The 72,089-nt window shown below is 37.5% G+C and overlaps 1 protein-coding gene, 1 long non-coding RNA gene and 1 pseudogene across 2 annotated transcripts; all 3 read right to left on the reverse strand.

Moving 5' to 3' along the window:
- Positions 1–6,420: 6,420 nt before the first annotated feature.
- LOC108717485 (alpha-1,4-N-acetylglucosaminyltransferase) lies at positions 6,421–32,600 on the reverse strand. The gene is made up of 3 exons (XM_041565009.1): positions 32,514–32,600; positions 26,587–27,071; positions 6,421–7,640 (listed from the first exon to the last, which is right to left on the reverse strand). The coding sequence occupies exons 2-3, from the start codon at positions 27,049–27,051 to the stop codon at positions 7,053–7,055; spliced, it is 1,053 nt and encodes a 350-aa protein (XP_041420943.1). The 5' UTR covers positions 27,052–27,071; positions 32,514–32,600; the 3' UTR covers positions 6,421–7,052.
- A 13,834-nt stretch (positions 32,601–46,434) lies between these two features.
- LOC121394316 lies at positions 46,435–59,318 on the reverse strand. The gene is made up of 4 exons (XR_005961650.1): positions 59,189–59,318; positions 50,618–50,752; positions 48,906–49,107; positions 46,435–46,688 (listed from the first exon to the last, which is right to left on the reverse strand). It is a non-coding gene; the product is annotated as an uncharacterized LOC121394316 (long non-coding RNA).
- A 2,801-nt stretch (positions 59,319–62,119) lies between these two features.
- Positions 62,120–62,737, reverse strand: LOC108717486 (annotated as a pseudogene).
- Between the last annotated feature and the right edge of the window lie 9,352 nt (positions 62,738–72,089).

The raw sequence follows: 72,089 nt of genomic DNA on the forward strand, positions 1-72,089 counted from the left end.
ATTAGTGATGGGCGGATTTATTCGCCAGGCGCGAATTCGCAGAGAATTCACACGATTCGCTACGAATTCGTGCGATTTGCCGCCAGCGCATAAATTCGCGAAACGCCTGCGAAAATTCGCGTCAAAAATTCGCCGGCGTCAAAAAAAATTTTTCCGAAAAAACGGGCGCTGGCGTCAAAAACGGGCGCCGGCGTCAAAAACGGGCGAATTTTTCGCCGTTTTCGCCCATCACTAGTTCCAATTTTATGTGAGAATTTCAATATCAAAAATGAGTATGCGTAGATTCAGAAAATACATCATAGTAATAATATCATCCACTGGCATAAACAGAACTAAACTAATAATTTTATTAGCCATTTTGTATGTATGAAGCCCTCAGGTGTGTCACAGGGGTATAGAAAGACCCTACCAGGGCCAGAGACCTTGAATAAAAAAAATTAAAAAAAGACCTAGACTTCTAGGAGAACTCCCAACAAATAAGCCCCTTCGTTAGGTAGTATTCAAAATGTTTGCCGCCAAATTTTCCCACACAGCAATGGCGCAGACTGAGAGAGACGCCGAGTCTCAAGATTGCAGTGCAAATAGTTGTTAGCCAGTCTCCTCTTCCCCTTCACGAACAACTGGCAAACTCCGAACAAGGATAAGATAACCCGAATTATATTTTTGGAGGCTAAATGCAGAGTCTGAACACAGAGGAGCGGCTGAGAGAAACCGGCAGCTCTGAGATATGCAGCGCAATAGCACCGCTCGTGTCAAAATGAGCGCAAACAACCATAAACCAGTCCTATTTCACCCCCTCGCGGACTCCAGATAGCTACTCCATTTTTCTTCACTGTGTTTGATGCGTAAATTTGCGTGGGGAATTGTTTTAGGTTAATAGTTGCTTGTTTCTGGCTTGTGAGGTGTGTCTCTTGTAGTAGTAGTATGTCTATGTTGTGTTGTCTTCTCCATTGTGCCAGCTTGGATCTTTTCTGTGGGCTATTGAGGCCATTTACATTCTGTGAAACTATCTTTATTCCCCATGCTGATAAGTACAAATAGAAGAGGGGGATGGTGGTTAGCACAGCTTTTCCAAAAGGGTATGCGTCCAATTCCTTAATAGTTGCTCTGTGCTGCAAGTGAATCACTTGATAAAGGGTATTGAACCTGAAACATGTTGTGTTTACCACTGCCTGGAATAAAAAGTTGTTTGCAGTAACACTACTGGAGTTCCTCTTCCTTCTCCTATACGCTGATAAGTACAAGTAATGTTGGACTAGACTGGACTCTTGGACCCTTGCTTGCATGTTCCTTGGTTGTCTGTCTTCACAAGGTATTGGAGGTTGGTCTTTCAATGTTTCTCTGCTGGTGTGCTTGACTGAAATTATTCGCCTTTTCTTGGCCCCTAGGGAGTGGGAGAGTGGGGGTGGGGGAGAGTGTAGAAAGAGAGCATAGAAAGAGAGAGGAAATATAGAAGTAACATAAAAACATTAGCATGTAATATGCAACATATTTACAACAATACTGCAATGGTATTGGTTCCAGGTGGGGGGGAAGCTCTGACGCCTCAGGTGCCCTTCTATTGTAGTTCAGGATTTGCAATGGCAGGTATATCATTTTTCGAGCTTCTAGGGGTTGGGGGGGAATTTTAGAAATAATCTTGATGGTAATTGAGCTTACTAGCCCACGGGATAATTATAACTGCTTCTCGAGTCTGCGGCTTCTCCTACTTTACTAGGCTGCGTTGCGTTCTCGGCTCCAGATGCTGCTAGAACACTCGTTTCTTTACCGGATTATCAATGGCAGATTCCTCTGTTCAATGGATGACCCCTGTGGTGTTTTTAACTGTGGGGGTTTTGGACCAAGTGGGATTTTATTGATTACCCCAGGAGCGTCTCATCAAAATCGATGCGCATCAACACAATTCGGACGCCCATTGACTTTAACCCCGGCATCAAAATTGATGTGACGACTAATCGGATGCGCGTCCAAAATTGACACAGGTGTCAATTTTTGAGTTTCCCGAATTTTTCGGGAATTTTTTTTTAATTCACGAATTTTAATGTAATATTTAAGTGATTTTTTAACCTTTCTATATTTCAAGCTTAATGTGCATTTTAGGGCAAATAGTGGCTTCATTTTCTATTATAAAAGGCTAATGTATATGGTTCCTTGCAACCTTTCTTTGGATTTCTCCCCCCCACACACACACACACTACTTTCACTAATTGATACCTCGATAATTCGGATCTCCATAAAGTGACAGGCTGCTAAAAATCATTTAAACAGTAAATAAACCCAACAGTATTGGTTTGCCTCTAAAAAGGATTAATTATATCTTAGTTAGGATATCTTAGTTAGGCTCAAGTATAAGGCACTTTTATTATTACAGAGAAAAGGAATTATCTTTTTCGAATTGGGAATTGGGATTTTTTTTGATTAAAATGGAGTCTATAGGAGATGGGCTTCCCCTAATTCCAATGTTTCTGGATAATTGGTTTCCATATAATGGATCCCATACCTGTACTTATTATTTGCACTCATCTGGCAATATGTTTGAATGTGATGTGCTTAATCTAATGAATTTATCAGTTAAATAAATGAAGACTAATTGAAAGTACAGGTATGGGACCTGGGATTTTTCGGGACCTGGGATTTTCCTGATAATAGATCTTTCTGTAATATGGATCTCCATACTTTAGGTCTACTTAAAAAAAAATTAAACATGAAATAAACCCAATAGGTTGATTTTGTTTCCAATAAGGATTAACTATATCTTAGTTTGGATCAAGTACAAGGTAGTGTTTTATTATTACAGAGAATTTAGATTTTTTTAACTTGGTTTATCTGGATAAAATGGAGTCTATGGGAGACATCCTTTCTTTATTTTGGATAATGGGTTTCTGGACAACGGATCCCAAACCTGTATAATGTCATCTCAGCTATTTAATAAGAAAACATACAAGGTTTATAATTAAGGAGCTATATTGAAAGCATATTAATTCTAAGAATACTAAAGTGCAGGATGTCCTCTAATGTCACTTTAACAGTAAATGATTGAGGATCATATCAGTAATTGAAATATCTTAACGGCAGTTTTATCTGTCGATATAGCCATTCTAATAGAAGATATAATAGGTCAGCTCATTATTAAATGACTAAACCTATTAAGTTTATAATTAAAGAACTATATTTAGAACCTATATATGCTGTACGTAAAAAAAAATAAACTGCACCATGAATCATTTCCCAGATTATTACACATTTTAAAATTTGAAAAGAAAATAGCATTACACAACAAAACCTTTTTATTTAGAACATTTTTTCTTGACTTATAAAATTACTAAATTAGGTCAACATAATATATATAAAATACTTATATTTACAGTAGATGTAGTTTCTCAGACTGTATTTATTTGTGTGACACTCTTTCAAAGAATACAAGTAACACACAAGAGCTACACACTCACTGTCCAGCCTCCATACAGATTTCTCCATAATAAGCAATATCATTAGTATAGTATCCTCAATGTCCCATAAAACCATCTTTTCATCATCCAACCAATTCCTAATCTCACCATCTAACACACCAGTTCTTCCATTGTTAAAGAATTGTATTAATTCATTACTTGTAAGGGAAAAAGAGGTAAGTTACTAATATATCAGACCCAAGGGCTACAGCATTAGAGGGAGCAAAATGGTCCCCCATAGTGTTTATTTACCCAACACTTGCATTTGGGGGTCCCAAAAGACATGAAAATTTCCATTTTTAACCATAAAGGGAGAATTGTGTAATTTTTGTGAGTCGTGGATTGGGTCAAAGCCCATCAGAGGCAGGCCTACAGAAGATTGGGCTGGGCCTGGGGGTATTAATTGGATGAGGATTTTTTTTTTCCATTTGGCATTCTACTTACCTAGCAGGCCCATATCCTGGGTACCTAAGTAGGTGGTGGTCTAATAACTGTGGCTCTATGTGACAGAATAAGGATGAACTAATCAAAGGTCCCAAAAGAGTAATAACTCACCACATTGAGGAAGACACCCAGGTGCACCACCCTGAGCCCTCACCAAAGGGAGTGGATCAACCTAAAAACTTGTGCAGGTACTCGAAATATTCTTCCACCAGGTGGATAAAATCAAGTAGAAAAAGTTTATTACGTCCAGATATACAGGCTGTATATCTGGACATAATAAACCTTTTCTACTTGATTTTATTCCTCTGGTGGAAGAATGTTTTTATTTCGAGTTATTTGATCAGCTGCTTTAGATGCAACATTGCTCCCTACACTGGCCTCCAATTTTCCTGCCCATGTTGAACTCAAAGATTCAAGCTACGCGGACTTAATCTGAACCAGATGGAACAGTTACCTGAAGTGGAGTAAACTGAAATTGAAGAAAGATATCTTATTGGATCTAAATCTAGCAACCAAATTGCTGACATAACAAACTGTAGAGCTGCTGAATAAAAAGCTAAATAACTCCCATGTAGTAATGGAGTGATTTCACTTTTGTATAAGGAGATAGTAAAACTGTCTAACTCTTCCCCTCCTTCTTATACCAAGCAATGGGAAAAAGACTTCAATACCATCATAAACGGGGAAGACTGGCAACAAATCTGGATTAATACTGCTAAGAGTTCTGTTAACATTTTGGCACAGGAAAATTTATATAAAGTAGTGAGTAGATGGTATTTGGTCCCTGCCAAATTGAATACATATTACCCAAACTGTAGCCCTCTCTGCTTCAGAAATTGTGGGAATAGAGGGACAATGTTACACACCTGGTGGGAATGCAGGGAAGCTGCTAGACTCTGGTCCAGAGTATTTACTCAATCACGGGGATTAGACTTCGGAAAGATCCCATCCAGGTTCTTCTTAATAAATCACTCCCAGTGTCTGATAAATATCAAATAATTGATTCAGTTTATTTTCATTGCAGCAAAGCAAACTATAGCTTCTTCATGGAAAAAACGTTCACTTCCCATATCCCTGTTCCGTGCTAAAATGAACTAGATTATGGTTAATGAACGGTTATTAAGTATTATTTCAGACAAATACAATATTTATATGAAAATCTGGACCCCTTGGATTAGATATACCAGTCAGTGATTGATGTAGCTGTTACTTGTGTCAGACGGGAGAGCCCTTAATTATAACAAGTTTGGAACCCTGGGACGCAATGCTGTATATAAGGAGACACTTATTATTACATGATGTAATATACACGGAGACGAATACAAAGTAATAATTGACACTACATTTTGTTAAGCAAGTTTATTTGTTTATTGATATGACTATTTCATTATGTTTATTTACATGTCAATGTGGCATTGTATCTTTCTGTAATATGTTTTCATGTAATGTAATATTTCTCCTCTGTGTAGGAGAACACACGCATTTTATAAAGAAAAATTGCAATGTCTTGTCAATATTGATTGATAATAAAAAAAGTTTTGAAAGAAAAAGCTAAATAACTCAAAAATCACAAATAATAAAAAATGAAAACCAACTGCATATTGTCTCCGAATTTCACTCTCTATATCATACTAAGGGGGTTGAGGATGGAAAAAGTCAGAATCCGAAAATCCGGCATCTCAGACCTGCTGAGGTTGTATATAAGTCAAAGGGAGAAGTCCCAAAGATTTCCTGATCTGTGGTGGATTTCGTGCAATAATCCGAAGATTTTGTGGTTTTTGGGCAAAAATCTGAAAAAAATCAGGTGTTAAATCTGAAAAATTTGTATAATTTGAATTTTTCAAGAATTTTTTGAGTTCTTTCACACACAAGAAATTTTCGGGAAAATGTATTGATAAAGAAGGGGAAATAGCCTGTGCGAATTTGGTCGGAGTAGATTTTGAGACATAACCCCCTAAGAGTAAACTCAAGGGTGAACATCATATTTTCAAAAACTTGAATCCATTTTGTGAATGTGGTGGTTTTGTACAATTTTAATAGAATTAACATTTTGGTGTCGGACGACATATAAAATAATTGTGAAAATGTTGTTTAATGATTTTATGACATAAACAAACAATTCAACTCCTAATATGGTAAAAGTGATTGTGAATTTAATTTCTCTTTTTTTACAAGAATAAGGGTCCCTAAGTGAGTAAAAAATAATACATTCAACACCTCACTTTTAAATAATAAACAAGTAATAAACATAAAAGTTGGAATTTAGATTTTCCCAGGATTTTGCACGAATACTTCATAAAAATTCCCTTGAGATACCTATCTATTAAAATAAGAATAAAGTGTTTTCTCAATTATTAGCCTCAAAAAGATGCTTTATTTGTTTAAAGCAATACTAACACATTCCTATAAAAATCATAGGAACGTGTCTGTATCAAGCAGTTGCTGCACCCGGAATATTTTCCCTCAAAGCCCCCCTCAGTGATGGGCGAATAAATTCGATGCGAATTTCCACATTTCGCCACTGGTGAATAAAGTTGCGAATCTCCTGTGAAAATTTGCCAGCGTCAAAATATTTTGGATGCACATCTGAAAAGTTGCTTGTATCAAAATCGCCGCGCGCCAACAATATTCAGACGCCCATTGCGTTTAAAGCTAGCGCCAAAATTTACGCGAGCGGCAAAATTTACTCTGGCGTCAATTTTTGAGTTTCATGATTTTTTCATGATTTTTTTGCTGTTTCCCGAATTTCTTGAATTTTTCGAAGTATCGCGAATTTTGCTAGAAATTCTCGAACTTTTCAGCGAAGCGAAACAGCACAAATTCGCCCATCACTATTCACAATGTAAGACATGCAGTGTAAATCCCTCTGAAAACAGAAGGCATTCACATGCCTCATGCTACACACATAACACTGCCTTCATAGAACAAAATGAGATTTCAACTGTCACATAAGGCAGAGCTGTGAGTCCCATTGTTGGGCAGTAAACTTTAGAAGCTTTCTGGGAGTCAGACACAATGCTAGATGGTAGTCTTGGAATTCCTTCATGCAGGCATGAACATTTTCATCAAATGGTTGTCGTCACAGAACAGGGCAAGTTCAACAGGTCACAGGTTTCCATCTTTACTTACTGTATATAGTAAATATGTTTTAATAAATAACTAACCATAAATTGACTGATTCCTTTCAAGAGCACCATAGGTTGTGGGACAATACTGTTTGTATAGATGTTCTATCAGTGTGTTACTTCCAGGAACCATACTTTTCTTTTTTTGATTTAAAAAATTCCACAGATGCAAGGCATAAGAATCATTGAAAGTTTGCACATTTTGCCAGACTTCATAATATCTTCTCCAGGCTGGATATGGAATAGGATAGAACCTCTGAGGATGTAAAAAAGAAATGTTTCCACATTTAACATCCTCTGTAGATTTAAATTGAGGAATGACACAAAACTGATTTAGAATGCGGGTAAAAAGTTGTGGACCCTGATGCCCCCAGATTGCTCCATTATAATTCTGCACAAAGTTTTCCATGCTTTTCCAGGAAAAAATGTGGTGAGTCATTAATCCAAAAACACCATTACTTGAATACTGAGGGGATTCAGCTGCAAGAAAGTTCACATCTGGGATGGGCCGCATTGATATAATGTCAGAATCCATATAAATGCCACCATGTTTCCAAATGAGGGCTAACCTGCATCCATCTGAACTTACATGAGTCCAATATCTTTCGAATTTAGGATTTACCTACATATGAAGAGAATAATAACAGTATTGAGTGTAAGCATAGAAATTACATTATTTTAACCAAAAACATTTTTAGCAAATGCTCAGATAATTTATGTCACAGCAATATAGAAAAAGTTATAGCCCTACAAATATTGAATTAATCTTAAAATAAGTATTTTGCATTCTGTAGCCTCTGTAAGATTTTAAGACAAAAAGAGTGAAACAATATGTTCTTTCAAAGGTAATAATGAAAATGTCGAATTTATTTGAACGTTAACGAATAACGTTAATGATTACGTTTTTCAATATACATTTAAAAGTCTGGGTACCCTCAAATCTACACTCTACACACTGGCCAAATACCCAGTAGTAATAACCTTTTATACTTCTATCATAACTCAAATTTATATTGTCTTGTATGTCCTGCAAAGGAAATACCAAGACAAAGGGAGAGAGGACATTACACTATAATGAATAATTTTCATAAAGTTTAGACATTTTTTGAAAAATAGTTAACCAACATTTACATACACAAAATTGATGGTACAATATTTTCATTAACATAAATTTCACATAATTAACCAGCTCAGTCTGTGTATCTTAAAACATTTTCAAATCCATAGCACGGAAGGAACTGTCTTTAAATATTTCTTCTTATATAAATAGGTAAGGGTTTTGTTGCCTATATGAAGTGAAGAGAACCGCCTATCTGTGACGGTAATAGTCTGTATAAAGGGACTAATAATATAAAATGTCAATTACACCAACATTTCACTAATATGCAGAGACTGACCTAAGCTAGATGTGTGATGGAGGATAAATGATGGTCCTATAAAGTAATACAAAATTGTGCTCATATAATATCAAGGCCCTGCTACCAGAGGTCAAAGGGCTAACATCAGTTAGGACACGAGGTAGGACTGTAGCTACAGAACTGCACATACTTCCTGTCTACAGTCGGTGGAGATAGACCACAAGGCTTGCGATAGTTGGGCTCAGGAAACCATTATCTTGAGCAACATGTTTTCCAAAAATGCTTGCACCTGCTCAGATGGAAAGAGTGTCTTGGCCATTTAAGGAAAATCTGAGTACCCCCTTTTTTTTTATAGTAAATGCTCTGTAAAAGGTATAAAAACTTTTAACCATGTGTGGCTTTGGAAGCCCTAGGGGGTTATTAATCAAAGTTCGAATTTATCTCAATATTTTCTGCTACAAACTCCAATCAAATCTGCTCAGGTTTTTTACGCTTATTTATTACTACATTTTCCTGAAATTTGCTTTGCAGGGAAAAAAATCTGATTTCTCATCCGTTTTTCACGGTTTTTTTCGGATTTTTCATCCAAAAACTCAAATTTTTTCCCGAAAACTCAGAAAACTTTGGGGTATTGCACAAATCCCAGCGCACATAAAAAAAACATTGGGACTTCTCCCATTAACTTATATGCAACCTCGACAGGTCTGAGATGCCACATTTTCTGATTCAGACTTTTCCATCCTCAGGGTTTAATAAATTCCAAAAAATTGGTGATTTTTCTCTGAGTTTTGCTTTGTAACGAGGTCCTGGTAAATAAATTGCCAACATAATTTACTATTAAAGCAAAGTCCTACAAACTACTACAAAATAAAAATAAATAATTTAGTTAATAAGTATACAAAAAGAGTAGGAATTTAGGCACGTGGTGCTTATTTTTTTTCCTCAGTCTATATTTTTTTTATAGTTATAAACCATTAATTTATGAAGACCAAAAACATTTTGTTAATTTAAGAAACAGTCCAATATTTAAAAAAATCTTTTTTTTCCAAAGTCAAATCAAATATGGCATTTTAAATAAAATATTGTAATAACTATTTATACACACCCCTTGTGCTTCTACTGAGGAACAGTCTATTAGTATTTTTTTGAGGGTACTCTCCTTCCCCCCTACCTTTCCCAACATATGGCACCTAAACTATACAGTGGGCACATGTATAGGGCAAAATAACAACTCTATTTTATTTTATGAAGGCCCACTCACCGCCGCGCCTCTGGCCTCTGCGTTGTGTTGCTGCTCTGGTGTCCTGCAATACACTGCCTTAGGGCAGGCGCGGCGCACATTCCAGGTTTTCTGTGCACAATCACGCTGGCGTGATTGCATCATTGCGCAATGGCGCAAAATTCAAATGGTTTAAAAGGCGCATTGGGAGGGCTGCCATATTTGTATGGCCGTCGAGCGTCAACATTATTCGGACACCCATTGACTTTAACGTTGTCAAAATTGACACGAGCGTCAAAATTTGAGTTTCTTGAATTTTTCGCCATTTCGTGAATTGATACTTACCGTATATACTCGAGTATGAGCCGATCTGAGTATAAGCCGAGGTACCTAATTTTACCTACGAAAACTGGGAAAACTTATTGACTCTAGTATAAGCCTAGACACAACTACAGCCCTGTCTCCCAGCAGCGCACCTTCTGCCAAAGAGACTCCCCCAGCGATCAACCGGACTTCTTTGCAAAGTTGATGGTGACAGAGAATTGTGCAGAGAGTGCTGTGTGATATTGCGATCACTGTTAATCTTTTGTATAACCAACAGATGGCGCTGTGTGATATTGCAGTCACTGTTATTCTTTGATATAACCAACAGATGGCGCTGTGTGATATTGCAATTACTGTTATTCTTTGATATAACCAACAGATGGCGCTGTGTGATATTGCAGTTACTGTTATTCTTTGATATAACCAACAGATGGCGCTGTGTGATATTGCAGTCACTGTTATTCTTTCATATAACCAACAGAGGGCGCACTGTTATTCTTTCATAAAACCAACAGAAGGCATTGTGGGATATTGCAGTCTCTCCCCAAGTGAACTGTTGATATAGGAATTATTAAAAGTGACTGCAATCTCAGCTACTGCCCGCTGACCCGAGTATAAGCCGAGGTAGACTTTTTCAGTACATTTTGGATGCTGAAAAACTCGGCTTATACTCGGGTATATACGGTACTTACAAAAAAAAAGATCAACATGACCTATAGGTAACTTTTACCCATTAATATTTAGTAGTTTTTTAGTGTTAGTATCATTTTAAGGGCATTTGGTATTTGTAGTTGAGGGAAATTAAGAAGTTATTTATTAGGTCCATTATTTGTATATTTATATATTTATTATGTATAGGCTACTGATATAGCTCTTTCTAAGAGGTGGGGGCAATTTATTTATGCATTTATGGGATTCTTCAACCAAAATTTTGCTCATGTAACTTTGTGCCTGGAGAAAGGCAAGTAAGTTACTAGAAAGTATCAGGTATTTTAGTTTAGCCTGTGCAAACGTTAAGTATTTTTTCTTTGTGTCATCTGTGAGATCTGTAATATCGCATAATACACACTCATAAGGGTGTATATCATGAACTTCCTGGAATCCTTCATTTCATATTAGGGGAAAAAAGGGAGTGGTGACTTTTTATATCCAATTGTTTTTGTACAATGTGCAATGTTTGCCAAACTGTACAGATCAGAGGATTATCTATGCAATTATCTGCCAATTACTGGTTATGTTAATGTAAAAAATAGACTGGATGGATAAAAATTATGAACTGTGCATCACAATCATCCATCAGGACCAAAATCAATGCAGCCAAGTTGTATTTACTAATATCCAGTTGTATCCAGCTCTATTTTGTGATTGCTATAATTTAAATAATCTTATAGTTTTAATAAACTTGATACTTTTTGTTCCAAAAAGTTGCCATAACACCAGCAATGCCATTTGTAAATTGAAATTCATGGGAAGTGAGAATAGATGGCAACATTGACTGTAGCCTATTCACCATTATTTTTGTTAAAAGTTTTAAATCCACAGTAGGGTAGGGCAATGGGAAAGGAAGAAAAATTGCAATCTCTATCAGTTTTTAGGATGAGGATTATATAGGCTTCGGTAAACCCAGGGGATGTTATGCATTTGGGAAAATGTTATTATATACATTAGGTCTTTCAGTATAAGGCCATGGTATGCCGGAAGAATCTTGTAATATTCGCTTGTGAATCTGTCTGGGCCACGAGCCTTGCCAAGAGGCAAAGATTTTATAGATTTGATGCTTCAGTGAGTGAATTCAATAGCTCTATGTATTGAGTCAGTTTAGCTGTGTCTAAGAAATCATAGACCTGTACTTGTAGGTCTTCAGTTCCAGAATATAATATAAAAATTGTGGAAGGTTTTCTTAATTTCTCATGAGTGTCGTTATGTGATTGGGTTCCTTAGTCTTAGAACAGGCTTGTGTTGTGACAAATTTTCTACCATGCTGGATAACAACCTCCAGGACCAGTCTCCTCATCTAAAGTATTTATTTCTTGTATAATCAAGTGAAATTTAAGCATTTTTATAAAGGTTTCAAAGACTGTTTTTGCTTCCATATAGCCTGCACAACAGAGGTTTTGAAGACCTCAACAATAGTTAATACTTTCCAGTAGAAGTCTGAAGAAGTGTAAAATAATGGCAAAAAATCTGGTGTTCGCGTGGTGTAGAATATCACACAAGTTCACTATTTATTTTATACAACGTTTTTACACCAGACTAATTTTGTTTTACACAACATAATAAATAGACTCCTAAGATTATTAGGGTTCATTGCAGAGATGCAATATACAATAGTTCAAAAGACTGCGATTTGAATGTTGTGGTGCTCTATCTGGAAACCTTGCTGCATAAATGGGTTTCAATATTCCATGTGAAAAATAAAAGATCAGATGGCACACACTTCAGCATTTGTGCTACAAATTCAGTGGTTTATTTGAGATCTCCACACGACGTTTCAGAGGTACGACCTCCGCTCTCATACGTGTAGTCCAACACACAGGTGTATCAAGGTACGGGGGGTGGAACACTCCTCCAATTATATATCATTATACAAAAATGTTGCAGTTTATTATACATTATATTGTATCATTATTGTATCACAATACCTGAATAGTGACAAATGGTGAGAAACAGTGTTCAATGGTGACTTTTTTTGAAGATTATGTCCATATTACTGTTGGAAAATTAGTATGTTTCATCGTGTGACTATGAAATAAAAATAACATTGATTAACTAAAAACATCCCGACTTGGGGACATATTAAGTCACTATTAATTCAAATTACAAAAGAATATCCATCACAAGTTGTTACCCAACTTAGATACAATATAATGTATAATACACTGCAACATTTTTGTATAATGATATATAATTGGTAGGGATGCACCGAATCCACTATTTTGGATTCGGCCGAACCCCCGAATCCTTTGTAAAAGATTTGGCCGAATACCGATCCGAATCCGAACCCTAATTTGCATATGCAAATTATGGGTGGGAAGGGGAAAACATTTTTACTTCCTTGTTTTGTGCTGAAAAGTCACGCGATTTCCCTCCTCACCCCTAATTTGCATATGCAAATTAGGATTCAGATTCGGTTCGGCTGAGCCGAATCCTGCTGAAAAAGGCCGAATCCTGGTCAAATCCCGAACCAAATCCTGAATTCGGTGCATCCCTAATAATTGGATGCACTTAGTGATGTTACTTAATTAGAGGGGAGGAGTATTCCAACCCCGTACCTTGATATACCTGTGTGTTGGATTACACGTATGAGAGCACTTGAGAAAGGAGGTTGTACCTATAGTTTTTTTAAATTTCCCATATGCCATTGGTATTAGTCCCTACCATATTCCATAAAAATTACATTAATATAGTCTTTCGCTATTTATGCTATTTGACCCCTAATTAATAAATTCATTAGCCTGCCTGAACTTTAGTAACCCTTTCCAGATAATGATGAACACAAATCTTTCTATTTGCCTCCTCTTAGCTGACCTGTCTAAGAACTGATGTATTTAGGGCAGATTTATTAGGGGTCGAATTGAAAATTCGAATTAGAATTTTCGTTTTTTTTAGGTTAGAACTACATGTGACTTTGGTGTGTTTTCAGTGGATCCGACGCGCTGCGCCAAAATGCGGGCATCAAATCATATGAGACGGAGAATAAGGTAAGAAATAGCAATGTGCATGGTGTTGCAGCGTTTATCCAGCATGACACGCCGGAAACGCTCTGAAGTCGCCCATGTAGTTCTACCCTTATGGTCAAAACTGTGAGATTCGACTAGGGAATTATCCAAACTCGATTCGAGTTTTTTTAAAAAATTTGAATTAGATTTTCAAGATTTATCATACTCTAGCCCTTTAAGAATTCACCTAACACCACCTGAATTCTTGTATAAGTCAATGGGAGAGGTCTGGTGACCAATTTGGAGATGTTTGTAGCCTTCTTGATATTTTCAAGTTTTCGGATTGGTAAAATTAGTCAGAGTTTTCCGAGTTATTAATTTTTTTTAATAAATAACCCCCAATCGAATTTTGAGTAAAATCTAATTCAAAAATTGAAAATCGAAATTCGACCTTTGATAAATGTGCCTCTTCATGTTTAGCCTATCCCCCATTTAATAGAAGATGCTAAGTTTGCCCAGGAGCAATAACCAACAGAAACCAAAAGTTTTTGCAGTGAATTTCCGCATTTCGCCGCATGCAAATTAATTAATTGCGGGCTCCATTCGCCCACGAAACATCCGCTGCATCAAAAAATTTACGTTTGCATCAAAATTGATGGTCGCGTCAAAATTATTTTGACATGCATTGACTTCAATGCTTTTCGCAAATTTTTTGCTGTTTGGCGAATTTTGTGGTAAATTCGCCCATCACCAGTTACTGCGCCTATTGAGAGGATTGTCTGTGAACATAACAGGAAGGTCTGACAAAATTTCAACTAGTGACTGAGAAGTTACTCATAAATTACTTGTAAATGAACGGAGCATAGGATATTAGTTCATTAAGTCCATGCGGGGTTAAAGGAAAACTATACCCCCAAAATGAACACTTAAGCAACAGATAGTTCATATCATATTAAGTGGCATATTAAAGAATCTTACAAACTGGAATATATATTTAAGTAAATATTGCCCTTTTACATCTCGTGCCTTGAGCCACCATTTCGTGATGGTCTCTGTGCTGTCTCAGAGTTCACCTGACCAGAAATACTTCAACTCTAGGGGGCCGATTCACTAACTTCGAGTGAAGGATTCGAAGTAAAAAAACTTCGAATTTCGAAGTGTTTTTTGGGCTACTTCGACCATCGAATGGGCTACTTCAACCTTCGACTACGACTTCGACTTCGTATCGAAGGATTCGAACTAAAAATCGTTCGACTATTCGACCATTCGATAATCGAAGTACTGTCTCTTTAAAAAAAACTTCGACCCCCTAGTTCGCCATCTAAAACCTACCGAACTCAATGTTAGCCTATGGGGAAGGTCCCCATAGGCTTTCCTAAGTTTTTTTGGATATTCCTTCGATCAGTGGATTAAAATATTTCGAATCGAACGATTCGAAGGATTTAATCGTTTGATCGAAGGAATAATCCTTCGATCGTTCGATCGTACTATCTGTGCTAAATCCTTCGACTTCGATATTCGAAGTCGAAGGATTTTAATTCCCAGTCGAATATCGAGGGTTAATTAACCCTCGATATTCGACCCTTGGTGAATCGGCCCCAAACTGTAACAGGAAGAAGTGTGGAAGCAAAATACACAACTCTGTCTGTTAATTGGCTCATGTGACCTAACATGTATGGTTTGTTGGTATGTTTGAGAGTACAGTGAATCCTACGATCCCAGGGGGCGGCTCTTGTTTTTTAAAATGGCAATTTTCTATTTATGATTACCCAATGGCACATACTACTAGAAAAGTATATTATTATATTTATTTGCATGAAGCTGGGTTTACAAATGAGCTGTTTTATGCAATATCTTTTTATAGAGACCTACATTGTTTGGGGGGTATAGTTTTCCTTTAAGGTGTTAAGTCTGTGGATCCATCCATATATATATAGATAATAAAAAGCAAATTTTCTTCATCTACAATACAGTGAGTGCTGATCCTGCTTACTCTGTGTATGCATCCTTGATCATGCACCACTGGCAACATCACGATTTGAGTGCTGGCACTGTGGGATAATATATATATATATATATATATATATATATATATATATATATATATATATATATATATATATATATATATATATATATATATATATATATATATATAAAATTCAAGTACATTATTTTTGTTGGTTTGTGGGTCTAAAACAACATTTTAAAATCTGTGGAAAGGAGCTATAATGATTAAAAGGACTGTCTTTCTCATAAGACAATTATTCTTTATTTACAGAGAGAAAGCCTTATGAACAGATATCTATTTCTTTTTTTTTGCAAACCTTTGTTTATTGATTTTCAAAAAGTGAGGGAGAAAGGATACAGAAAGAAGAAAAAGGGGGGGGGACAAGGGAAGGGTAAATCATTGTTGACATATCCAATACAATCAGTACAGGGTAAATAGCAAGTAACATCTCAATGTTAGGACCGAGTGAACGTAGTACACATAAAATGAGAACAGTAGATCTTATATAAACCAAAGTGTACAGTACATGTAGGACTCTACAAGACAAGCCACTGAATATTCCAACATTAGACTATTCGGGAACTCCTTATCCAGTACTCCCCAAATGTGTCACCCAGGGCTCCCATACCTTTTTATAGTGGTCTGTGGTATTATTAAGTAGGCTCGTTATTTCCTCCAATTTCCTGGTTTCTTCTTATAAGTTCAGCCATTCTACTACTGAAGGGGAATTCAGCGATTTCCAGTTTTTAGGGATCAAAGCTAATGCTGCTTGCACTAGATATCGAGAGAGCTTATCGGTCAGCCAGGTTTGATTGTGCAGATCAATACAAAACAGCATGAGGGGTATTTCTAGGTGATGCAAATTTGTCCCCGTAATGATATGAATTGTTGAACATACTGTTTCCCAGAAGGAGGTGATGGAGGGGCAGGTAAACCAAATGTGTTTAAAAGAGCCTGAGTCTGAATTACACCTCCAACATAACTTAGAGGTACCTGGGAAAATCCTATGCAATTTCGTCGGTACGTGGTACCATCGGGTAGTAAGCTTGTACAGCATCTCACGGACCCTGATTGCCCTGGAAGATCTATGCAACCTCACTAATATACGTCTTCTCACCGGCTGAGATAGTACAACCTCCAGTTCCTTTTCCCAGGAATCAAAATGGTTAGGTTGGATTAAGGTTTTGCCCTGCTGCAGTATCTTGTACGAGAGTGAGAGTGGACGAGTTGGGAGTTTGTTAGTCTCTAATAAGCTTTCCCACGTAGTAGGGTGGTCATCTGTTGATTGTATGCCTAGAGTATCTAAGTAATGGTGTAGTTGCGTATAGCACCATTGGTCCCTAGGGTGCTTACCCCATATTCTCTGTATTGAAGCTAGGGAGACAATCCTACCGTCTCTGCAAAAATCCGTTAACTTGGTTTCCCTATCACCAAGCAAGCCCCATCTACCGAATGCTTTAGGATCCAAACTAGGGGGAAAATCAGGGTTGAGTAGAAGAGGTTGTTGGAGTCTTATTGTCCCAAATAAATTTATTAAACAGCCCTCTTAATTTAGAAAAAAATTGTTTGGGTATTTTTATCGGTAAGGTTTGGAAGTGGTACAAGATTTGCAGCATGATAGACATTTTGATAGCCTGGATTTTTCCAAACCAGGTAAGTCCTAATGTCTTCCAGGAATGTATCTGTTTGGTTAGTTTGGTAAGTAAAGGAGGGAAATTAGTCTGGTACAGTAAAGAAAGATCTGAAGTTATCTGCACACCCAGGTATTTTATTCCAACCGTGGGCCAGTGAAAGGGAAAATTGTGTTCAATTAGTGTCTTACAGGGGCTGGGTAAGTTGATATTCAGAGCTTCCGATTTGCTGGCATTTACTTTAAAATTTGAAAGTTTCCCAAACCGAGAAAGTAAAATCATAAGATTTGGGAGAGAAATCACAGGCCTAGTTATAAATAACATAAGATCTTCTGCAAAAGCAGCCATTTTATGTTCAGTAGTTCCCTCAACCAGCCCTGAGATATCATTGTTGTTTCTTATATTAGCCAACATAGTTTCCATGACCATAACAAATAACACAGGGGAGAGAGGGCATCCTTGTCTCGTGCCATTATGAATGCTAATCGTGGGAGAGAGGGTGCCATTGATGCAGACTCTGGCAGTGGGTTCTGAGTATAAAGCAAATATTCTATTAATTGTAGTAACACTGAATCCAAATCCTCTTAATGTCTGATATAGAAACTCCCAGAAAATCCTATCAAATGCCTTTTCGGCGTCAGTCGTTAAGAGTATGGAAGAGATCTGTTTCATTTTGGCATAATGGATGAGGGAGAATATTTTATAAGTGTTGTCCTTTCCCTCCCTTTTCGGGACGAAACCCGATTGATCTGGGTGTATCATGTGCGTTAACACTGTCTTACGCCTATTAGCTATAATTTTAGCGTATATTTTTAGGTCTACATTAATGAGAGAAATAGGCCTATAACTCCCGCAACTCTGTGGGTCTTTCCCTTGTTTATGTATCACTGTTATGTGGGCTTCCTTAGCTTGAGTTGGGAATTGACTACCACTGTCTATCGTGTTGCAATACCTATGCATATAGGGGAGTAATTCTGCAGAGAATACTTTGTAGTATAATGAATTGTAACCATCCGGGCCTGGGCTTTTATTCGTCGGAATGGATTTTAAAGTCTCCTCTATTTCTGCAACAGTAAAGGGTGCATAAATACGTTGACATTGGTGTTGCGTTAACTTTGGAAGATTAGCCTCCTGTATAAATTTCTCTATTTCAGACTGTAAAGAGGTGGATGGAGCCGAGTCATTTAATTTGTAGAGGGACTGGTAAAACGGATGGAAGCACTGAGCTATCTGGTGAGTCGAAAAGTATGTTTTTGGTCTTTCCCTTTAATGGAAGAGATAAAGGTGCTTGGTTCCAATCTCTTTAAAATATTGGCAAAATGTTTAGTGCTCTTATCTCCCAAATCATATGTCCTTTGCTTACATCTAAGATAGGCCCTGTAGGAATAATGGTCTAGGGTAGATTTCAGAAGTAGCCTTTTACCTTCTAATGCTTTCATCGTGCCTATAGCAATGGTTTGTTTGTGAGATTGTTCTAATATAGCGATCTCTTTCAATAACGTATGGATAGTTTTCTCTCTTTCCTTCTTAATTTTCGCACATAATGCTATGAGATGACCCCTCAGCATGCACTTATGAGTTTCCCACAATATAGCAGGGTTTGTTCCCGGAACATCATTATCCAAAAAGAAGTTCTCTACCATAGATCGTATTTGTGTCTTTGTGTTGTCATTTAATAGCATTGTACTATTGAATCTCCAATTAAACGCCATTTTAGTGGTATTTGGGATAGTCATTTGTACTACTACTGGCGAATGGTCAGAAAGAGTACCCTGAGCGATATTGGCAGCCTGACAGAACTGGAGCCATTTATGGGATATAAAGATATAATCAATCCTGGAGTAGCAAGAATATGTTTTTGAGTAATGAGAAAAATCTATACTGTGAGCATTAAGGCACCTCCAGACATCCACTAATTGTAGGTCCATTAAAGCTTTCTTCACCTTTTTAAGGCCCTTATAGGAAATGTGACATTTTTTGTTGGATGTATCAGATAATGGATTGAGTGGAACATTTAAATCACCTCCCAAATAGATAATACCTTCAGCAAATGAAGATAAGGTGGAGAGAAAATGGCATAAAAAGTGTACCTGATCTGAGTTGGGGGCATAAACATTGGCTACTGTGATTGTTGAGTTAGCCACCTTACCCTTTAACAACAAGTATCTGCCTTCAGAGTCTTTTTTCTGATCAGTGAGTACAAACGGCAGATCCTTGTGGATCAGCGTCATCACACCTGTGCTTTTTTTCACCGGATTATTGCTAGTAAACATTCTAGTATAGTATTTGGAGGAAAACTGAGGGACTTTATTGTCCTTAAAGTGGGTTTCTTGGATCAAAGCAATCTGAGCTCCTAATCTTTCACAGTCATGTAAAATTTGTGAACGTTTAATGGGCTCGTTCATACCGTTAACATTGTAACTAATAATTTTACATTCCATGTTAGAAGACATAAGTTGTTGGATCAAGATTACCAAATGTACACATGGTCCAAAAAAAAATAGAGCTAAATGTATTACTCACTATTACCGTTATCCCGGAAGGTAGGACAGAAGGGGGGGGAGAAGAAAACGGGTGAAAAATAGGGGGAACAAACCGTTCCCAACTGGCAGAACCAGAGGTGGGAAAGAAAACAGCCCAAATCTGGTTATCAATGCTGTTGGCCATCATAACTTGGGGGGAGAGATTGTCAGTCGAGAGGATACTAGGCTAGACTGTTAAGAAAACATGTGGTATGTCTGACCGTCGGCAGGCCAGACAGCCTAAATGTTGAAAAAGGGGGGGGGAATTTAAGGCAGGTAATCATGCAAACCAAAACATTTCAATAATATCAAAAAGAGAGAATAAAACATAAACTTATCAACCAGGTGACCCATAGAAATGTCCTCGTAGGTCCAATGAAGAAAGCGATATCAATAACAGTGTTCTATCGACATGACTCCGGAGAGGGGTAGAGACCGTAAACAAAGAGAAACCCTCTCTCAGCGAGGAGGTGCAGTCGGGGAAGCAAATCTCTCCCTAGAAGACATGTTCCTCTGTGTCCTCGGGGTCTGTCTGGGGGTACGTTGGGATGACCATCTTCCCTCCAACTCAAAATCTGGTGCCTGGGCCCGCGTGGTTTCTGTGGACCAACCCGGAAGGTGTATTTGAGGAAGTTGCAACTTTCTCAAGAAGTGAGGGGTATCCTCTGGGACTCGAAGAGCAGTTTGAGCGCCATCTTTCGAGACCATCAAGGCAAATGGAAACCCCCATCTATAGGCAATACTCTTTTCTCTGAGAACATCTGTGAGTGGTCGTAGAGCTTTTCGTTTCATTAATGTAGAACGGGACACATCTTGGAACAGTTTTATTGCGTTTTCCTCATAAGTCAAACTGCTGACATCTTTCGCCTTTTGGATGATGTCCTCTTTAAGTTTGAAACTATTTAGGCAGCACAACACATCCAGTGGGGCATTTAATGGGGCATCCTTCGGTTTCAGGACCCTATGGGCCCTTTCTATAGCAATGTCCGCTCCTGCATCCCTTGATAAGATGTTGTTAAAAATTTGTAATAGAGCAGGTTGGATCTCATCTGAGAGTACAGATTCAGGGAGGCCTCGAACCCTTATAGTATTGCGCCTGCTCCTATTCTCATTATCTTCCAATTGTCTCTGCATGTCAGTAATGATGCGAGCTTGAGCAGTCAACTGGGTATGGAAAAGTTTTTCATTATGGAGCAGTTTGTTTTGGTTAGTCTCAATGTCATCAGTACGGGACACAATGCTTACCATGTCACGTTTTATTTGCTGCAGCTCCTCCTTCAGTGAAGCTGTGACCTCCTGGAGCATGGATTTAAGCTCCGATCGAGATGGGAGAGCCAGGTAAGAGCGGATATTTGTCTCCTCTTCCGCATCACACTCTGGTTCAGTGGTATCCCTCTCTGCCATCGGCGCCATTTTGGAAGCCGCGCGGTCCGGCTTTTTCTTTACAAATAGCGGGGCTAAATCCTGTTGTGCCGATGTTTGCCTCCGCATTGGTGTCTGCTCCTTCTCCGCTCTCGTTTTGCCAGATTTCCCCATGATATACGGTGCGTATCAGGCCTCAACTGACGGCAGCCGTTCAGAGCTCCCTTAACATGCGGCCATTACTCTCGGCGGCAAGCCACGCCCCCCAACAGATATCTATTTCTATGGAGGCTAAAGCAAGACCTCAATTTTTACATTCCCCAATTTTGAGTTTTTACTTATTTTACAGTTTTATTTCTCTGATTTGGCATTTTCCTGGATTTTACACCATTATTTTCTGGTTAACCTGAAAAACAGGTGAAGAGTCTGCCTTTTTAGAAACTGCCGTAACACAGTTTCATTATTCCTCTTCACATGACATAGCAAAGATGTGAGATTGTTTATAAGCTGAAAACATAACCACAACTTAAATTAGGAAAATTGCCAGTAATGGAAAATACTGTATAAATTAAATGTAGATCATTCCTTAGGCAACCACACCTTAAACTCATTTATTGTAGAACATAAATTATAAACTTGGACGTGTTAACTATTAGGTGGTGGTTAAAATGAATATGTCTGAGGTCTTATTACAACATTATTTATATATGCAATAAATGGATAATAATGTTAGTATGTGTGAAGGTGAAAGTAGAACAGCAATAAAAAAATAGCAAAACTGAATAATATTTTTTAAATGTACTTTTGCTTCATGTTTTTTATGGGGTGATACACATAACACCTCATATGTTTGTGAAGCTTAAAAGAGTAACTCCAGCTGTATTTAAGTGCGGTATTACACAAAATTACTATTTAATTAGCAAGGTTAATTATAAGTGCCCTGATTTTTTTTTTGACCATGAATCAATGAGGTTTGCCAGTACACTATGTTCTGTGAGCACTTGGCAAAATGTCATTTTATAATTGTAGGTGCTAAATAGATGCTATGCCTTGTTAGTCTATATTTAAAAAATCTATGTCTATTTCTTTATGATTACAGAGGTCAAAAGATCGATAAAAATGAGACCTAAAGGCTAAAAGCCAGTACTAAGGTCTGGCTAAATAACATCACTTATTATTCAACCGATGATTTCTGCTACAGAAGTCAGGCAACCAATGAAGAGAAGAGCAAATGACAAACAAATCTAAAAACATTTACAAATAAATCTAAAAACATTTATGTTTTGTGGAAAATGCTTGATTTTTTTGTAAAGTAAACTTTGGTAATTATAAGCATGTATGTAAATTATTACCTAAGAATATATCTATGACTCATATAATCATGTGTTTAAAATATTGCAATGGCTACATGTGGAAAAGCACAAAACAGGTCAGGGCTGTGAAATAAAATGTTTCGAATTGCTCAACTAAGGTTATGTGAGTGCTTATCTTTAAAAAAAGAAATCCTACTTAAAATGTTGCTTCCTAAATCAATGACAAAGACCCTTTTGATTTATTGAATACTTAAATCTAAGCTAAAATTGAAAAGGCTTAGTTATTTGAATTAAAAAATTTTTTTTTGATTTTTAGAAATTTTTATTTCATTCAAATAAACTTGTTTTACAGAACTCGAATGTTTTCTTATTTCTTAAAAATTTGAATTTAAAAATGTAATCAGATTAAGAGAAACTCGAATGCATCAAATTTATATTCTCCTCATCATTTTCAGAGGTTAAAAAAACTCAAATCGAAAAAACATTTTAATTTTGCCTAGAACAACTCCCATTGACTACTCGTACACTTTTAAAACATAAAAAAATACTTCGAAATTCGAAGTATTTTTTATTCTATTCCTTCATTCGAGCTAAGTAAATGTGCCCCCTAATCTTCCATATAGCGAAGTCCCTAAACTGAAGTGTTAGATTCACATGTAACCCATGCTCTAGTGCATTAGCTGGTGAATTAACCCCGTATGGGCCAAATACAAAATGCATTAAAATCACTAAAAAGTCAATAAAACCAAAGCAATAAAAAGATTGCACTTGGGATTGGTGGTCATAATCACATAAATATGAAACTTTCTAAATGCAATCAATTAAAAATCCCTTACCGTTTTTCTTCACTTTTCTATTCTTCAGTATTCCTCTCTCAGCATCTGTTTCTCCTCATTCTTTCTTCATTCAGGAGCTGTGTGTCAGATTAATGATCCAATATATCTTATAGGGGGCTCCTTTTGCATAGAAGATGTATTAGAGCTCACTCTATTAAATCAACAGACATCATGTCTCTCTACATGCAGGATTTGTGCAAAAGGCAGTTATTTTGTTAGATTTTGTTTGTACTGGAATCAGTTATTTGAATGAGCTCTAATACATCTGCTAGGAAAGGGAGCTCTTCCTATAAGATATTTTGGATCATTCATCTGACATCCAACTGCATGAAGACAGAATGAAGAGAAATAGATGATGAAAGAGGAATAGTAAATATAAACTTGATAATTTCAAAAACAATGTAGAATTTTTAATTGATTGTATTTAGAAAGATTCTTACTTCAGTATGAGGATGCTTGTATTAAATTTTAATTTTCAAGATAGTTCAAGCAGTTATCAACCAGATCTTATTCCCTAATACCAGTATGGGATCTATGTTTGAAACCTGGGGTTTTCTGAATAAGGAATTTTCCCTTAATGTGGATCGCCATACATTTAGGGCCTTATTTATCAAAATCCGATATTTCTGATAATGTTGTTTAAAAAAGTCCTACCAAACTAGAAACCACGATTTGACCTTATTTATTATTTAAAAAGCACAATTTGATTGGATCCGGGTAAAACTCGATAAAATCTAGTAAAAATCTAGATTTTTTTTCCCGAATTACTAATCTTTTTCCCGAAAAGCCCGAATTTTTGGGATTTTTGTCCGAAAAGTCTAAAATAGTTGGGTTTTCGGGCTAATTCCAGAGCAGAGCACAGGAACTTCCAAATAGGATAGGGACCTCTCCCATACAACCTCGGTAACTCTGATATGCCAGATATTCAGATTGAGACTTTTCCATCCTTGGGGGTATAATAAATCTCGAAATATTTTAGTTTTTTATTTTCTTATTTTCTTTTTTGGCATTCAAACTTTAATAAATAACCCCCGTAGTCTGCTGAAATCATTTAAACATTGAATAAACCTAATAGAACTGTTCTGCTACCAATATGGTTTAATGCAGCTTAGTTATCATCAAGTGCAAGCTACTGTTTTATTATTACAGAAAAAAAAGGGAATAATTTATTTAAGGCACTGCCATCCAATAATTTAAAGCATTCTAGAAAATGGGTTTCTGGATAAGGGAACCAATACTTATAATGAAGAGCAAGAGCCTTACTAATTGTTTGCTAAAACACATCTTGTTGCTATGCATACTTGTGTTATAAATTTTTTTTGGTGAAGTTCAATTCACTCCTTTAACATTCTCAAGAGAGAAACTGCATTTACAAGATAAACTTTTTTTTGGATCTTAATCTGGGTTCCATATCCTGCTCATACAAGGTCCAGTCACTATTCTTTTTTGTTAAAGGCACATATTTAGACCACCAGCTCATGCAGAAATAATTACAGTCAAAATGCCAATATGGATGGAGCACTAAGCAGAGAATTTTCCATAATTGCTGGTGATAGAAGTGGTAAACAATAACACGTTCAACTGTTGAATACATTTCAAAATGCCTGCCATAGGTCTTACTATTACAGCTCCACCCAGCATATTGAATTTTCATATGATGCAAAAGGTTTCCAAGTTTCCTAAATGTTAATAAGACACTGACAAATCTGACACCCATCAGATGTTTGCTTTCAGAAAATCAGTAGATGTTACATGCTAGTAACTATGAATTACTACATCTAGTACTTTCTTTCTATCTTATATTTCAATGCAGTCATGGAGGTTTATTTGGTAAATGTTGGATTTGGATTGGAAAACCTCGATTGTCATTGAATTTATTAAAAGATATGAATGTAAAAAGTGCTAACAACAAAAACCACTGAATTATTCGGTAAAAAATATGAATACCTTGAAAAGCTCTAAAAATGTGTGTTTTTTGGACAATTCCAAGAAAAAGAATCTGAAATCCTCTAAGAGTCCGATATTATTAAAAATGGTCCAACAAGATCAGCGCAACTTCCATTGACTATAATACCTCGACCATTGTAGCTTGGCGAAGCTTGGTGTTAAAGGTTTTTGAGATATTTTTCCCTTTACGAATTACGATTTTTTTTTTTGAGCTATTTAGAAATACATGAAACCATGGATTTTTTTTTAAATTTGTGTAAAAAAATAGCAATTTGATTGTTAATAGATCGGCCCCCAAGTCCTAAGATAAAAGTTCCTTATTAGAAGGCTGAGAACTTCACAAATATTGACTAATGTCCCTTGGTGCCCCAGACTGCATAGAGACTACAGCAGGCAGAAAGGAAACATTGCTTTAGGTAACAGCTAATGGGCAGTAAAGGCAATGAGTTTTCACTAGCAAAATCTAAAGCAGGTGACATACTACTTAGGGTAATTTCCTAGAAATACACACAAGAAAAGCAGATTTACTAGATGTTAACACCAAAGACTAAAATTAAATTTTTTCACAAATTGTATTTTTTCTCTAAATAATTATTTTCTAGAAGATTTATTACATTTAAAAACCATGAAAAACTATTATACAAAACCTTTCCAAGTAAAAGCAGTTGAAGTCCTATAGAAGTTAATGGGATTTGCTCTGATCCTTTTGGACCTTTTCTTTAATCATTCAGACTTTTAGAGATTTTCAGATTTTTTTTTCTCTAGTAATTGTCTGAAAAACTGCAATCTTTGGTATAGTGCATCGTTCATTTTTTTTTTAAACATACTTTTTATATTTTCTGTTCTTTTCATAACTTTCATGGCATTCATGGTTTTCGAGAAAGTCAGTTTAAACCACTAAAATTTTATAAAGCTTTTATAAAGTTATAAAGTGTGTTATGTGTTTAGAGTGTGCATATGTGTTATAGCATAAACACTTTCAACTTTTTGCTGCAGAATTCTTGCATTCTATGGGTATATTTATCAAAGAGTGAAGTTCTCCACAGTGCTCTAGAGAGAAATTTCACCACTCTCCAAAGAGTATTTATCAATGGGTGAAAGTGAAAGTTCATCCTTTGATAAATACGCCTTTCAAAATCCCATAGAAATTAATGCAGAGTGGCGGTATTTCACTCTAGAGGACTCTAACTTCACTCTTTGATAACTATACCCCTATATTGCCAACTGCAGCTTGCCTTCATTCAATTTGCCTAGTATTTCCTTCTATAAGAGCCAGTAACCCTTCCATAGATTATCATACCACTACAATATTTATGGGGTTTCAAACAATACACTGGCATTGAGGTTTGCTTCTGTTTTGTAGCTATAAATACTTGCTCAACTTACCTTTTTATACCATGGCATGAGTGGTGTGTCACTGAATACTTTTTCCATTTGCAAAGGAAAAAAGTAGACATTATCAAAAGATGAAAGGGTAGGGAAATGATTGCGTGCTTTAAGTTCATCCTCCATTGTGTTTATGTCTGGTAAACCCTTCATAAAGAACACAACAGACCTATCCTTGTACACACGGGCTGCAGATTCAATAGCACATAATACCAAAGATGGTGGCTTCATTCTGTCAGTTGTCTCAATAAATATAATACCATTTCCCTTTTTTAGAACATCCATTGAGCTGATGGGAGAGAAACTGACATTTGTAGCCAGGTAAGTACTGCTGGAACTGGAGTTTTTGCTTCCTGGTAGAGGGTTGTATGCCGGAGTAGAGGGTTGTATGCCGGACTTTCTATAGAAGAATCCACAGGCCATCGATATAAGGAGTATGATACAAAATCTGAAGCCTTTTGACATTGTTTTAAAATGTGATCGGTCTGTAAATAGACAAAGTTGCTAATTAGTGGAAAGTTTTTGATGGAAACATTCAATCATCCAATTATAGGCATTTTCATTACTTAAGAATATTATAGGGAAAAGTGTATGCATTATTATTATCAAGCACAGGATACCTAGTAGATAACAGATATGTTCTGAAGATTCCTATTGTATACTATAAAGCTTATCTGTTATCTGCTGTGTATCCTGTGCCTTTTCTCATTTTTCAGCTTTGTATGGCTATCCCCATGGCTATATAATAGCTTGTTTATATCACCTATAGTAGAGTATCTAAAGCAAACACACCAGTTGTACCAGTTGCAGTGCAACCAGTACATTATATTTTCCTTACTTAACATTTTTTAGTGTTACTGTTCCTTTAAAATAAAAATGATATTTAACCTTAGTGCAGATATACAGGGTACACAGTTCTTGATTGCCACATTGTTAAAATATAGATTGTTTTAATGGATAATGTTTGCACTTTTTTTTACTATTTTGTAATTTAACGCTAATTTTTTTCGTCCATGTTACGTGTCCAAAAAAACATGCTTCCTTACCAGCAATTTATTGTCCAAAATAAATTTTATGATATTAATTATTATGTTATTACTGTTTTATGGGAGCCAGATTCAATTAGATGAGAAACTCTTATCTCCTAATCCAATTCCATAATTTTCCATATATCCTGATGCAATCGAGTGAGAAAAACTTTTAAAAATATCTTTTGTCTAGATAAGGGATTCCATAATAGATACTTCTTTCTTCTAAAGAATATGTAGGGCAGCTAAGAGGTGTTGAAGGCAAGATGAGGTAAATTACTACAGAGTTACTACATCTTACCTTCAGGCTGGTATTATAAATAGCCAAAATGCATCTTAACAAAATACCAATCTACTTGGCCTTCAGGCCTTTTTACTGATTCAGGTAAAGGTCATCAGGGGCGTTTCTAGAAAAACCAGCTAACAAGGCATTGCACTGACTATATTTCATTTGAATTAATCACTTTTCCATCAGAGCCACCCTGCCATTTATTTCCAATGTCCCCAGATTATCACCTATGAATACTATGGAAAGGACACAGTTGGTTTATATAATTTTTGTCTTCAATAACTCCCAGGAATCTCCCAGAAATGACAGGCCATTCATTTTTATTTGAGGGAAAGTTATTTTACTGGCATATGTTCAGTAGAGGAGTTTAAATTTTGTTGTTGGCATGTTAGAGCAATGTAGCATGGCAATATGCCCACACCATCACTAGAGTGAGCCATTATAATTTCTTTAATGCCCAATTCAAATATTATGTAACCTCCTCACATCTAAATGTACAGCCCAGTACCAATTATATTGTAATTCTCTGTACAAACAAGGCCTTTTGCCTGACAAAGCTCCAAGTATGTGCAGACAATAAAGATTACAAAATTTTCACATATTTGTTAGAAATGTATAGGAATTGATACTTGTATTGAGATTGCAAGCTCTCCTTAGTATTCATATTTTTCAACCCCTGCACATTTGTTGTGTACTTACAATACTTTAAACCTTCCCTTCATGTCTAGTTTAGTTTTCCAGCTTTATTGCTATTTTTCCCTTGGGCCTCCCCTCTATTGAGGTTCAATCTATAATGTGTAAAATTGTTGTACCCCAAGCAAATCAGTCTATGAATCCAAAACTTTTTTCATTTGATCAAGACTTCAGGCAAACCTAATACTTTAAGGTTCTCTAACTCTGTTATCAGCACCAATACGTACAAAGACAGCTGACTCATGCCCAGTCCCATTCAATAATTTGTCCCCCCAAGCCAAACCCTGGCACCAGTGAGACAATAAACTGATCACATGTAGCAATCATGTTTAGAATTTATTCTATCTGACTTCTCATAATTAACTCCCCTATAACCACATTATTCCTAGATCTGGACTGAGGTCTTTCCCCCTACTAGAGAGGCACTGGTTTTCTTTCTGTAAGGGAGAGCAGTCCCATTTAGGACTGTCATTAGTGATGGACGAATAAATTTGTCAGGCGCAAATTTGCGGCAAATTTCCACGTTTTGCCGCAGGTGAAAATTCACCAACAAAAAATCCCCTGCATCAAAAAACTTTGCGCATGCATCAGAATAGAATAAAAATTGACGCACGTTAAAATTATTTGGACGCCCATTGACTTGAATGCATTTGGATACATATAAAAATTGTTGCGGACGTCGAAATTGACGTGCATCAAAATAATTTTGACGCCTATTGACTTTAATGCGTTTCGCGACAAATTCACCCATCACTAACTGTCATGCCTGAGTTTATACTCCCATCATCCTTGTACAAACAGGCAATGCACAAATATAAGCTTGCCATCTTTTCCTCTTCCCCTTACCAGGCTTTCTAACTGTCATGAAGCAAACTACTCTTGTTTATCAACCATCAATTGATCTGAACCATTACTACTTCCTGCCCATGCTCTGTAACAAACAAGGGAAAGTTGCGCTCATCAATAATTTTTAAACCATAGCGGGGGTGCGCCCCTTAATGGTTTAAAAAAATTTAGCCTTGAAAGCAAGTAAGTTGCAGGTAAAACTTAGTCCCTGTGTAAAATGTATAATGAAGCAGTAGAATTCTCAATGAATCAGTTAAAAGTTGTGTAGGACTGGCCAGACCAGAAATGACTTAAATATATGGACGAACAGTCCATGTTTTTGTTTAAATGGGAGGATATTTTTTTGGTAGCTTAAGGCACAAAATGTCTCAATGTCTTACATATATTGATAATGAGTTGAGTAAAGATGACCTCTTGTATCAATCTATGCTCTGCTAAGAAAGCAGCAGGCTTTTCTTGATATCATTGATGCTTCTTGGTGTTGCAATTTTCTGCTTTAAGTCTTAAAGGGGCCCATTCACCAAGATCGAGTGAAGGATTCGAAGTAAAAAAACTTTGAATTTCGAAGTGTTTTTTGGGCTACTTTGACCATCGAATGGGCTACTTCGACCTTCGACTTCGACTTTGAATCGAAGGATTCGAACTAAAAATCGTTCGACTATTCGACCATTCGATAGTCGAAGTACTGTCTCTTTAAGAAAAAACTTTGACCCCCTAGTTCGCCACCTAAAAGCTACCGAACCCAATGTTAGCCTATGGGGAAGGTCCCCATAGGCTTGGCTATGTTTTTTTGGTTGAAGGATAATCCTTCGATCGTTGGATTAAAATCCTTCGAATCGTTCGATCGAACAATTATTCCTTCGATTGAACTATTTGCGCAAAAATCCTTCGACTTCGATATTCAAAGTCGAAGGATTTTAATTCCCAGTCGAATATCAAGGGTTAATTAATCCTCGATATTCGACCCTTGGTCAATTTGCCCCTTAAACTCATGCTTCCAGATTGGCAACATACTCACAATTGAGTTTCATGGAATTTCCATTACAAATATCCATACATATGGTAAATTGTGCAATATATGTCAAACCGTCAATCTTACTACACCTCGGGGCAGATTTATCAAGGGTCGAATTTCGAAGTTAAAAATACTTTGAAATTCGACCATCGAATTGAAATACTTTGAATATCGAAATCAACGTTTTTTTCATCGAATTTGGGTATCCTGCGGTTGAAGTAAAATCGTTCGATCTATCGCTGAAATACTTCGAATTGTTCGATTAGAAGGATTTCAGCGATCGATCGAACAATTTTACTTCGACTTCCAAAAACGTAGAAAAATGCTCTAGAAGTCCCCATAGGCTAACATAGCCCTTTGGCAGGTTTAATTTGGCGAAGTATTGGCGTTGAAGTTTTTTTAAAGAGACAGTACTTTGATTATCGAATGGTCGAATATTTGAACAATTTTACTTCTAATTGAATTCGAAGTCAAAGTCGTAGTATCCTATTCGATGGTCGAAGTATCCAAAAAATTACTTTGCATTTCTAATTTTTTTACTTCGAAAATTCCCTCGAATTCACTTCGACCCTTGAAAAATCTGCCCCCTCATTTCCCGAGAACAATGTTTGAGTCTCACAAACATTGTTCCATTACAGCAGGCACAACCGGACAGAAACGTGACTGGACAGAAACGTTCGAGTCACACAGTCTTTCATAACAGCAGTCACAACTGGACAGAAACGTAAATATCTCCGGGCTATATAAATGATGATTTTTACTATATGTCACAAAAGTTGATCTTACACTCAGCTGTGGCTGATAGTATTGTCTAGAAAATAATACTTCAACTGTCAAGTAGGAGCAAAGGCCACCTTATGAAAAAAGCAGTCAAATTTATTTTATTCAGAAGAAATGGGTCATTTATTAGGAACATTTTGATAGAATAAGTGCTTCCAAAAGTTGCAGAAATTCCATAAAATAGTCAAGGCACTAAATATCTAGACTAAACGAAAGTCTTAATAAAATAATGTGGCCACTCAACTAAGCTTGGTAAAAAGTTTTGGTTTACCAGTTTTATTTAGAAAGAAATACCATTTTTACACATCACGCATATATCTCTAAACATTACACAAATAGGTGATGATTGCTTTACTATGCAATGGGCAACTTACAAATCAACTTGATCCTGTTTACTAGTTTCATTGCTCCATTGGTTCCAGTATACAAGGAGCAGTTAGAGCTGCCCCTTGCGTTGAATGCAGCACTGCATTGAGAGTAAGCTCAACAAGTGTTTGCATGAGACACTACATTGTAGGCAAGTCTTTCATAAAGCAGGCTTGGGAGCACTGGGTGATGCAAGAGGCTAGATATACCTAAACTTACCACTGGCTTTTGGCAACCACAAAGTCAAGAATTCCCCTACTCTTGACAGCACTGCACTCTGCTTCTTTCAACTTTTAATCCAGTGCAAGGTGTAGAGAGCAGCCTGCAGAGACCATTTCCCTAGACATTTCTGCTACGTATGTGCATGAGCCCTAAGGCTCTTCTATCTTACCTACTGTTAGAAGAATGCATATATATAAAAATGATTGCAGTGTTTTAACAGGCATTAAAGTGTTAAACTAAATCTAAGATCTATATATGTATCTTCTAATCTTCTAATTTAGCCAATAAAACAGTAGGAAAGTCTCCTACTTTTCTATGTTTTCTTCCAAATCACAAATAAACAAATAAAACAGAAAACACAAATAAACAGAACAGACTGTGATTTAATAAAAATGAAAATAAAAAATGATAAAATATACTGTATGAATGAATGATTATGTGTGTATACCATTGAGAAATATGAACATTTAAATAATTTTAATAATTTTGCCCTTCATTTTCCATGTAACGCTTTGTCTCAAATAGCAAAAATACTATATGGGATGCTGCTTTGATTGCCTTTTCCTGCCCAACACCTTACTTAATCCTTTAAAGAGACAACCAGGACACCTTGAAAGTATTTTGAGAATGCAAACATAAATAAAAACACTTAATAAACCTTCAACATCCCTATAGAAGTCAGACTTACCGTGTTGATATTTTCAAAATCCCTTTTTAAATTGTTGAGCCACCACTATTAGACCAACATCTCTCAACAAAACATCACAATATCAACTGTATAAATGCAACAGTTGATCTTATATGCTTTGCAACATTACAATGAATATTGATAATGACATGCATGATTTATTCCAGCCTCACCTAATTATTCCTTTACATATTTTTATGTTAGTCAAACATTTATTTTGAGGTGTACCTGATCATGGCATTACATGTGTAATGTTGATGGATCCTCCCTGGTGAATATAGAGTGAAAGAATGAATTGTTTGTATGAGTATCTGTCCTCATCACTCTCTATATCATCCTTTCTTTTTCACTTGAATGCCTCTAGAAGTATTGATCAGTATGGGTTTATTTACAACCAAGACAATGTCAAACATATTCTAATGGCATGGGTATCAGGTTTGAAATTGGATTGGAGAAAAGCTGATGTTATTCCAATATTTAAAAAGGGAGTAAGATCTTAGCCTGGCAATTATAGGCCAGTAAACTTGACATCTGTGGTGGGCAAATTATTTGAAAGCTTGTTAAGGGATCACATTCAAAATTGTGTCCTAGTCAATGGCATTATGAGCAACAATCAGCATGGCTTTATGAAGGATAGGTCATGTCAGACAAATTTGATTGCTTTTTATGTTGAGGTAAGTAAGATGCTGGACAGTGGGGAGGCAGTAGATGTGATCTATTTCGATTTTGCTAAAGCGTTTGATACTGTGCCCCATAAATGACTGCTTTCTAAACTAAGGTCTGTTGTACTTAATGAAGTCGTTTGGATAGGGAACTGGCTACAGGATCAGGTACAGAGGATGGTTGTTAATGGTTCATTCACTAATTGGAGTAAGGTTCTTAGTGGGCTGCCCCAGGGCTCGGTATTCATTAATGACTTAGGGGAGGGTGTTGTTAGTAATGTATCAGTGTTTGCAGATGACACAAAACTATCCAGCCCAATTAATTCTATCCTTATACCCTTAATGGGACTGCACTAGGCAAATCCATTATGGAAAAGGACCTTGGAGTCCTTGTAGATAATAAACTTGGATGTAGTTCATATGGCCAATAGATCATATTTTCCATCATATTTTCCAAGAAAGCATACCCAAGCCACCTTTTCAAATACTGAAGTGCTCCAATTGTCTACTGTTGACTGTATATTGATTCTATTACTCGATTTAATCTTTATTTTTATGTCTACTATGTATAACTAACCAAGGTATCTAGATTATTCCAACCCTATAACATAAAACTGTCTCTTTTCCATGGCTTGATATAAAAAGGTCATTTTAACTGGTAATTGGTCAGCATTGGGACATTCATCTCAAGCTAGTTCAGTCAACCAAGGGATTTTGTACTGCTGAACTTTCATTGTCTCCTCCTTTGTCTGCTGTTGATTAGTACTGATGTTGGTGATGAGCATTAGCTGGAATGTGAGGGAACTATAGCTATTTCATATCTAAAATGTCTATTTTTACTGTCTATGTACTTTATTTCCTTGCTCAGCTGTTATATATATATATTTATTGTAAGATATGGGCGTCTAAAGGGCACTACATTGTGTGTATTTTACCAGCATTAAGCTGGTGAAATCTAAACTCCAGGGAAAACTGTATTGCTGCAGCTAGTAAAGCAGTCTCAGGTGTGAACCGGCTCAGTAAAAGCTGGATTATGGGTCCCTGGAGTGGATGGAAGAGAGCAGGGTGGGATTCCATCCCTTGCGTTATGTAAGTTTTGCAGCTGCCGAAACTAGGTTGCTAGTTAATTCGTTAATTAAGGATTTAAAAGTCGGTGTGGAGCAACACCTCCGTGCTGCTGCTGATGCTTCCCTAGAGACCTCCTGGAGTGGAGGAGGGTAAGGGGCCATGGAAAGGAGTGCTTTTGAGCACCTGAGAACAAAAGTGTGATTCCCCTGAGTTGGAGAGAGCTCCAAAGGTCTGGGAGAGGACCAGAGAAAACGCTCCCAGGAGACAAGAGTGTCTCAAGTGTGCCCAGAGAGGATTCTGGGACTTGTGCTCCATTGAAAGCCAGTGAGGGCCAAACTCAAGAGAGAACACCAGTGAGGGTGTAATGCTGGACTGTCTGTTATGTGATTCCCCATGTGAAGCCAGTGGGCTTAAGAATTGTGTTCTATTGCAAATAAACGCCTGCAATTTAACCGTAAAAGGCTGTGTCAGTGTCCGTTTCTGTGCTGAAATCTGTGCCGGGGCCTTGTCCTCACTATATATATATATATATATATATATAGATATATATATATATATATATATATATAATATATATATATATATATATATATATATATATATATATATATATATATATATATATATATATATTTATATATATATATACACACACATACATAACAATTATTAATCAGGAAAAATCACCAAACGTTAAAAATATTATATGATTTATAAATTATATTATTATAATCCTATCTAATAGATGATGGAGCTAAATAGAGAGGGAGACCTCTCTTTCATTATACCATTACACTGCAGTAATTAAGATAGAAGTGACAGCTGTGTGCACTGGGAATAGGTCCAAAACCTGAAGTAGTAGGAGCAGACTAGGACCCAACCCACTTTCTAGTCATTACTATAGTCTGTGAAAAATCTTTATTGAGAAACAACTCCACCCTGACATAATTTTTTGCTGGCTCACAAAATCTGAATCAGTTGACAAATATCCATACAGCATCTCTCTTTATTGATGTCCAGTCCTAACAACCATACATCTCTGTGTGCATCACACAGTTCAAAGGCTATGAATGATAAAGAGAAGGTTGTAGCCAGGTAGTCTAAAAATCAATGGCAGAAAAGGCAAGGCTAAGCATGAAAGATGTATAGTGTCAGTACATCTTTATAGAAACGGCAACTTCTAATACTGTGTTTTTTCGGTTGCATAATGGGACCAAAATCATGCAGCCTGTAAATAAAAACAGCATTAATTTTATGCAGAATAACACATTTTTGGGTGATGCAGTAGGATTTATAAGAATGTGTATAAGAATGTTGTGTTATTTACTGATATCCTTCAGTGGTTGCCAATTAGCAATAAACTATCAGCTCTGATACCAAACTTAAACTTAACATAGAAGAAAAATACATGTTTGTCCAATTTCTATAATGTCTGTATATTTGTGTCTAATCTTTGACTCCTCTCTCTCTTTCTCAGATAATATTAACACCACTGTCAAAACTTGTCACTTTTTCTTACGCAATATTGACAAAATCCGTCCCTTTCTCTCGCCTGCTATGGCCAAGACATACATGCATGCTCTCATCCTATTCCGACTATATTACTATAATATTCTACTGACTGGGCTCCCTAACTCCCATCTCTCCCTTTTACAGTCTTTATTTAACATCACTACCAGAATTCTCATCCAAAAGGGTACAAGCCCCTCCCCTGCTGAAGTCCTTATCATGGCTTCCCATAAAACAAAGAATAACTTACAAAATGCTGCTCAAAACCTTAAAAGCCCTTCACTCTTCTGCACATAACTATATCTCATCTCTTTTCTCTCTATATACTCCTGGTCAAATCCTCCCCTCCTCTCAGAGCAACCACTTGCACCCCCACTACTACTGCTGTTCCATGCATCAAACCATTCTGTCTTGCTGCTCTGTATATTTGGAATGCTAATTTTTCAGAAGAGAATCATTCCTCAATGTCATCAGATCTCAACTCAAAGACTTCCTCTTGGAGCACTTGCATAACACCTGAAAAGGGAACTGGCACTTATATGGTAGTATCACCCACTGTAGCCTACATTACTTAATATCCCTCCAATCTGTGTCTGTATGTTACCTTTTCTTTTAGACTGTCTGTAAGCTCTACAGGGCAGTGACCTCCATCCTTTTGTCTCCTTGACAATAAGCACTTAATATGTATTGTAACTATACTTTCGATTTTTTGTGTATTGTATTTTTATACTTATTTTTAATTATTATTGTAATGACTCTGTGTTTATTATACTAATTTGCTTTGCCCTCTAGGAGCGCTATACAAATAAAAATATACATGCATACATACATACATAAACAGAAAATAACTAATACATTCTTGTAAATCCTATAATCCTTAGAAAATAAATAATTTCAAATATTTAGAAAATATAAGTGGTACATGCAGTTCATAAAGATTCTTGCCAAAACATAAAGCAATTAAAGAGATGGCCCCACCCACATTGTCGATTTAGCAGACCCAATGTCTGCCTGGCCCACCATAAATCTGAAAGATATTAATTAGAAAAATAGATTGCTTCCTTAAACACACTCTTATTTTTGCATAGAATTTATTATCTGACACTGATAAACACATATATATGAGATTAAAGGAGACTAGAATAAGACAGTAGATGATGAATTGTATAGGAAGAGGCAGTTCAGCTAGGGAACAGAGATAGAAGGCAGTCAACAGAAGAAGAGGTTAATGTAATGAAGGACTGTCACAATCGCCGCACGGAGCAGGTCCTGGAGCTCCGGGCGGCGCAAGGACGCCAATGACATCACAATGGCGCCAAATTCAAAATAAAAATGCTAGACGCCAGAATGGCTCCCAAGTATAGGAAATATTCCCTAAGTGTATCCTGGGTTTCCTGTGAGCTGATATTGCTATCTTGTTCCTGATTACTTATCTTGACCCCTGCCTGGACTTTGGACTTTGCTGTTATCTGCCTGCCCCTGAACTCTTGCCTGGATTCTGACTACTCTTTGGATTAACCCTTTGGACACCGCGACCTTGCTCCCTCAAGAGGGCTTCCTCCTCGATCCTGACTACCTCCCTGGAGGGGGCACTACTCCGAAGTCTCAAGAGAACACTCACAGGTTTCTCCTTCCTTTACAGATTCGTCTGGCCACTAAGACCATTGTCGGCTCAGCGTTCATTGATTTTGGAGCTGCTGGGAACTTCATGGACGCTCTATTTGCCAAATATATGGAAGTTCCCTTATTTCCTTTGTCTACTCCTCTTCGTGTCACAGCCATTGACGACAGACCCCTGGAGTTTATTTCCATGACGACTGGGGAATTGCCTGTGCAAGTTGGGACTATGCATAAAGAAAGACTATCTGTGGTCGTGTACCTGGATGTCATCCTGATCTTCTCGAAAGACCTTGTATCTCATCGCTCCCAGGTGAAAGAAGTACTCTCTCGTTTGAGGAAGAATTCTCTCTTCGCCAGGTTGGAGAAATGTGTCTTTGAGGTGTCTAAGATTCCTTTCTTGGGTTATATCATCTCTCCAGAAGGTTTCGAGATGGATCCCATTAAGGTGTCAGCAATCCAAGAGTGGCCCCTTCCCTTGAGCACCAAGGCTATTCAAAGGTTCATCGGATTTGCCAACTACTACCCGCAATTCATCAGGGGGTTCTCATCCCGTATTGCACCTATCCTTACTCTCATCCGAAAAGGGGGTAATCCCAGGTCTTGGCCTTCAGTTGCTGTAGAAGCTTTTCAGGCCCTAAAGGACGCATTTTCTTCTGCTCCAGTCCTCCATCATCCGGATCCTAAGTTACCCTTTTGCATTGAGGTGGATGCATCTGAAGTAGGTGCTGGGGCTATTCTATCCCAGAGACATTCTGCCGATGGGAAGTTGCACCCCTGTGCCTTTTTCTCCAGAAAGTTTTCTCCTGCAGAACAGAATTACGATGTAGGGAATCGAGAACTTCTGGCAGTCAAGCTTGCTCTTGAAGAGTGGCGTCACCTCCTAGAGGGTTCTTCAATTCCAGTCACGATTTATACTGATCATAAGAACTTGGAGTTCATACATTCTCTCAAGAGACTGAATCCTCGTCAGGCCAGGTGGGCCCTGTTCTTCTCCCGCTTTAACTTTGTTCTGATCTATAGTCCTGGCTCCAAGAATCGGAAGGCCGATGCGCTTTCCAGAAGTTTCACTCCGGGCGATCGTCTACCAGAAAGACTTGAACCTATTATTCCCCCCACCAAGATTATTGCATCTCTATTTCCCCAATTTGCCGAACGAATCTTGGCTGGACAGTCTTCTGCTCCTCCGGATACCCCCATTGGGATGGCTTTTGTTCCCTCCGAGTTACGTCTTCCTATTCTTCAACAAACCCACTGCTCCAAGCAAGCAGGACACCCTGGTCCTGAAAAGACTCTTGAACTCCTTAGACGTTTAGTCTGGTGGCCGACTATTCGTAAAGACGTCAAAGACTTTGTTGCTGCCTGTACCGTTTGTGCCACATCCAAACCTAGCCATTCTCGCCCCAGTGGGTTATTACAACCATTGCCTATCCCATCTAGTCCATAGACTCATTTAGCAATGGACTTTATTGTTGAACTTCCCCCCTCTAGTGGAAACACTGTGATTTGGGTGGTGATTGACCGCTTTAGCAAGATGGCCCATTTCATTCCCCTGCGGAAGCTTCCCTCTGCTGTGGAGTTGTCTCAGCTCTTCATCCAGTATATTTTCCGTCTGCATGGTTTTCCTGTGGAAGTGGTCTCTGGCAGAGGTTCTCAGTTTACTGCTAAGTTTTGGCGTTCCCTGTGCAAAGATCTGGGTATTACTCTCCAGTTCTCCTCCGCTTATCATCCCCAGACTAATGGAGCAGCTGAACGAGTAAACCAAGCTTTGGAACAGTTCTTGAGGAATCATGTCTCCCTTTGTCAAGATGACTGGTCTGATCTCCTCCCATGGGCGGAATTTGCTCATAACAATGCATGCCACACTTCCACTGGAAGGTCTCCGTTCATGTCGGTGTATGGTCAGCATCCTCAAGCCTTCCCCCAAGACTTTGTGTTGTCTGACGTCCCGGCTGCTGATGACCATGCAGCCCACATGTCTGCTATTTGGGCTGCAACCAAGTCAAACTTAGAGAAGAGCGCTCTGGTTCACAAGACGTTTGCAGATCGTAGACGTAGACCCTCTCCTCCCTACAAGGTTGGTGATAAAGTCTGGTTGTCTTCCAGGAACATTCGGTTGAAGGTGCCATCTCCTAAGTTGGGTCCGAAGTTTGTGGGTCCATTCTCCATCTCGGAGGTGATCAATCCTGTGGCTGTCAGACTTCAGCTTCCCCCTGAGATGCGAATTCCCAACGTGTTTCATGTCTCTTTGGTGAAACCCGCTACCTCCAACCGCTTTTCTGTGATCCAGTCTCCCCCTCCTACTATTTCTGTGGATGGTCAACAAGAATATGAGGTGGAAAAGATCCTTGACTCCAGAATCTCCAGGGGCTCTCTTCAGTACCTCATCAAGTGGAAGGGCTTTGGCCCTGAAGAATGCTCCTGGGAAGGACACTCTGATGTGCATGCTCCTCGTCTTGTGAGGGATTTCCACTCTAAATTTCCCCAGAAGCCAAGTCCTGGTGGTCCAGAGGCCCCCCGTGAGGGGGGGTACTGTCACGATCGCCGCCCGGAGCAGGTCCTGGAGCTCCAGGCGGCGCATCCTCCCCTGCCGGCGTCACTCCCAAAATGGCGGCGCCCATGGCCGCCACGTGGGTAGCGGCGCCGGCACGATGACGTCAGCGCGCCGACGTCGGCGCAAGGACGCCAATGACGTCACAATGGCGCCAAATTCAAGATAAAAACGCTATCTAGACGCCAGAATGGCGCCCAAGTATAGGAAACATTCCCTAAGTGTATCCTGGGTTTCCTGTGAGCTGATATTGCTATCTTGTTCCTGATTACTTATCTTGACCCCTGCCTGGACTTTGGACTTTGCTGTTATCTGCCTGCCCCTGAACTCTTGCCTGGATTCTGACTACTCTTTGGATTAACCCTTTGGACACCGCGACCTTGCTCCCTCAAGAGGGCTTCCTCCTCGATCCTGACTACCTCCCTGGAGGGATCTCCCGGCTCCCTGACAAGGACACATTTTATTGGTACCTGTCCATATTGTTTGAAGATCACTAAGTGAACTGTGGATATTGATACTGGAGGCATACAGGGTTTTTTTTGTGATTTATATTTTATTTTATTGAGTTTTTATGTTTTACAGTATAACATAATACATAAAATGAAAAAGCAGAATAATATTAGAAAGGAAAGAAATAACAACTAAAACGTATGCGCTGAAGAGCTATCATATATAAATCTATGATTCATTTTGGCAGTGTATAAAATTTTGAAATCATATGTTTGTTGGTCCTTAATATAGCTTATTCATTTCTGTGGAATTAATCTTGTATGACTTTAATTTAATGTTGATGAATGATACTTTATTTGAGAGGGTAAACTTATTTTTGCAGATAATGTATTATCTGATACTAATACACAAATATATATGATATTACAGAAGATTGGAATTAGAAAGTTGAGAGTGGCTGATGAATTTTATAGAGATAAGCAAATCAGTTATGGAACAAAGAAGGCAGTCAACAGAAGAGGTTAATGTAATGAAGGACACGTTTGATTGTTACCTGTCTGTATTGTTTGAATATTACTTAGTGAACAGGGGTTATTGATATTGGATGACTACAATTATTTTTTGGCATTTATATTTTATTGAGTTTTTATGTTTTACAGATGAAAGAAAGAAAGAAAGAAAGAAAGAAAGAAAGAAAGAAAGAAAGAAAGAAAGAAAGAAAGAAAGAAAGAAAGAAAGAAAGAAAGAAACAAGAAAAGAGAGAAAGAAAAAGTAAGAGAGAGAAAGAAACAGAGAAAGAACTATTAAGTATGAACTGAAAAGCTCTCGTATATAATTTTATAATTAATCTTTGGCAGTGTATGAAGTTTTAAAAATTGCATGAATGGTGGCTTAAATATAGCTGATTTATTTTTGTATTATGAATCATGTATGACTGAATTTAAACAGAGTAAGAGAAGAAATGTAATTATTAAATTTAATACATAAGTGAATGGAGAATGATTGAATAAAATCTTATTTTTGACAATGTGATTTTAGTGCTGTTAGAGTATTCTTTGTGGTCAGATTCCTTAGGAAACAAATGATAAATTGTAGAGGAAATTGAACCAAGAAAATGATGGATAGATGATAGGCTTTTGTTGGAGACATGGCAGAATAATGAATTATAAAACAATTCACATATTATATTATGTTATTGGAGGCCACCTACAGTACTAATAATAAAAGTTAAGGGTGGCCACTTTCATGACTCATAAGAGGATACTGATTCCTCTAATAAGTGTTTTGTTTCAGGGGATAATATTGACTCCAAACATTAATTGGCCAGTAGTGATGAGCAAAAATTTTGCCATGTACAGATTTGCCACGAACTTGCAGCAAACCGGTGAAAATATTTGCAAAAAAAAAAGACGCACGACAAACACATACATCATGGTTTATTAATTTTAATGTGGAATACAAAACATCCAAATATTTTCTGTTGGTGGTCAGATTTATTATTAAGCTAGTAGTGATATATATATATAAACTTTACATGGTATTTTTGGTTAAACAGCAACAGAGTTACTAAGGAGGTTATTTACTAAACCCTGGTCGGGCTCTTTGGGGCAACACTGGATTTTTTTTTTAATTTTTCAAGATTCATTAAAGACCTATGCAGAAAAACCCAGAATCCCCAAATCAGCCATTTCACACCTGCTGAGATTGTGACAATGTGTCAGTGGCAGATGTCCCTATCCTATTTTGAAGTTTCTGTGGTCTGTGCTGGAATTAGCCCGAAAATTCGACCCTTTTGGAAAAAAGCCCAAAAAAATCAAGCAATTCAGGAAAAAAACAAAGAAAAAATTGTATGATTAGTGCCATCATCAAAGTAGACGTGATCAAAAAAAATTGAGTAAAACAGGAAGTGCTGTCATTGTAAGCCAGAAGTGAAGTCATTGGAAGTAGACGTGACCAGAAAAAATTAATAAATATCGCTATTGAGAAGACCCGCAAACCTGCCAAACAGCCGACCCTCGTCTTTGCCCGCACCCGGAACTTCTACCCGCAACACGCAGGGTACCGCAGGTTTTTGCGGGTAACCCACGGGTACCCAACCCGCTGTAGGACTCTACTTTGTATGCCAAGTTAAAATGAATAAACCATATATTTATGTGTAAATGTAAGGAATCGGAAATACTAAGCAATGTAATGTTACATAACTGATATTGAGACTAGTCATAGTAGTGTTATAGAATCCAAACAACTTCTGTACTATCTTAAATGAAAAATAAACTCCAAATATACAGGTTTGAACAAATATTTTACTATAAAAATAAAACAGCACAACAGTGCAGAAAAATGTTAAATGCTGTTGGAGGAGGAGGAAGAGGGTTTCCCCTCCAATTTAGGACAATGTCCTTGATATCTTGGAGCTCCCTCAAGATGTGATGCAGCAGGTTGTCCTCTGTTTGGGTCACTGCAGATGTGCTTGCACAAAGTTTGAAGCGCAAGCACCTAATTTGTCTCGTGGACACCTAATTTGATGAATTTGCTATTGATTTCATTATACTTTTTTTGGTTGCACCTCACACATAATGCAAACCTTTAATACAAGTATAATCCAATACAAAACTAGCATTAGTTGAAGACTTTTGAAGAACTTATTTGTATGATGATGAGGCAGCAGGACTTTTGGCAGCACTCGTTTCAGAGATCTCATTTGCGTACTTGTAGACTTCTCACTTAGAGGCAGCACTTAGAGGCAGCACTTAGCTGCAGGACTTGCTAGTACTATTATATTTCTTAAAAGGCCACAGACAACAGCATCAGCCTTAAGGATGTGATTTCAAATGGAAGCACATGTTGAAGAGAATGCCAATACGATTGCAACAGGACTTTATTAATATTAGCACAAAGCATGTGAAAGATTTGAGCATTTCTTTAAGATATTGGTATTGGTAAGAATGCAGGTGCCTCTACATTTTCTACACACTGGAGAGTAAAGAGTAGGACCCAACTTGACTGACAACTAGGCCCACCAAGATGAAAATTGAATATTTCAGAGAGCAAATGACAGAAAGAATTGACAGACCCCAACCAGAAGGAATTTGCCAACTATGCGGCAGTAGTAGGTGTAACATTATTAGGGGCCTTGACAGACCCCACACCAGAATACATTTGAATGCTGCAGTAGTAGAAGCAATATTATCATTAGTCTTGATAGGCCCCAACTAGAAGAAATTTGCAAACAGTGCAGCAGTAGTAGAAGCAACATTATTAGAAGCCTTGGTAGGCCTCAACTAGAAAAAATTGCCAACAGTGTGGCAGTATTAGAAGCAACATTAGTATTAGCCTTGATAGGCCCCCACCATATGCTCCAGCCGCTATTGGTGGCAACTTTGGGTGCTGATTGGGCTCGAAAAAACTCTTCCACACACCCATGAGATCACCACCTCTGCTGTTGCTGCTGCTAGTCCCCTGTCTCTGCTGGATGGGTGGAGTAGTGGAGGCCTGAGAAGTGTCAGACTGGGTGAAGGCATCCACCAGTTTTGCACACAGAGCCCTCATCAATTGACCCACCCTCCACTCTTTCTCTCTCTCTCTCTGACTGGGTACAAAGAACTCCTCCACCTTTCCCTTGTACCATGGGTCAAGCATAGTTGCCACCCAGTAATCCTCCCGGTCTTTGATGGAACAGATCCGGGGATAAAGTCTGTATATGGGCAGACATGTAGAATAGGTGCCCCCAACCAACCTCTGAGGGCACCTCTTCTATATGGAGGAGGAGGAGGCAGAGGGGGCTGCAGAAGAGGCAGAGTTACACTGTGGCCATCTCCAACTGTGAGCCTCAGAATCCCCTTCACTTGCTACAGGGAATGGGGAGCTAGCTCCTCTTCCCTGAGGAATGGGAGGAGGTCTACCAGAAGCACCACTAACTCCGGTGCACTGCCACTTTGGTGCTGCTCCCAAGTCATCCTGTGATGACGTTCCCATATGTGACCCTGTCTGCCCCCTGCTGGCAGAACTGGCCATCACCTTGCCTGCTGTGGAGTGCTGGAGATGGTCCCCATCCATATGCCCAGATTCTCTAGACCCAGGTGCCGTGCTGCCCTGTTGCCTCCCCGCCCCCTAGCAGTGGTTTCTTCATCTATTGGCTCAGCTCTTCTTCATCATCATCAACAACACACAGTTCCCCCCTGAACTGCTGCTGTTATTCTCCTGAGCCAGCACCCAGGGTCTGTCCCTGTCCTCCCTCAGACTAGACCCTGCATCGTACGTGGCATCCACACCTACATCCAGCATGCTGACTACACACCAGTAACCTATTGCCCTGCCATTAGGGGACCCTACCTAATATCCCCTACTGATGTGGGCTGTGCCATGACCTCTGCCTCCTCATCAGACAGGAATACACCCCCCATACCTGTCTGCTCCTCAAAAAGATCCTGGGTGTCTGGGCCCAAGTCCACCTCAGGATCAAACAATAAGGGGAATGGGGTGTCCCCCAGCACTGAGCCGGCAGGTAATGCCACCTCCTGCCGCTCACTGCAGACGAGGTAGCCTGGGTAAGCCAGTCTACAAAAAAAATCTGGCACAGTCCTGCCTGTGCCAGTTGCCCTACTGCAACCCAATGCTGCCTGCTTCTACTGCTGTGGTTGCTGCCGCTTTGCTGCTGCTGCCGCACTACAGTGCCCAGAATGGGGATGGCACATGGGCTGGGCTGTTGAGGGGTACAATGCCCATGGCCAGCACCAAGGCCTTGTCCTCTCTCATCCCTCCCTATCCCACCCTTCCTCCGTTCCACCCTTCTTCCCACTGCCACCCAGACCTCCAATCCAACCCCTCCTCCCTCAACCATGGCCCATCATAATGGCTGCACCTTAACTAAAAAAAATAAAAAAACATAAGTTTTTTTTTTGGATATTTGGGGGAAGGAAAGGAGAAAAAAAATAAAACCCTAAACAAAACCCCTTAGCAGAAGTATGCGCCCTCAAGGGATACACACCAACAGACAGACAGAAGGGCTCTTGGGTCGCACAGGTGAGCAGCCAAGCAGAAGAGGGAAAACAGTAAACTGAAATTTACAACTTCCACTTCCACTTGCACAAAATCTGACATGTGGCAAAAAAAATTGGCGCAAGGCGAAACAAGACGTGTGGCACATTTTTGATGCGGTTTCGCAAAACGCAAAAATTCACCGCTTATCTAATTATGACAAAATTTTCACCCAATCCCTACTTTTAACTACTGATTAGCAAATCAGTTTGTGTCACCCAAAAGTGCTCTTTGTTTTTCTTAACAATTATATATCATCATGTAGTTGCCCTCAGCATGGCCTGGAAATTACCGTCTCTTACGGGAAAGGGATCTACACTCTTCAAAGCAATGTAATAAGGAAAGGCAGTGCTGAGTTTCTCATTGTCAAACATTATTATAATTGCATTCATTAGCAGGTAAAGTAGGCAGAGAGTTACATGTGCTGATTTATATCTGAAGTCTCTGACAAGTAAAGTACATATATTTTTTCATTGTCATTCTTTTCCATATTAGAATACATTCTACATTAATTAGGGCATCAAATTGTGGGATTGAGTATATATTTTTTCTTTTAATTGTTGTTTCGCTCTTATGATGGTGGTAATGAATGTGTTTAAAACACCCAAGGGCTAGTTTCTCAACAAATAATTGCTTCTCTAGAATTCCAGACTCGCTCGACTGTTAATGAGAAAATTGTTACATTTGTAACGCATAAATGAAGCCAACCCCTGAGGGAAAATGTTATATTCAAAGAATGTGTTTATCTAAGCACATTATTTTATACAATATTCTAGCATTTGTTGCTTCACTCCTACACAGAGACATGTTGTTAAACGGTTGCAAGCAGTGGAAAGGTTCCTGGCCTGGTTCCTGTACTGTCAGAATAGAAGACTCCTTTGGAACCCATGGATTTGTCAAGAACATTTTATATTGGAAGGGTCTGGTTTGCAGCCTTCACATATTATTGAACAATGGAAAATTCCAACTGTTTTAAAAAGCTGAAAGAAAAGTATCTGAATGCTTCAGATCCACCCAGTGGTCTTTATATAATGTCAACAGGTTTTAGGTGTAAAAGATGTTTTAATGTTTCACATTTATTTCATTTGATACATCATGAAAATATAAAAGTTATATGGAGAGTAACGTATCCTGATGGCCTCTAATTATACCATAAAACATTTCGTATAGGTTACTTTAATTTTATTATTTTTTCTTCTTCATACAAATGGCCAGATTCGAATTCTGAAGAAGCTGATTGGTCGCAAAATGCGTCAGGTGATTTTCACTTCCAGGTACAGCCTAAAAGGAGCCAAAAATAAATGGAGGACACTCTAATTAAAGTGATACAGACACTATAAAAACTACTTTTTTAAAATATGAATGTACATTAAAAGTTACCTATAGGTCATGTTGATAATTTTTTGCTGAGAGTAATTGTTAATTGAAGTTTCTAAACCTGACTGTTCCATCTCAGCCTGTCAGTTAAAGTTTCTAATGCTAACAGACTGCTGCTGCACATATATGGCAGCCCCTTCATACAGAAACATGGGACATCAGACAGGTAATGTAAAAGCTTTGTGCAAATACTTTGTGGCAAAGTTATAAGTCGCTTTCAAAGGCAATATTATGATAGATGTAAAAAAGAGTTTAATTTCTGATGTCAGTATCAGTATGCATAGATGAGTTCAAGTCAATTGAGGTGCAAATTAGCCCCAATTCACCCCATAAGTGGCACCACAAACACTATTTCAATATTATGGACCTGCATGTAAAAGGGGCCAGAGTAGGGCCTGGGTATTAAACCTTCATTACCTGGATGGACCCCCGTCAAACCTAGCCCCTTAGGCCCTGACTTTCTGGTATTTGCTGGACACAATGTGCCCACCGACTCCTTGTAGGGGCCACAACTGCCCAAGCTAGTCCCTGACTAACTTATGCCCACTATAGCGTACTAGTTACCACAGCTTTCTCACTACATAAGTCACTATCTCTTCCAGGGAATGACTCAACTATTCAAGAGCCCGCTGCTCTCTTTCTTTCCCATGATGCATCTCAACATTCCTACCTGCAACCTGCCCTTTATAACCAACTATCCTCCACCCACTGGGGACTTTCCCTCAACAATTGTTATTCTTTAGCTCCTTCTAATGGCCCACCTGAAATTGTGTATTTAACCATTACTTAAACAATTATTTTAAACCATTAACACTTTACCCTATTACATGCACACTCAATATAAATTGTACACACTCACAGAGGGAATCCTTGCAACAGGATCTTGACAAACTGGCAGTCTAGGCAGCTAAGTGTCAAATGAGATTCAATATTAATAAATGTAAAGTCATGCACCTGAGATATAAAAATATCCAAGCCACTTATACCCTTAATGGGACTGAACTAGGCAAATCCATTATGGAAAAGGACCTTGGAGTCCTTGTAGATGATAAACTTGGCTGTAGCAAGCAATGGCAGTCAGCAGCATCAAGGGCAAATAAGGTCTTGAGCTGTATTAAAAGGGGCATAGAGTCACGGGAGGAGGGGGTCATTCTTCCACTTTATAGAGCACAGAATATATATATATATATAATATATTTATTATATATAAATATTCGGATGGGTTTTTTAAAGTGAGAGCTGTGAAGAATTCTCTCCCTGAATCAGTTGTACAGGCTGATACATTAGATAGCTTTAAGAAGGGCTTGGATGGCTTTTTAGCAAGTGAGGGAATACAGGGTTATGGAAGTTATGGAATACAGGGTTATGGTTATGGAAGTATATAGCTCATAGTACAAGTTGATCCAGAGACTAGTCTGATTTTGGAGTCAGGAAGGAATTTGTTTCCCCCTCTGAGGCAAATTGGAGAGGCTTCAGATGGGTTATTTTGCCTTCCTCTGGATCAACTAACAGTTAGGCAGGTTAAAAAAAGTAAAAAAGGTTGAACTTGATGGACATGTGTCTTTTTTGTAACCTAACTTACTATGTTACTATGTAATTTATTGATTATACATATGGACATAGTACTCTATACAATTAGTATATATCCAATAAATAAAACATTCATAATATCGTTGGATTTCATACTCCCAATTTGTAACACGAATACCAGGCAGTACAAGGAGAGAACATTAGTGTATGGCTAGCTTATATAACTCCTGGCCTTTAATTGTGATACACCTGCTGGCCAAAAAGAGTACAGTATTGTTATTATTTCACAAGGGTCAAAGCGGCCTTTTGTAAAGCAGGAACATTTCAAATTAAAAAATTAAACATGACACACAATAAGAGATTATAATAGAAACTATAATATACAATGTAAAATGTCTTGTATTTCAAAATGATCATTTAGTATAGATGGTATACAGTATGTTAATAGTTAATATATTAAAGAATATTAAAGATTGTATATTTATATATATTCTTTAATATTCTTTAATATATTAACTATTAACATACTGTATACCATCTATACTAAATGATCATAAGATGCATATATATATATATATATATATATTTTACCTGTTGGCTGTCTTACATGTGGCAAACTCAGGATCCATCCACTATGATATGGGTAAGAATAGAAAACATTTTATGAAAGATTGTATATTTCCCCATTTAATTATCTTGTTTTTAATTTCTTGAAAAGTAATATATTTTGATGCTCTGTCAGCAGATTAAAAGAAGGGTCTCTCAATTCTCTGAGGTCCATCATTACTGAAATCTAAAGTTATTGAAAAAATAGGATAACAGGGTATTAGTTTCAGTACTGGTTTTCACCAAATTTGGTAACTGGACATCTAAATTAGAGCTCAAATATATAATTTTAAATGTGAAAACCTAATGTAATACAGTATGTGTTTTTGATATTTAAATTCAGTCAAGCTGGACTATGAATCTTTCTGATGAATGTTTCCTGGGCAATGGAGTAAGTAAAGATGTATGGGTTGGTAGGTAAGGAATGGGCTTGTTTCCTGTATGGTGAAGCACCTTAACGTTTCTAAAAATCTCTACTGCAAATGTTAGCATTTCTGCAGTGGGCATAGAAAGTGGCACTGTTTGCTCTTAGCACCAGCAGGGGTACAATTTATGTTCTGCTGGAAGGGGGCTGCTTTCTGTAGATTTGACTAATACAGCCTACCTGGCTCTAGAAATCTCAGGTACCTACAGGTGTCAAACTTGACTAAAACTTCACTTTTTCTCATTTTATTAAAAAAATGTTTGACCCAACTACCAAACCCGTATCCCCTTAATTTACCAATAAAACTTCTTGAAAAAATTGGTGCAACAAAAAGTTTTGACAAAATCGAGCAGATTTGAATTGTGCAATTTTATGAACTGTCACTCCAAAAACTTGAATTTATCGAATTGTCGCACGAAAATGTGAATTTATCAGATTATCGAATGAAAATCAGTTCAAACTGCCCAAAATTATAGACAATCCTGAAGGGAAAAAAACATATTCCAATAGTTAAGGGGGTTGATCACCTTTAAATGAACTTTTAGTATGATGTAGAGAGTAATATTCTCTCAATTTGCCATTGGTTTTAATTTTTTATGATTTGTGGTTTTGAGTTATTTAGCTTTTTTTCCCAGCAGCTCTCCAGTCTGAGTCCTAATTCCCCTAGCAACCATGCACTGATTTGAATAAGAGACTGGAATATGAATAGCAGAGGGACTGAATAGAAAGATGATAATACAAAATAGCAATAACAATACATGTATAGCCTTACAGAGCATTTGTTTTTAGATGGGGTCAGTGAACCCCATTTGAAATCTGGAAAGAGTCTGAAGAAGAAGGTAAATATTTCAAAAACTGTAAAAAAAAAATAAAAAAATGAAGACCAATGCAAAAGTTGCTTAGAATTGGCCATTCTATAACATACTAAAAGTTATCTTAAAGGTGAACCACCCCTTTAAAGGGACCATCTGCCATTGACTTGATTACTTTAATTAATGATACATGATTTCAACAGGTTTTTGCTGGAGTATTTTCAGATTCCAATTCAGAGCATAATAAATCTTTTTTTCTCTACAAATGCAAGTTTTTCCCATTTAAAAACTCAACCAGAGACCAGAGAGGTTTAAAAAATAATAATACATCTTAATTATGTGGCAAACATATAGGAAAAATGGAAAGTTGTGCTCACCACTAAATTTTAAACTAAGTGAGGGTGCAATGAGGCTGTGACCACAAAATTCATACAGACAAATGTAAGGTCCTCTGTACTCACCCATTATCAATATATTGAGGACATTAGGACATGTCAGGACATGAATGATCAATTTAATATTACCGGTTTTGCAATTCCCAAGCTCATCATTATATAAATGTGTATACTCAGAGCTGCAATCCAATGTATTCAATGCTGAATATAATAAACAAACATTATAATTAAAGGCATCACTAACATGTAATTGACTCTGATTCATATAAGGACTTTGTACTATATAGACAAAGAAAAAAAGCTGTAGTAACTTACAAATGTATATTCAATTTTACTTCAGTTACACACATAAATTGTCGCTGATGCCATAGTAACATATGATCCAATTGAGCTATGTGTAATTAACCCTTTAAGTGCCACAGAACGTAGAATCTACGTTCTGTGGAAAAGTAACTTGAAATGCCACAGAACGTAGATTCTACGTTCTGCAGCACTTCCGGGTTCTCGAGCGGAGGAGCGGCTGTTAGAGCCGCTCACTCCGTTCCTCCTCGATCCCCTGCCCCTAGGCAACGAGCAGAGCAGGGGATCGAGTGGCCCCTGGGGCGCGATCGCCCAGGGCCCCCAAAACAGTAGCAGGCACGTGTCACTTACGTGTCCTGCTGCTGCAGCCTGTACTGCGCCGTCCAGCTCCGCCCCCACAGCACAGGATTCACGTCGCAGATGTCTTCCTGGGGCCCTTCCAGATCATCTGCAACAGTCTCCAGCGACTTTTTCAGGTTAGTGCAACAATTACACACACAAACACACCTACACACACTTATTACAGTAATACACACTTAGGTTCACACTTACACACACTTACACATACATTTTTGGGGATTGGGGGGGTCAATTACACTCACTGCACTCACACACACATGCACACGCACACACGTGCACATAACATGTGATTTACCAATTGTACACACGCACACGCACATACATGGCATTGTGGCTTTTTTTTTTCCTTATTGCATCGTCTCTTTTTTTGGCTGAAAAAAATGTTTTATTGCCATTACGAAGAGCGTATTCGCTAACCGTACTGTGCAATACCTTTGTATGTTATTTCGATGATTATATTGCAATTTTGGATATTTTGGTGCATTTTTAGCCATTTTATTGAATTTTTATCCATTTTATTGCATTTTCAGCTCTGCATATGTTGTGTTCACTTGTTTCTAGCCGTATAACCTATTTGGCCCAGCTAAAATATTCAAACTGTGATTCTGACGGACGATAACACTAGTCTGGAAAAAAAAACATTGATTTTTGTGGTTTTATTGGATTTTTTTGCATTTTGCTCTTTACTGCCTTATTTTGTTTTGCCTTGTAAATTTTATCTACTGTATATCCATTTGGGGGTCTCTGTGCGCTACATAGTTTGGTATATCTATGCATATTGGGCATCAAAGTGTTTAGTAGACCCCTGGCGTTCATATTTAGGATGTTTTATGCTGATACGTTACGAAATGTGGGGCATATAATGGGTAAAATTCAAGCTTTGTGACGATTTTCAGAAATTTGATAAAAACCATTATGTTCAGCATTGCTTTGCATTTTGGCAGTTTGCAGTAGGAACACATATTTACCCATATTGGATTCGTCAGAATGTGTACTTTCTGAAAATATATGGTTTTCTGGGGTCTCTGTACTGTTAGGGGGGTCTAATGTCGCATAATACACACACCAGGTGCTTATATTGCAGCAGCCAGCGCGTCAGCCGTGAAAATGTATATACACTATTGTCATTTGGGGGTCTCTGTGCGCCACATAGTTTGGTATATCTATGCATATTGGGCATCAAAGTGTTCAGTAGACCCCTGGCGTTCATATTTAGGATGTTTTATGCTGATAAGTTACGAAATGTGGGGCATATAATGGGGTAAAATTCAAGCTTTGTGACGATTTTCAGAAATTTGATAAAAACCGTTACGTTCAGCATTGATTTTCAGTTTGGCAGTTTGCAGTAGAAACACTTATTTACCCATATTGGATTCATCAGAATGTGTACTTTCTGAAAATATATGGTTTTCTGGGGTCTCTGTACTGTTAGGGGGGTCTAATGTCACATAATACACACACCAGGTGCTTATCTGGCAGCAGCCAGTGCGTCAGCCGTGAAAATATATATACACTATTGTCATTTGGGGGTCTCTGTGTGCCACATAGATTGGTATATCTATGCATATGGGGCATCAAAGTGTTCAGTAGACCCCTGGCGTTCATATTTAGGATGTTTTATGCTGATAAGTTACGAAATGTGGGGCATATAATGGGGTAAAATTCAAGCTTTGTGACGATTTTCAGAAATTTGATAAAAAACCGTTACGTTCAGCATTGATTTGTAGTTTGGCAGTTTGCAGTAGAAACACATATTTATAAATATTGTATTCGTCAGAATGTGTACTTTCTGAAAATATATGGTTTTCTGGGGTCTCTGTACTGTTAGGGGGGTCTAATGTCGCATATTACACACACCAGGTGCTTATATTGCAGCAGTCAGCGCGTCAGCCGTGAAAATGTATATACACTATTGTCATTTGGGGGTCTCTGTGCGCCACATAGTTTGGTATATCTATGCATATTGGGCATCAAAGTGTTCAGTAAACCCCTGGCGTTCATATTTAGGATGTTTTATGCTGATACGTTACAAAATGTGGGGCATATAATGGGGTAAAATTCAAGCTTTGTGACGATTTTCAGAAATTTGATAAAAACCGTTACGTTCAGCATTGCTTTGCAGTTTGGCAGTTTGCAGTAGGAACACATATTTACCCATATTGGATTCGTAAGAATGTGTACTTTATGAAAATATATGGTTTTCTGGGGTCTCTGTACTGTTAGGAGGGTCTAATGTTGCATATTACACACACCAGGTGCTTATATTGCAGCAGCCAGTACACTATTGTCATTTGGGGGTCTCTGTGCGTCACATAGTTTGGTATATCTATGCACATTGGGCATCAAACTGTTTATTAGACCCCTATGTTTATATTTAGGATGCTTTATGCTGGTAATGATACATGGACAATACGATGCTGGAAAGTTGAAGCTTTGAGGCAATTTTCAGATATTTCACCAAAACTGCCAAATTTGGCAAAGCCTTGCGACTCAGTAGTTTGGAGCAGAAAGGCATGGGTACCCATTTTAGATTCTGTAGAATGTGTACTTTCCAAAAATGTATGGGTTTGGGGGGTAAACATATATTTCTGTGTTTTTACCCCACAAAAATGCAGTCAATGTGTTGATCTTTCATTAGCTGGTTACCCACAGGACTATTTCTATGCGCTAACTTCATTTTGGGGCCTCTAAATGCCAGATACTTTGGTAAACCTATGAACAATGGCCACCAAACTGTTCGGAGGAACCCTGGCAATCATATTTAGGGTGCTTTTTCTTGGTGCGTAATGATACATGGGTGATATGGTGCTGGGAAGTTGAAGCTTTGAGGCAATTTTCAGATATTTCACCAAAACTGACAATTTTGGGAAAGCCTTGCGACTCAGTAGTTTGGAGCAGAAAGGCATGGGTACCCATTTTAGATTCAGTAGAATGTGTACTTTCCAAAAATATATGGGTTTGGGGGGTAAACATATATTTCTGTGTTTTTACCCCACAAAAATGCAGTCAATGTGTTGATTTTTCATTAGATGACGTTACCCACAGGACTATTTGTATGCGCTAACTTCAATTTGAGGCCTCTAAACGCCAGATACTTTGGTAAACCTATGAACAATGGCCACCAAACTGTTTGTAGGAACCCTGGCAATCATATTTAGGGTGCTTTTTCTTGGTGCGTAACGATACATGTGTGATATGGTGCTGAGAAGTTGAAGCTTTGAGGCAATTTTCAGATATTTCACCAAAACCGTCAATTTTGGGAAAGCCTTGTGACTCAGTAGTTTGGAGCAGAAAGGCATGGGTACCCATTTTAGATTCAGTAGAATGTGTACTTTCCAAAAATATATGGGTTTGGGGGGTAAACATATATTTCTGTGTTTTTACCCCACAAAAATGCAGTCAATGTGTTGATTTTTCATTAGATGAAGTTACCCACAGGACTATTTGTATGCGCTAACTTCAATTTGAGGCCTCTAAACGCCAGATACTTTGGTAAACCTATGAACAATGGCCACCAAACTGTTTGTAGGAACCCTGGCAATCATATTTAGGGTGCTTTTTCTTGGTGCGTAACGATACATGTGTGATATGGTGCTGAGAAGTTGAAGCTTTGAGGCAATTTTCAGATATTTCACCAAAACCGTCAATTTTGGGAAAGCCTTGTGACTCAGTAGTTTGGAGCAGAAAGGCATGGGTACCCATTTTAGATTCTGTAGAATGTGTACTTTCCAAAAATATATGGGTTTTGGGGGGTAAACATATATTTCTGTGTTTTTACCCCACAAAAATGCAGTCAATGTGTTGATTTTTCATTAGCTGAAGTTACCCACAGGACTGTTTGTATGCGCTAACTTCATTTTGGGGCCTCTAAATGCCAGATACTTTGGTAAACTTATGAACAATGGCCACCAAAATTTTCAGAGGAACCCTGGCAATCATATTTAGGGTGCTTTGTCTTAGTATGTAATGATACATGGGTGATATGGTGCTGGGAAGTTGAAGCTTTGAAGCAAATTTCAGATATTTCACCAAAACCGACAACTTTGAGAAAGCCTTGCGACTCAGTAGTTTGGAGCACAAAGGCATGGGTACCCATTTTAGATTCTGTGGAATGTGTACTTTCCAAAAATATATGGGTTTTGGGGGGTAAACATATATTTCTGTGTTTTTACCCCACAAAAATGCAATTAATGTGTTGATTTTTCATTAGCTGAAGTTACCCACAGGACTGTTTGTATGCGCTAACTTCATTTTGGGGCCTCTGAATGCCAGATACTTTGGTAAACCTATGAACAATGGCCACCAAACTGTTCGGAGGACCCCTGGCAATCATATTTAGATTGCTTTTTCTTGGTACGTAATGATACACGGGTGATATGGTGCTGGGAAGTTGAAGGTTTGAGGCAATTTTCAGATATTTCACCAAAACCGACAATTTTGGGAAAGCCTTGCGACTCAGTAGTTTGGAGCAGAAAGGCATGGGTACCCATTTTAGATTCTGTAGAATGTGTACTTTGCAAAAATATATGGGTTTGGGGGGTAAACATATATTTCTGTGTTTTTACCCCACAAAAAATGCAGTCAATGTGTTGATTTTACAGTAGCTGAAGTAAAGTCCTGAACAATTTGGATGTGCTAACTTCATATTGGTGTCTCTAAATGCTAGATACTTTGGTAAACCTATGCATAATGGGTATCAAACTGTTCAGTGGACCCCTGGCAATCATATTTCAGGTGCGTTTTCTTGGTACCTAATATAGTTTGGGATATGCGGAGCAGCAAAATAAAACCTTTGAAATGATTTTTCAGAATTTTGAATTTTTTTTAGAAAAACCGCTATGTTCAGACAAGCTTTTATGTTTGGTATTTGGGAGTAGAGAGACATAGTTACCCATTTTGTAATCGGCAGAATGTGTACTTTTCAAAAATGTATGGTTTTCTGGGGTAAACCTACGGTTCCAGGATTTTTTGCCTTGGAATCTAAAGCATGCCGTTTTCTGCCTTAGTGCTTTCAAAATTCGGTAATATACTGCAGGGAGTTTTTGCTGTACAGAAGTCCTAAATCTCCCTAAAACTATACATATCTGGTATTGGCACGTTCAAGAGACATAAGGCTTTCCAAATCAGTTGGATTTTCATCTGTAAAAATAAATATTTTTCTGGTATAAATTGATATATGATGAAAAATGGTAATTTTTCATTTTTTTTTTGGTATTTAGCACTATAAATTTTTTTGCACAGGTGGAAATACATGAAAACTCAGGCAGATTTAGAAAGCTCAGTTTCTACCGAAAAAAACAATGTATAGTTTTCCTAGGTAAACTATAGGTTTCCCCTCAGAAAATGCCCCTAAAGTGAGAGAGCACAAAATGTTTCAAAAACGGCTCGCATTTCGCGTAACCAAAATGTGAAATTCTGCTGGCACTTAAAGGGTTAAGTTGCCCATAATTTCTTATTGAACATGAAGACCAAAAAAAAAACCACATCCTTCACTATACTTTAACCAGGAACCCCGACTGTGATTAGCCAATTCAAACAAAATGTATCTGCCAAATTTCTAACTTGGATTTGATGCAACATAAAACATTGGAGCCTGTGTAAATAAATGTAATATTTACAGAGCAGGAACAGGATTTGTAGAACTTCTATCAAATAAAAGATAAGGGTGATGCAGGGAAATGCTGTCAATTTGTTTCCAAAACAGGCTGCTCCCAGTCTGACTTATTATTCTATACTAATTATTGTTGCAATTTCCAAATATTGCATTCCTTCATTTCGTTGCTTCAGAACTTTGAGTTGTTTTGTTTTTAATCTTGTATTTGTGCCTATAAAGTCCAATGCTACCACTTTGTACACCTACTTTAGGTTTGGCACGAATATTCTTGAGATAGAGCATAAAGTACAGGTATGGGATTTGTTATCCAGAAACCCTTTATCCAGAAAACTTACAAAAATTACAGGAAACCCATCTCCCATGGACTCAATTATAATCAAATAATTAAAATTCCTGCATTTTATTTTAATTCTAAAACTGCAGCCTAGGGACAGTAGATGCTTAATTAGGTACAGTATATTAATATTTCTTCTATAAGATTAAACGAAGTTGCTCATAAATGACACATCACTCCTATTATATTATATTTTATTGATACAACACCACTGTCACTTTCTTATGGAGGGGCTTCATAAAAGGAATGTAAAAATATAATTTTATTTACCATTTTAAAGCCAGTGCTTGGAACTAAATGTGGTGCTGATATGAATACTATCTAATAGTAAGAGTACAGACTTATTAAATGATAATCATTCTAGCACTACTTTTATAATATTAATTCCAACATTTACTGAAGAACAGGTATGGGACCTGTTATCCAGAATGCTCGGGACCTGTGGTTTTCTGAATAAGGGATTGCTTTGCTTTGCATAAGGATTATTTATATCTTAGCTGGGATGAACTACAAGGTACTGTTTTATTATTAAACAGAAAAGGGAAAACATTTTTAAAAAATTTACAGTAATTGATTAAAATGGAGTTAATGGCAGATGATCTTCCTGTAATTCTAGATAATGGGTTTCTGGATAACAGATTCCATACCTGAATTATCTAGTAGAAGCAAGTTTATGTAAAATGGTAGAGGCCTCTTTGAAGAGGTTGAATTTAAGGGCAAGCTTGAATCAGAGTAAGCACCAGAAAAGTAAATGTCAGCACTGATGTATGGTTTTCAGCAGAGGCTTTTGCATCTTCCAAAATGCTGACTATTAATTATCTGATGTATTGTACTCTTGTACTGGCTAGTAGTAAAGAAATGTACATCTGAGAGACAAATATTTATTTTCCTTTTAAGATAATAATTAATGAAATGAGTGAAAATTTGATTTTGTGAGAAGTAAACGCATCAAATTAATAAACTCTGTGCTCTGTATACCATTTGCAGGTAGAATTAAAAGGCCAGGGGTAATTCATGTAGAAAGAAATAACCAACTTTACTAATAGGTGCTAATATGAATGACATGAAGTACATGTATAACTGATATGGGATGAAAAGAGGGTGATATAGAATGTCCACAGACATTCCCAGTCATGGCTACCTAGTGCTGTGCTACTGGAAGAGATCGGCACCCTCCTCAAGCACAATGGGGAACATTTTTGGTGGTGAAGGCTTCGTCACGCTTTGTGCCTCTTCGTCAATAGCAAATTCGATGCCACTACGCTAATTCGCTAAAATGTAAAGTTGCGTCTCAGCAGCCGAATGCTGGCAAATTTTTGCTAACGTTAATTTGTCATCGTGAGCATTTCAAAGTAAACTTTCACTGACGTTTTAAAGACAATCCCGCTTTAAAATATGAAAAAACGCCAACGCTTTTTAACATTTTAACTACTTTTCGGCATAGAGGATATGATGTCACTGACATAAGATTGAGGAGGATGTAGCTTGATTTTATCAGTTCGCCAGGTCTAAGCTGGCGAAAGAAACTCTGGCGAAAAAGATAAGATTCTGTAAAATTCACACGTTAGTGAATTTGCAGAGTAACGATCGTTCGCCTGTGCAAAAATTCACATGGCGATACGCCTGTTATATTTGCCGATGTCCCTGCATATATATATATATATATATATATATATGTGGTGGCACTAAACAGGGGTGCTTAATCTCTATTTGTATTAACAATAGATATTTTATTAACTGCCATAAGATCAAAAGAGTAAAGATTGACCAGTCCCACCACAATTTGATCACATGTGCAAAAAAAAATGGTTTCCCTTTAACCATAACTATATTTACCATATTTATTGAAAACAGTAAGTAAATATAACAAATTGTCTAGCTTTAAAATTAAATATTTCAGACAGGAAGACCTAAATATCCGTATGCCAACATGCCTATTAAATGCACTGTTACAAAACATTGCCTTTAGATGGACACAGGAATCTAAAACCTGGCCATTTATATATCAGATAACAAAATATATACTTACCTTTATTGAACCTACAGTAAAGTATGATGTTAGAAGAGCCATATTGTTAAAAGGAAGAACTGGGGCGAAATACAGGAAAAATATTGCTAAAGGACCTGCTTTAATCTGGCAAAAAAAGCTGATGCTAGTATTTCAGCAGGACTATGATCCCACAAACAGAGTCAAAATAATGAGTAGTTCAAAAACAAATAGGTGAATGTCCTTCAAAGGCCCAGCCAAAGCCCTGACTTTGTTTTACATGTGAGTCTGTCAACCAACTAAAATGAAAAAAACCTGGAGCCTGCCTTAAAGGGCATGTAAAGGCGAAAAAGTAAAATTCCATTTTTACTTTCTTTAATGAAAAAGAAACCTATCTCCAATATACTTTAATTAAAAAGGTGTACCGTTTTCATAAGAAACCTGACTGTATGCAGTGAAATTCCCCCTTCATTTACTGCTGTGATTAGGAATTGTCAGATGGTCCCTAACTGCAGAGCAGGGAAACAATCATACTTATGAACAGTAGGGGGAGCCCCCGCCTTACTTCCCAGCCATGCAGAACTTAAGCAGCTTTGTTTATGATGATCCCTAAGCAGCCCAGACTACACTGAGCATGTGCACAGTCTTAGTCTTGCAAAGATGTTAACAAAGTTACAAGATGGTGACCCCCTGTAGCCAACTTTGAAAGCATAAATTATTAGGCTTGTGGTGCACTAAGTTCATGTTTATATTTAGTATACAAAATACAGCATTTCTAGCCTTATTCTATTTTAGACTTTACATGCCCTTTAAAGAATTACTTCAAAGTAATGCATTAAGGTGGTAAATACCTCCAAAGACTTAGGGGGTTATGTAATAAAAGGCAGCGGGGCTCATTTATAAACACTGGGCAAACTTGCACCTGGGCAGTAACCCATCAGTTATTAGATTTTTTTCAGCCAGCTGCAGGTTGAATGCTGAAAGCAATCATCTGATTGGTTGCCATGGTTTACTGCCCAGGTGCAAATTTGCCCAGTGATTATAAATAATCACCCAGGAGTTTACCCAGGATCAGCGATGGGGAAATTTATTCACCAGTCGTGGATTTGCTGCGAATTTCCGAATTTCGCCACTTGTAAATTTTTGCAAAACTGTGGCAAAAATTTGCCACGAAAAAATTCGCTGTGACAAAACAGTTCTGTGCATAAAAATTGTTGCACATCAAAATAATTTTGACACCCATTGACTTTAATGCATTTGGACTTTTACTCATGTAAAAATTGACGCATGTCAAAATTATTTTGACACTCATTGTCTTCAATGCGTTTCGCAAATTTTTTCGGCAAACAGGACAGATTCGCCCATCACTACACAGGAGCAGTAACCCCTAGCAATCAATCAGCAGGCAGCAGAGAATTGGGCAAACAACCCAGTATTAAAAGCTAAGAACACCAATCACAATATATGAGTGTCCAATGATGGTCCAGCTTTGTACCAGCTTGACAACTGTGAAGTAAGAATCCTGAATAGGTTACTAAATTTTACCTAAGGGCTGATTTACTAATGTTTGGATTTCTTTTTTAATTTTCCAGAATCAAACTTTTCAGCACTTTTTGTGTATTTAACAAATTACTCTTTGAAAAAAAAAATAGATTTTTTAATTGATTAATGATTTATTAATATCAACAAAAATACAAAACTACACCATCTTAAAGCTGGCAAGTTTAGAAGTCAATGGAAGCTGTCTTTTGCAAATTGTAAAAGCAGTCTTCGCTTTGAGATTTTAGAGGCTTTTGGGGGGTTTTGTTTTTAATCGCACGAAAAATCTCACAAAGATTCGAGTATTTCATATTCTTATTCAGATGCATTACATGTTTTTATTATTTTGTGCATTTTTTATTCAGATAATAGTAAATAAAGTAATAAGTAAGTAGACATTCATACTTTTTTTTTTCAACTACACAAATTAAAATTTTGATAAATAGACCTCTAGGATATAAGTCTGGTGGAATTCACCGCACTGTGTACTTTGTATAGTGTCTCCTCCCTGCCGATGTACTCACAAGAGTTCTGCAGTTCGGTAGTATGCTGCTCCAGGCCCACACTATTGATTCTCTGACTTTGCGCTAACCGAAGGACAAATAGAGATCACTGACTTTATAACAACATGGCTTTATTCAGGCACATATCGTGATATAAATAGGCAGTGCATGCGCATGACTAGTTTACGCGTTTCATGCCACAATGTGTGGGCATTTCTAAGGTCAGCACAAAGTCGGAAACGATAGTGTGTGCCTCTAGTAAATTTCCCATTGACTTCTACATGATCTTGCAAAGTTTTAGATGACAAAGTTTTATATTTGCATTTTTCAAGTTTTTTTAGTTTAATAAATAATTTGATTTGAATTGATAATTAGAGTTTGTGAGTTTTATGAAAAAAACTTGAAAGAACCCAAATTAGAAGTTGATAGGTCAGTACCTTAACTGTGCTATTGCTGCATAAACATACTACAACTATTAAAGTATGGATACTGAATGCTTGTACAAATAGCATGTATATATTGTTTTATTTCAATTTTTTGTTGCATAAAACAATATGAAAAATAATATCAAAATTTTAAACTAACGTCATTACACGATCTTTGTTAAAAACTGTTTTGCAAGCAGAGTGTTGTGTCGAATAGCAATGTCTAAATCTACCATCACGTAGCATAAAATGAGATTGGATATTGTGGGCTTTAAACTAATATCATATTGTGTTCATATAATGTTTTGCCTTTTAAACCACTTAAAAGGCATAATTGTCTTTTTTTAGGGCAAGTTCATAATATATAAAGCACAAGGTGGTTAACATCAACCATTACATTCTCTTTTCATGGTATCTCTCATAAGATAACCCTCTCCAAAATTCTGGGGCAATTTAATTAAATACTGAACTTTGGGATCCTTCTGGATTTGCTGTACAAATTATTTTCATCGGTCCATTAGTAGTGTAAGTTTGCTTGTGTGACTTTCCTGATTTGTTTTAAGCTCTTTATAGGTATACGGACAATGATGTTGATAAAGATGAGTTGCTAATGTGTTAGATCCAGAAACAGTCCTTGTTCCCTTATTCATGTAATTCCATAAATGCAAAAAGTAGGAGTTGTTGAATGTTGGCATCTTTTCCGAAACTTTGTAATATTGCTTCCAATATGGGTATGAGATGGGATAAAAATGCTATGGGTTCAAAAATTAGATATTTACACATATGAGATCGTCCAGTGCCTTAAAAATAGGTAAGTCACACTGCTGCTCAAGAACCCTTGTGAATAACTGTGGTCCCCACACTGCTCCATTATAATCCTCCACAAAGCTTTTTATGCTGCTCCATGGAAAAGTATGCCTGTGTCTAAATCCAAAAACACCATTGCTAGATTCCTTGGAGGTCTGAGCTGCCACAAAATCCACGTCTGGAATTGGTCAAAAAGATATGAAATCAGTGTCCATATAAATTTACCCATGTTTCTAAATCGAATCCAGTCTGCAGACATCAGAGCTGACATGGATCCAGTGAGGTTCCATCGTTACATTTATCCCATCTCCCACCATCCATACTCAAAACCTTCTACAGAGGGACTATTAAGAGCATCCTGAGCAGCTGTATCACTGTCTGGGCGGGGATCTGCACTGTCATGGAGCGCAAGACCCTACAGAGGATAGTGAAGACAGCAGAGAAGATCTTAGGTTTCTCTCTTCCTTCCATCACGGACATTTACACCACTCACTGCATCCGTAAAGCCACCTGCATTGTGGCTGATTCAACACACCCCTCACACTCACTGTTCACATTCCTGCCATCTGTAAAAAGGTACCGAAGCATTAGGGCCCTCACTACCAGACTGTGTAAAAGTTTCTTCCCCCAAGCCATAAGGCTCCAGAATACTCAGGGACCAGACAGATCTCTCTCATACACACACTCCATCTGACTTTACTATATACCACAATGTTACACAGCCACTGTGCGCCATTGCATGGATGAATAGCCATTGGATACAGTTGTTCCCCATGAGCACATCTGCACTTTATCACGTTATTTATCATGTTCTTGCTACTGTCATGTCACAATGATACACCCATCATGTCTGACATTTAGCATTATTTACTTAACATATTGCATCTACCGAGTGTGCACTGTCTTGTCCTGTCCCTGCACTTTGCTGACCTGTCTTGCAGGAGTTGCATATTTTTGCACTTGCACTTTTTGTCTGTTGTCCGGTACATCTATGTTGTGTTGTGTAGCACCATGGTACTAGAGGAACGTTGTTTCGTTTCACTGTGTACTGTACAAAAGTATATGGATGGAATGAAAATAAACTCACTCTTGACTTGACTCTTGATCTATAAACATAATGGACATGTATAGATTTGTGAAAGAGAAAACAAATACAATATTATGGAATGTGTGAAAGAGTTTTGATAGAGGTGCTTTGTTTGGGGAAAAGGTAGGATTTTGAAGATGGAATTTTTTCAGCTGATCCAAAAGTCTAGAAATTTCAATGCTAAGCAAAGAGGAGCCAGTAAGCTTCTCGCAGAACTACTAATGACTTCGCAGTAGTTTAAAGGGCCACAATAATGGGTTTTTTTTACATTGCGCTCATGGGTTTTTTTCAGAGCAAAATTTATTTAAATTAGACATGCAACAATATTTTTCACCCTTTGGAGCATATGGGCATAGCGTAACGTAGCGTAACCTGGTTAAAAATGTTGCTCATCGTTATTGGTTTACAGTTTCAACCTTGTCTAAACAGCAATTCCATGACTGGACAACTGCCTCTCAGAAGCTTCCTACTATAATAATCTTATGAGAACATTTCAGTAGCTTGGTAGCCTGTCATTGGCTGTGTGACCAGGTGAATGTTACCTGGTATAGATAAATAATATTTGCCAATGTAGATGTTCCAGAGTAGCAAGGACAATTCTGAGAACTTATAATATAGGTGTCCATCAACAGCCCTGACACAGCATTTATACAAAGTGGAAATAATGAGGGCATAGAACTGATTTACATTTCTTACTGTTGAACACATATGTGAACTGAATACAAGCTGTTAAAGGGCATGTAAAGTCTAAAATAGAATAAGGCTAGAAATGCTGTATTTTGTATACTAAATATAAACATGAACTTACTGCACCACAAGCCTAATCAAACAAATTATTTAAGCTTTCAAAGTTGGCTACAGGGGGTCACCATCTTGTAACTTTGTTAAACATCTTTGCAAGACTAAGACTGTGCACATGCTCAGTGTGGTCTGGGCTGCTTAGGGATCGTCATAAACAAAGCTGCTTGAGTTCTGCATGGCTGGGAAGTAAGGCGGGAGCTCCCCCTGCTGTTCATAAGTATGATTGTTTCCCTGCTCAGCTGTTAGGGACCATCTGACAATTCCTATCCACAGCAGTAAATGAAGGAAGAATTTCACTTCATACAGTCAGGTTTCTTATAAAAACATGACACATTTTTTAATTAAAGTATATTGGAGATAAGTTTCTTTTTCATTAAAGAAAGTAAAAATGGGATTTTATTTTTTTGCCTTTACATGCCCTTTAATTTTACATAACTAGGCTACCTATCCATCCTTGTATGACTCAACACACATTTCTGATCTAGTGCGTGATTAAATACCAAGGGAATTACAAAGGGAGTAGGTAATTTGTTATAATGCACAAATTACAATAAGTTAAGTGACATCACTTAAAGTTATTTATGGATTTTTACCTTGTATGCTTTATATTAAAATGACCACAAAAATATTAATGGGAGCTAATCATCAAATCATATTTATATGAAATCTAAATAAATATACTAATCTGGAAGGAAATTTTTATACAAAGATTACTCAGTGTAAAGACACTCAAAGTTACACAAAAACAACCAAATACCCAATAAACCCTCAATGAAAATACACACAATACAAAAACGTTGGGGGATCACTGGTGCATCAATGAGGAATTAAACGTGGTAAACTCGATGGATAGTTGCCTTATTTTGGCAACTGTCTTTGGATACACCAAATAAAGTATCCGTTCTAGTGCTAGACGAATTTCTCCCGTTTCGCCAAAAATTTTGTCAAAAATGTTGACACCCGCATCAATTTGCGTAAATTTTGACGCCCGCATCAATTCGCATCAATTTTAAAGCCTGCGTCAATTCGTGGAAATTTTCACAATCGCATCAATGTTGACACCACTGTTAAAGTCAATGGGTGTCCGAATAGTGTTGACGCGTGACGGTTTAGATATAAGAGACTTTCCAGCGCGCCCAATTTTTTCTGACTCCTGTGAATTTTCCCCACCGATTTTTCGTGTGAATTTCGCTAATTTATTCACAGGGGGGAATGTGGAAATTCGTCACGAATTTGCATATGGCGAATTTATTCGGCCATCATAATCATAGCATGATCCATTCGCATTACAGACACCCCTGACAAATAATACCTTAACTCCTCTGTTTATAAAAAGTGTAAACCAAGCCCTACTCACAGCATACCAACATATGCTTCTATACCAAATATACCTGAATATGCCCTTAAAATGTGCACTTCTCATTTGTGGAACTTGAGCCAACAATCTTTCTTCTTTGGAAAAAAACACACAAATTATCAGAGAGGATATTATAATATTGTAAGAAGGTAACAATCCTCAAAAGCTCTGAATAATGTAAATATTCTGGGAAACAGAACAAGAATGGGAAGGGTCAGTAGTGACTCTATATTAGACCATTTACAGTACTGGTATGGGATCAGTTACCCCGAAAACCCATTATCCAGAAAACTCTGAATTATGGGAAGGCCATCTCAGGGATAAGTGGCCATCGCTTGCGAAAATTTACCAGAAATAATATCCACAGGGACATCGGCAATTTACTAACAATATACTACCGAAAGAGCTCAGCACTAGAAATGTTTCGCCCTTTGCCAGGAACATTTTTGCTTAGGCAAACGATCTTTACTCCGCAAATTCCCTAAGGTGCAAAATTTCTATTACATTACCTCTTTCACCAGAGTTTTCTTTGTCAGGTTATATCTGGTGAACTGATAAAATGAAGCTTTATCCTCCTCAATCTTATGTCAGTGACATCATATCCTGTATGCCAAAAAATTATAAAAACGAAAAATGAAATGAAAATGAAAAAAACAAAACGCTGGCATTTTTTGATATTTTAAAGTAGGATTGTGTTTAAAAGTTGTAACTGTTAAATATTTTTGTTTTAATATTTGTTTTAACCATTTGAGAGGCATGCTACATTTGTTTTAGGGTGGTCTCATGTCTAGGGCATTAGAGGATCTCTTTTGTCTTTATTTTGCTTCCTTGGACATTTTTAATAATAAGTGGCCACTTCAAGCATTTGCACCAACATCTATAATAAAGACATATACGATAAATGGCCTGTATGTACCTGCCCTATTCAAATTTACCTAAGCGTAAGTGTATTAATGAAGTTTCACTATGCAGAAATGAACATTAGAAAAAGTTTGCTATGAAATACTTGTGCTGACGAATTTACGCAAGCGAAACTTCACCAGCGTTCAGCTACCGAGTAGTGATGGGCGAATTTGCGCCGTTTCGCTTCGCCGAAAAATTCGTGAATTTCGCGTGAAATTCGCGAAACAGCGCCGGCGTCTCGTTTTTGACGCCGGCGCCTGTTTTTGACGCCGGCGACCGTTTTTTACGCCGGCGTCCGTTTTTTCGAAAAAAAAAAATTTGACGCCGGCGAATTTTATCCGCGAATTTTCGCGGGTGTTTCGCGAATTTATTCGCCTGCCGCGAATCGCGCGAATTCGCGCCTGGCGAATAAATTCGCCCATCACTACTGCCGAGACGTATCTTTGCATTTTGATGAATTAGCATATGCGTTTTGAATTAACGTCTGACGAAGTGGTGCAAAGTGTGGCGGAGCCTTCAGAGACGGAAATTCACCTTTTAGTCAATTTACCCCATAGATTCCATTTTAATCAAATAATTCAAATTTATAAATAATATTTCTTGAAGGCAAGACAAACCTGTTGGGTTTATTTAATGTTGAAATTATTTCTTAGACGACAGGTATGGGGTAAGGTATGGAGATTCAAATTATGGACAACCTCAGGTCTTGAACCATGTGGATAACAGGTCACATACCTGTATATTCCACAGAAATACAGTGTTTGTTGCCATATTTGCCACACACTGACAGGAATCAGCCTTTGGCCACATTAACACACAAATATAAAATAAATTATATAATAATTATAACATATACTTTTCTTGTGTCTGTCTATCCAGCAAACAAAATATTCACTGCAAGGAATTATCTTATTTTATACAAGATGTTTTCCCATTATGTAGGAGTTTATAGAGACTTAATTGACATATCTTTATCAGCATATTGTATGTGTACTAAAACCCATTATATTCTAAATACCTGATGCCTACTTTTTAAAATGCATAATTCTGCATATTACAGAGAGGAGCTACAGTCTTACCTTTTTGTACCAAGAAGAAGAGGGGTATTCTCAAATATTTCTTCAAATCTTAGGGGTAGGATGTAGACATTATTATAAAATGAAAGTGACGGAAAATTGTTCTGTATTTGTCTCTCATCTTCCATTGTAGTTATGTTGGTTAAACCTTTCATGAAGAACATTATTGGCCTGTCAGGGTACACATGGGCTGCTGACACAAGACTAAGGAAGATGGACGATTGTGGTTTGTAGTCTCCAGAAAGATGATTCCATTTCCTCTACTTAGAATTTCTCCTGGATTCAGTGTCACAGTCCTCTTGGTAGTAATTAAATTGTCAGCTCCCCAACTTATGTTGTAGTTGTGATTTATGGCCCTAAAATTCGAAAGTTCTATGATGGCAGCTATGGAAATAATGTTTTGTTTGATAGAGGTATTGAAGAGAAAAGCTGACACTGTAATGATCAGCACAAAAGTCACAATTTTTAGAGCTTTTAACATTGTATTGTACCTGCCAAGAAAAACAAATGACAAAATGAAAACATAACACCTAAACAAATTTAGATACATTTTTGTCAATACGAGAAAAACATTTTTTAAAGAAATCAAGTTAAATTAAACAAAAAAGGGGCAAAAAAGGAGTAGATGGAGTGTGTTTGTGCTTATATGAAATATAAGACAATATGCTGTTTTTGGAAATTATAAGGGTCAGGGCACACAGGCAGATTCGGGGAGATTAGTCAACCGGCGACAAATCTTCTCTTCTTTGGGGCGACTAATCTCCCCGAATTGCCTCCCCTGCCTTCCCACGGTTAAAATGTAAATCGCAGGCAGGATGGCACTCGGATCGATTCGTTTTCCGAAGTTGCATGAAGTTTCCTCGTGAGGCAACTTCGGGCAACTTCGGAAAATGAATTGCTCTGAGTGCCATCCCACCGGCGATTTACATTTTAACTTGGGCCCATTTGAGCTAAAATCTAAAGGTGAGTGAAAAATTATGGCAGATCCCAAATGAGACAAATGACACTTATTGGTCATATTCTAAGTATATACTGTTTTTAAGTGATTAATGACTAAGCTGGAGAAATGTCTCACTTTTATGACTACTGTTCTCAAATATCTTTATGGAACATGCCCAGCTGAAGAGAGTAATGTGCTGACTTTCTTAAATAAAAAGGACATGCAGTTGGTGCACGGTACACCTAATAATTACTCAATTGTTATTAATGATTATGACGGATGTACAGTATTTCAGAATTCTCAGGGAAAAACTATTACATTTTTCTTATCCACTCCAAAAATGGGAGGTGAGATATGCCATAGGCAATGTTAAGAATTTTCTTTAGAAAGAAGTGACAATTAGTAAGCTAGTTGTGCTTCTAAACCCTATTTTTAAGCATCTGCTGTTGATTAGACTCATAGTGTATGATAAATTTTGAAAAATCTCATTTGAATTTTTAAAAAAACTCGAATCTCATTTGAATTTTTTTTTTTAAAAAAAAAAACTCTAGTCGAATTTGACAGTTTTGGCAATAAAAAAAACGTGAAAATTCTAATCTGAAATTCTAATTAAAAAAATGCGAATTTTCACTTCAACCCTTGATAAATCTGTCCCATAAAGTTATAAAAATATGAAGATAATTACTAACTAACTAATGTCATTTCAATTGTGTTTGAACATTTGTTGAACATTTCTCTGTTATTATTACATGACTTGTGGTGGTTTTAGATGTCCTATAAGAATTTACACCACCTTGTACACCTGGTACCTTGCTGTGCTGAAAAGGAGAATATATAGAATAGGAGATAATTCTTTATGGTTTAGTTATAAGACCATTAATGATGGGCAAATCTGTGCTTTTCTGCTTCGCCAAAAGTGAAATGTACAGTGTGAATCCTATTTTTTGGCTCTGGGAATATAGCAGGGTAACAATGGCTTATATACTTTTTTAAAAAAACTGTTCTAATGCATGTATATTTAAGCCTGTAAACATTTCAGAAAGTCCTACACAGTTACCATAAACTGGTTCACAGCAGTTATCTGTCCCTTGTCCTTAAACGAGTTATCCAGAAAACTCCAAATTACGGGAAGCCCATTTAAGCTCCTACTCCTACTAGACCTCCTACTAAGTTTCATTCTTTAGCTTCTTTTCAAACTGTTTTTATTTTCAACAGAGAAACAGAAATTAAACAAATGACAGGTAGTTACTAGGTTGAGCAAAAAGATCGGCCTTTCTGATATTGAGGCATGGCTTATATTTCTGAAACCTGTAAGCTAAGGAGGAAGGGGAAACTAAGGGGTAGATTTATCAAGGGTCGCACTGAAAATTTGAATTTGAAATTCAAATTTTTGATTTTTTTTTATGGTTATAACTGTCAAATTCGACTAGGGAGTTATTCAAATTTGATTTGAGTTTTTTTTAAAAAAATCACATTAAATTTTTGAGATTTATCATACTCTGGCCCTAAGAACTCAAATTTGACTATTCGCCACATAAAACCTGTCGAATTACTGTTTAAGTCAATGGGAAAGGTCCAGGGATCAATTTTGAGTTGTTTGCAGCCTTCCTGACCTTCAAGTTTTTTTCTGAGAAAAAGCTCGAATCGAGTTTTTAAAATTCAAATCGAATTTGATTCCAATTCGATTATAGTTTTTGGGTCGACTCCGTTCATCCGAGTTTAAAAAATACAATTTTTTCAATAAATTTCGATTGGTCAAACTTCAAATTTATGGGAGTTTAGGGGAGTTTTGAAATGCTCACATGAGTTTGAAATTCGACCTTTGATAAATGTGCCTCTAAATTTTGGGTCACAAAGGGGGTCTTGATAACAAAATGTCTATAACTTTAACTGTAAAGGGTCCAGAATTACATTCTTAATTAAATTTGATTCTGGTCAAGCCAAGGAATGGGTGTAATTGGGCATATCAAAAGTCCACTGCACTGTGCTAGAGTGACACTAAGGGGCAGATTTATCAAGGATCAAAGTGAAAATTCGAAGTAAAAAAATAGAATTTTGAGCTATTTTTGTGTACTCCGACTTTCGAATAGGCCAAAATTCGATTCGAATTTGAAAAAAATGTGACTTTTCGAATATCGAAATGTATCATTTATAGTGATGGGCGAATTTGCGTAGCTTCGCCCAAAAAACGGCGAAAAATTTACAAATTTGCCCATCACTAATCATTTAGTGTCTCTTTAAAACTTTGACTTCGACCATTTGCCATCTAAAACCTGCCGAATTGATGTTTTAGCCTAGGGGGACCTCCTACAACCCATTTGGAGTCATTTGGTGGACTTTGAAAAATCAAAGTTTTTTTGGGCAAATACTTTGTTTCAAATTCGATTGAATGCGATAAAAACTTCTATTCGAACGATTCGAAAACAGCTTATTCACCCGAAGTTAAAAACTTTTTTAAAATAAATTTATTTTTATTCAAATTTTGAAGTTATGGGAGTTTAAAAAAACTCCCATTACTTCGAAATTCGACCCTTGATAAATCTGCCCTTAAAAACACTTAGCTATAAAGGTATCAGTGATGATCCCATCCCAAGAAAGACCCATTTTGTGGTACAAGCCACAATGATCTCTTAAACAGTTGTTAGTGAGCAATCCAACCAGAACTAGTGTAGACTTCTCATTATTTTAAGACTGAACATTTGTAAAACCTGCATTAGAACTGATTTACATATAGCCCTCTTCTGCGACTGCATGAGATCTTGGACGCATTTAGTTGCGTGTGGCGCTACAGGAGTCCTATGCCTCCGCTATATATGGGAGAGCAGGTTCACTTTAATATGGCGTGCCTCCACCCAAGGTCAGGACAGGCTGAACTGTAAAACCTCTACCCGGGAACTTCTCTGATGCACAATACATATACACAGTGGAACGGTTGATGTGTTTATTTGGCAGGACACTATACCTTAAATTGCAGTGATACAGGCAGCCTGCCAGCCAGGAGCAACTTCACTCAAATAACACAGCTAATGATCTCTGAATTGCTGAAGGGAATCCCCACTTATGTGGCAGTTGCTTCAAAGTCCTGAGAAGGACTCCCTTTGGTTTTCCCCGTGCCCTGAGAAGAGCTTTGCTCTTCAGAGCCCTGACAAGGACCCCCTTTCCTTCCGCACCCTAAAGAGAAAAAAGTTATAATATTGCTTTAATAAAACTTTTAAAATTATTTTAAAAAGGTTCACTCACATTTTCATTGTCCTTTATACACATATCCATAAAAAGGCTGTTTTGCGCAGGTTGCCCAGTTGTTTCCGTAGTGGGAGTTGAAGAGCCGGCTTCCCCTTCTCCCTCGTGGCTATTCTCCTGCAAACTGCCGTTCCGTCCCCACTGCCTGACGCGTTTCGCTGGTCCAATCAGCTTCCTCAGAGGCATGGGGATGTGCGTTGCATGTTTTCCTTAAGAATCCGATCGCGGCTCGTTGCTATAGTTGCCCTTAAAGCAATATTACACG

Source organism: Xenopus laevis, chromosome 5S (assembly GCF_017654675.1).
Source record: "Xenopus laevis strain J_2021 chromosome 5S, Xenopus_laevis_v10.1, whole genome shotgun sequence".
Lineage (NCBI taxonomy): Eukaryota > Metazoa > Chordata > Amphibia > Anura > Pipidae > Xenopus > Xenopus laevis.

What these genes read in the sequence shown, in the direction of transcription:
- LOC108717485 (XM_041565009.1), bottom strand. Translation starts at nt 27,051, where the DNA reads ATGTCAAAAGGCTTCAGATTTTGTATCATACTCCTTATATCGATGGCC. An exon ending in TCATGCCATGGTATAAAAAG is followed by an intron (nt 7,641 to 26,586) that starts GTAAGTTGAGCA and finishes CTTCATATGTAG; the next exon opens with GTAAATCCTAAATTCGAAAG.